At 32.5% G+C, this 67,966-nt stretch overlaps 6 protein-coding genes and 2 non-coding genes across 10 annotated transcripts; 6 read left to right on the top strand and 2 right to left on the bottom strand.

Annotated features, from left to right (window-relative positions):
- Nucleotides 1-3,730: 3,730 nt before the first annotated feature.
- Nucleotides 3,731-13,024, top strand: LOC129898693 (membrane-associated protein VIPP1, chloroplastic). Its single transcript, XM_055973327.1, has 11 exons — nt 3,731-4,032; nt 7,113-7,237; nt 7,344-7,454; nt 7,541-7,605; nt 7,674-7,755; nt 9,862-9,936; nt 10,447-10,517; nt 10,715-10,797; nt 11,693-11,757; nt 11,894-11,968; nt 12,636-13,024. The coding sequence occupies exons 1-11, from the start codon at nt 3,912-3,914 to the stop codon at nt 12,750-12,752; spliced, it is 990 nt and encodes a 329-aa protein (XP_055829302.1). The 5' UTR covers nt 3,731-3,911; the 3' UTR covers nt 12,753-13,024.
- A 737-nt stretch (nt 13,025-13,761) lies between these two features.
- On the top strand, nt 13,762-13,834 carry TRNAE-CUC (transfer RNA glutamic acid (anticodon CUC)). Its single transcript has one exon. It is a non-coding gene; the product is annotated as a tRNA-Glu (tRNA).
- Nucleotides 13,835-13,932: 98 nt separating this feature from the next.
- On the top strand, nt 13,933-14,750 carry LOC129886148 (protein TIC 20-II, chloroplastic). Its single transcript, XM_055960705.1, has one exon. It carries the CDS (start codon nt 13,973-13,975, stop codon nt 14,573-14,575), a length of 603 nt encoding a protein of 200 aa, XP_055816680.1. The 5' UTR covers nt 13,933-13,972; the 3' UTR covers nt 14,576-14,750.
- A 723-nt stretch (nt 14,751-15,473) lies between these two features.
- On the bottom strand, nt 15,474-18,408 carry LOC129898699 (pentatricopeptide repeat-containing protein At4g39952, mitochondrial). The gene has a single exon (XM_055973341.1). The coding sequence runs from the start codon at nt 18,333-18,335 to the stop codon at nt 16,047-16,049; it is 2,289 nt and encodes a 762-aa protein (XP_055829316.1). The 5' UTR covers nt 18,336-18,408; the 3' UTR covers nt 15,474-16,046.
- A 4,571-nt stretch (nt 18,409-22,979) lies between these two features.
- TRNAE-CUC (transfer RNA glutamic acid (anticodon CUC)) lies at nt 22,980-23,052 on the top strand. The gene has a single exon. It is a non-coding gene; the product is annotated as a tRNA-Glu (tRNA).
- A 9,215-nt stretch (nt 23,053-32,267) lies between these two features.
- LOC129898705 (probable LRR receptor-like serine/threonine-protein kinase At5g10290) lies at nt 32,268-40,234 on the top strand. The gene is made up of 12 exons (XM_055973353.1): nt 32,268-32,704; nt 34,093-34,258; nt 34,526-34,658; nt 34,795-34,866; nt 35,682-35,825; nt 35,923-35,994; nt 36,082-36,147; nt 36,580-36,644; nt 36,765-36,908; nt 37,407-37,748; nt 38,419-38,813; nt 39,680-40,234. Exons 2-12 carry the CDS (start codon nt 34,192-34,194, stop codon nt 39,992-39,994), a joined length of 1,815 nt encoding a protein of 604 aa, XP_055829328.1. The 5' UTR covers nt 32,268-32,704; nt 34,093-34,191; the 3' UTR covers nt 39,995-40,234.
- Nucleotides 40,235-53,019: 12,785 nt separating this feature from the next.
- On the top strand, nt 53,020-60,254 carry LOC129886157 (uncharacterized). Of its 3 annotated transcripts, none has more exons than XM_055960736.1 (16): nt 53,020-53,275; nt 54,457-54,576; nt 55,023-55,052; nt 55,171-55,266; nt 55,975-56,055; nt 56,168-56,286; nt 56,754-56,855; nt 57,640-57,756; nt 57,893-57,961; nt 58,111-58,177; nt 58,511-58,564; nt 58,673-58,759; nt 59,060-59,107; nt 59,246-59,284; nt 59,646-59,798; nt 59,872-60,254. In XM_055960736.1, exons 1-15 carry the CDS (start codon nt 53,264-53,266, stop codon nt 59,751-59,753), a joined length of 1,149 nt encoding a protein of 382 aa, XP_055816711.1. In that variant the 5' UTR covers nt 53,020-53,263; the 3' UTR covers nt 59,754-59,798; nt 59,872-60,254. The 3 variants fall into 3 exon arrangements, with proteins under 3 accessions (XP_055816711.1, XP_055816701.1, XP_055816691.1); XM_055960726.1 differs by having other exon boundaries at nt 59,646-59,786; XM_055960716.1 differs by lacking the exon at nt 59,872-60,254 and having other exon boundaries at nt 59,646-59,846.
- A 4,150-nt stretch (nt 60,255-64,404) lies between these two features.
- On the bottom strand, nt 64,405-65,860 carry LOC129898730 (uncharacterized). The gene is made up of 2 exons (XM_055973382.1): nt 65,424-65,860; nt 64,405-65,015 (listed from the first exon to the last, which is right to left on the bottom strand). The coding sequence occupies exons 1-2, from the start codon at nt 65,505-65,507 to the stop codon at nt 64,764-64,766; spliced, it is 336 nt and encodes a 111-aa protein (XP_055829357.1). The 5' UTR covers nt 65,508-65,860; the 3' UTR covers nt 64,405-64,763.
- Nucleotides 65,861-67,966: the final 2,106 nt, after the last annotated feature.

Raw genomic sequence — 67,966 nt, forward strand, 5'->3', positions numbered from 1 at the left:
ATTAATTCAAATAATAAGATTTTTTAAAAATTATGTTATCTTAAGTCATATAATTACGTAATTTTCCCTTACTATTAATATCATATATCTTGTGATTTATATATGTAATTGTCACTATTTGAATAGATAAAATCTCGAGTAAGTGATAATTATATTACACAAAATATCATAAAATTACATTAATGGTGTTATAATATAAGCAGTAGAGTTGTAGAGTACAAACTAGTCCAATAGATTTTTCTTAATTCTTTTCCCAATTGAATTAATCAAAATTAATCTTGGTACGGATTGCTTCCTCCTTTGAAGTTGAGGTGTTATGAGTGAAAATTATTATTTCACCTGAAATACGAAGTTAGCACTATAGCCCAATTTTGTGCATTTCTTAATTACTATGATTGAGAAATTTTCAGATGGCTAAATCTCAATTTTTCTCCCCTCTTCCTCCTCCTTGCATCAAAGGGTGAGTAAAAAAAATCATAATTTTCACTACTAAAAAAATTAAAATTACTATTTTCCCACTAGAAAATGTTCGGTGGCTATTCCCACAGATATTTTGATTGAATCAGTAAGAAAAAAAACTGTAATGTTTGAAGTTTCCCTCTATTTCAGTGAGGACCGCTTTCCCACTATTTCTTTTCCAAGTGAGTTGGTTCGGAGAAAAATAAGTGGAAAAATCATATTCTATAACACAATTTTTTCACTAATTCATGGTGGGAAAACCTTATTTTTAGTAGTGTTTACTTTCATTATTCTTAATATTGTTGGGATAGTTGTGATCTTCTTGAAGTATTTGATTATCAAGAAGAGTGATTTATTTTGATATCTTTATGAATATCCCAAGAGTTGACGGGAAATTCGAGATTTTGATCTTTATGTATCCAAGAGATTATGGAATATTCAAGATCACTTTTTTGAGAATTCTCAAGACAATATTTGATGTTTTCATGATCTCTTTGTGAATATCCAAGAATTTTTGGAATATTCGAGATGCCTCTTGAAGGGAATATATTACCCTTTATATATGCATGAGCTAAGGATTAGGTAGAATAACCTTCAAGAACCCTAACTGAAATAAAATTCGTGTTGTAGATAGGGATGGGCATAAAATACCGAAAACCGAATTATCTAACCGAAACGGGTGCTAGCTTGAAAACTGGCGCAGAACAAAGCAAGGCCTGAGCGAAGCTCTTTTTTTTTTGGTCGTGCCGTGAAGTGAAATTGTATCGTATGTTGGTTAGAGAGAGAAGATTAAGAACCCAATTTGATATGAAAGATTTAGGAGACTCAAATTCTCTTTTGGAGACTAAAATGATAAGGTCGCAAAGAATTTTGAAACCCAATGCAAGTATTCATTGGATTTATTATCAAAAGTTGATCTTTCTACATGCAAATTGGAATAAGATCTAAAATTAACCTCGAATGCAGGCCTTTACTCATTAAATTTCCAAAAAGATTTTCTTGTAACAAAGTGTTATTTGAAATTCAACTCCCAATTCCAATTCAACATGCAAATGTGATCTTCATTTATGCTTTCAAAGAGTCTATTTGACGTGACGTCATCTTCAAATCTCTCTCGATATATTATCTATGATAGTAACAAATTATTGCTAAACATAAAGCTTATTGACACATAAACTTTGATTTTGAGCCATTAAATTCTCTATTTCCCATATAAAACTTAAATATATCATATCAAACTTAAACAAATAAATTTAGCTAACATTTCATATTAAAAAATAAGATATGTAAGAATACAAGAAATAAATTCTAGAAATGAGCTTATCAAAACCATCAAGAAATACTTAATGAAGGTATATATACAATTGTTTTAAGAGAATCAAATATCAAATCATACAGCAGTTCAAGATATCAAATATTCAAAATCTCAAGTATCAAACAATCCACCAATTAGTTAATTGTGTCCAACACATACGTCATACAATTTCATCAAACATAATTGAAAAATCAAAAGGATCAAAATCTTAAATCGAGTAGGGATCATCACCCAATAATTTAGAGAATCAAAAATTATATTGAAAGTGTTTTTCCCATTCATACTTAAAAGAAAAAATTATCAAAGAGAACACTTTTTAATAAATAATTATAGATATTAGTGATACTTTTTATTTATTACCATCTATAGCAATTCATAGCAATATTATGATTTATATGTCATGTATTAAAAGTGAATTATGCATGCAATATAAATGCATTATAAGTGTTTTTAAAATATATTATACTTGTTTGGTAAGAAATTGACACAATGAATTATAAGTGTATTAAAGTGTGTGATAAATATACTATCCATGAATAAAACTTGTAATATATGAGTTTTATAAATTATTCTCGCTAATATGTATTAAAATTGTATTAAAACTATATTATAAGCGTCAAGTGAAAAAAAATTAATACTATAATTGATAAATATTTTTTCTTAATATAGTATATTTACGTAAGTTTCCCTACTTAAAATGAATAAAGATCTTTAATTTGGATGTTTTTGAAGGACAATTTTTCACAGGAAAAACTAATTAATTCCAAAGAGGATATTGTAATTATAAAGTATAAACAAGCTAAAACGAAGAAAAATACCAATGTTTTTGGCTTTTAATAAACCTGACTAACAAGCCAAGTATTGAATACCATGGTAAAGGTGTTTGGAAGGTTTTTAATTTTCCAATTGAAATCATGATTTGAAATTAGTGATTTGATTAGGTTGATTTGAAGTTAAAATTTTGATTTGAATGTTTTAAAATTTTATTATTTCTCGAGGATTCAAAATTTGTGAAATTAAATTATGTATCAAAAATTCCTCAACTCTCATACAATCTTATGATCAAATGAGTAAATCATAATTCACAAATAAGGTATCGATTATATATTCCTAAGGTCATTATTAATTAATAAATCACACATCTCCATATTGCTTTTATAAATAAATATGTGTGATAACATATTATTATAAACTTTCAAATACACATAATTCTATAAATATTCAATTGATCAAAAAATCAACAATAATAATAACTAGCAATTCTTTGATATAATTATCCTTCCATATAATAGCTACATACAATACCTTTACGTCGAACTTGGATTTTTTTTTTGTTGCAAAATTTTAGAGTGATGGATTTTATTTTTTAATTATAAATTTAATATAGGTCAAGTTTTACAATTGAAAGAACTTGAAATTCAGTTGTTTTTTCTAAAAAAAAGAATTTGAGATTTAACATTCAATTAAAAAGTTTTTGCAAATTTTATAAATAAACATTGCTTTTAAATAAAAACTTGAAATTAAAATTAAATTCTAAATTCACCAAACACCTACTTAATATTATGTCTTTAATATATACCACTGACCACTCAGAGGAAAAGGTAATTTCATTTTGGTACTAATATTAAAGAAAAAACATTTAAATGTGTGTGAAAAAAATTATTCAGATTATTTTTACTTTTAATTATAATTTAAAATTGTTGTCAGTATTAAAACTCAATTAGAAATCAACCATACTAACAAAACCTCTTTTTAATAATACCTTTTGCAAAAATGTAAAGTAGATTGCATACAATAAAACTTTATGTCTAACGGAAGTTTAATGCATCGACTTTCATAAATTTCGACATAGTTAAGAAACAAATTTAATCATTTTTTTTAGATTAAATTAAATAAATAAACCTAAAAACAAAAAACAAAAAATGTATGAAAGAAAAAAAAAAGGAAAAGGGGGAAATATCCAAACGCTGAAGAGAAGTGTTTGGGCTTTTTGCGAACTTTCACCTGGAACCACAAACAAGAAGAGGGAAAACTGAGAGAAACCCAAATCAAGAAAAAGAAAACTTAGCAAAATAATTGATTTTCTTGGTTTTGTATATACAAAAAGTTGCAATTTTTGGGCACCCATTTGGCTGAAATGGCAGTAAGAACACCAATAACAGGGATAAGTATGGCTTCAGCACCTTCAATTTCATCTTGTAATAGAGTTGTTGTTGTAAAGGTGATGCCTTTTAGAGCTTCTTTCTTTGGTCAAGGAGGTAATGTTTCAGTTTATTTTGAAATTACTGAAATTGGGTTTTCTTGAATTGCTTTGTATTGGATTTATTCTTTGAAAATTTCTGAGCTTTCTGTTAAATTCTTTAATGGGGTTTTCTAAATCTTTTGTGTTTATTGTTTCCGTGAGGCCCTTTTAAGTTTTTAAGCTTTTGGTTACTGTGGCTTTTTCCAATTTTTAGTTTCTGACCTCAAACTGTGGGATTTATCAATTCAGTTGATGTAAAGATGCAGCCTTTTTGTTTGTTTTGTATCTCTACTTTGTTTTTAATGTTTGGTTTCATTAGTATTTGTGAACCAGTTCCCTTAGAAGATGTAGATTGGTAGAAGCTGGTTGAAGCACTTCAATTGTGTTCTGTTTTACAATGCCTTACAATAACATACTCATTGTAATTCCATAAGTGAGTTGTGGGGAAGGTAGATGTATGCGTATCTTACCCATGTCTTTGTGGGTATAGAGACGGTTTCTAATAGATTTTCAGATCAAAAGAAAAGTTTGCGAAGCAAGTTTGCAAGAAAAAATATTGTAGCAAAAGAGCAAGAGACAAAGCAAGGAAGCAACAATAGTAATATACATTAAAGAACAAGAGAATACACGACTACTATGTAATGCTACTATTACTGAGAAGCAGAGAGGAGTAGGCTAGTCCTCTCCCTCTCCCACATAAACACATAAGGTGCAACAATACTCCAATACCTACTGCTATTCTATCATAATCCTCGATCTCCATACTTCCTATCCAGTATCTAGGGTCATGTTCTTAGTAAGCTAAAGTTGTGTCATATTTTGTCTAATCACCTCCTACAATTTTTTTGGGCCTACCTCTACTTCTCCTGCCTCAACCAACCTCTCACACCTCCTTACTAGTGCATCCGCACACCTCCTCTCATATGCCCGAACCATCTAAGCATCACGTTCCTCATCTTATCCTCCACATTGGTTACGCCCACCTTGCCCATATAACTTTGTTCCTAATCATATTTCTCCTAGTATGCTCACACATCCACTCGAGCATCCTCATCCTTCATCTTCTGAACGTGGGTGTTCTTGATTGCTAACAATCTGCCCCATGTTACAAAGTTGGTCCAACCACCACTCTGTAAAATATACCTTTAAGCCTTGGCAACACATTTTTTTGGCACAATACACCGGAGGCGAGCCTCCATTTCACCCACCGATTTTCAGTCTATTTTCACTATGTCCAATAGATTGAAAACTTATTTTTTGCTAAATCAATTACGACGCTCCAATATGATGTGGGACATCATCGTTACTCTCCTTGTATTATGGACCTAAAATACTTGAAACTTCTTTTCTTGGTTAAGACTTGTGCATTGATTTTCACTTGCGGTTGGTTATTCATACTTCAGCAAAATGGATAGTGTAGTGGAATTTATCAATGTTAAAGTTTGTGTTTGAATGTATTTTTCATCATTCAGTAGGATGGTGTAGATATAGATATAGGTCCTTTAGGTGTTATGACGTTATAGGACCATGGTAATAGCAAGTTTAGGCATCGATAAATTTGAGACTTGAAAGGAAGTCTCTCAACTACTCAGTGTTTGGGGTGTTTTACACTAGGTGATTTCTCTCCATATGCCCCCATGGACAAAGTTACCCGATATCTATGTTGGTGGAAGGCAACAAGTACCTTGTGGAATTAATCCAAGTGCCCATGAGTTGATCCCAACACACGGTTATAAAAAAATAAAATCTCAGGATGAATCATCCTGGGTACAATGTTTTCATTAAAAGACAGTAATACGGTATGAGCTATCTCAATGGCAACTCATCCTACTGACCAACCCTCCCCTCCCTATCTTAACCTTTAGATTAGATTAAGCTAGCTTAACTTATAAAGCGTGATCCACTCATTACAACAATGAATATTATATAGTCAAATATCATGTAGTTTCATCTTTGTTTTTATTCTTGTTAGTTGTATCCTTGCATCTATATCAAAAATTTTACTCATAACCCTTATCTTAAATATAGATGTTATGGCCAACTCAATGCCTCAGCATGCATTACTGTTCAACAATTGTGCTCTAGGCAAGTAAGGTGGGATAGCGCCAAATTTTTTACAATTATTTTAAATTCTGTTTTAACTCAACCCACATATATCATTGATGATGTATCATTGTCATGCATTCTCATCAAGACCTATGGAAGGCTTGCACTTTTGTCACTCTTTGTGGATGTTGACGCTCTTAGTTCTTAACTTCTTGTTATGCTTGGCCAGTCTAATAAGTTGGTTTAGAAAGTTTTGTGCTTTTGGAATTCTTTGAGGGTGCCGTAATGGCTAGTGGTATAGTCTCTTCTTTGTCATGTTTTTGCTTATGCTATTAAATTGCTAAGGTTAAGCTTCTGTACAAGAAACTTTGGCTTTTATTTGTATGTAGATATAGCTCCATTTATTTTGGGTACATAGAAGCAAATTAGTTAACATGTACTCATGATTTCATCAGTTAAGACGAATAACTAATGTGTTGGTCAATTGCTTCCTTCATATTTGGTGTTACCTTTGAGAAGTACTTGGTGTTTTTATTCATCTTTTTACTGTTTGATGAAAGACATCCAATTTATTTTTATGTAACGTTAACTTGATTGAAACCATATGAGAGCTCTATGTGTAGTTGTATACAATGGGTGGACATCTATGTTGCTCGGACTCTTCAAAAATGTCATTTGGTGTGTCTCGGATACTTCAAAAGTAGTGCATTTTTGGAGGATCCGACACGGGTGCGGCAACATTTGTGGAGAGTCCGAGCAACTTAGGTGGACATTCATACTTACATATTTGACCAATATACTTAAATTGGTAGGACTAGATATTTAAGTTTTCATTGTATTCTGTTTTCGTGTATAAGACCTAGTTTTTGTTTACATAGTGTTCAGGGTCGTAAGTCAAGGTTTGCTAGTAAACTAGCAGGTTCCTCCTTAGTTAATCTTCTTTCATTGCTCTGCTGGAAAACGCTCCCCTCCCATCTTTCTCTCGGTCTTCCCACGCTCGTCCACCCCTTCCCAAGCATTAATTTGCTGACGAATTCTATTTACTTGCAGTGGGAGCTGTAAAACTTGCTGGGCTACAGCTTACTCGTTCTAATAGATCCAGGTGTAACAGTCATGGTGGGGGTGCCCTTGGAGCTCGTATGAATCTATTTGATCGGTTTGCTAGAGTTGTCAAGGTAATCTAGTCTTTGTTGTTTGTCATTCAATCATGTATAACTACATTCAGTCTCCTATCTCTCGCTCTAAACTCAGATGTTATTTTCTCTTTTATGTGTTATGTAGTCATATGCAAATGCACTTATAAGCACCTTCGAAGACCCAGAGAAGATCTTGGAACAGACTGTGCTGGAAATGAATAATGATTTGATTAAGCTGCGACAAGCTACAGCACAAGTATGCCCTTAGCAAGTTGCGTTTTATGGTGATTGAGATATCATAGTTAAGGAAGTGAAAAAAAAGTTTGATGTTTTCCTTTGAAGGTCTTGGCTTCACAAAAGCAATTGGAAAATAAGTATAAAGCTGCGCAACAAGCTTCTGAAGATTGGTAAGTGCTAAGGAAGCTTAATTGGTTTTGTTTGTATTAGTTTTGGTTTAATTTTGGTTCAATCCTAGGTATCGTAGAGCCCAGCTTGCTCTTGGAAAGGGGGAAGAAGACCTTGCTCGTGAAGCTCTCAAAAGAAGAAAATCTTATGCTGTAAGGCAATTTTCTATTGGCAAATTTGCAAGAGTTCATTTATTTCTGTATAGTGTTTAAAATGGAGTTCTCGTGGAATAGGAAGTTATCTTATCATTCAGGTTGGTGGAATTCTGTATTGCGCTCTTTCTTTTGATATTTCATTATAATAGTTAGATCTCCTTGATCTCTTATAAGAATAGACCAGATAAGACCAAGGAGTTAGATTCAGTTTGATGAGTTACATTCTTGAGTGACACGACTTATGCATTTGCTGGTAATGAAGGACTTGAATTACTTTTCAAACTTTATTATTATCCCTTAAATCTAGTCTAAGAACCTATCACCTGACCTTCTCCCAATCAATCAGAGAGAAAGTTAATACCACATGGATGAAACTCTCAGAAGATAAATCTTATGAAGCTGATTGGATTGGAAAATAGTAAAGTGCATCAAGAAATTGGAAATTCTTCAACAACAAGAATTAAGATAGACAACTCAATCTGACTAACCTCTGGTGGAATTACATTAGCTTTTCTGTGATGTAATAGCACATCTATGTGCTGGATTTGGTGGAATAGTCGAGGGGCAGTAACATCCTCAACAATCCTTTATTTAAAATTTCACATATAATAGAAAGTCCGTCAACACCTAAGGGTGTGGCCTAGTGGTCAATGAAGTGGGTGCAAAACCTTAGAATCCAAGGTTCAAGCCCCAGTAAAGACAACACACTAGGTATTTGTTCTCGTTTGCTTAAGCCTTAGTGGATAAAGTTAACCGGTAATTGTGTTCGTGGGAGATAACAAATGCCTGCTAGAATGGTCGAGGTGTATGCGAGCTGGCTCAAACAATGGTCGAGGAGTGTGCGAGCTGGCTCAAACACCACTATAAATAACAAAAAGAAGTCCAATTTTTCATAAAAGAGAAGAAGAGCAACAGTGACGTTGTATTTGTACAGTAACCTCCAAACTATATGCCACATTTGTATGTCTAGTTTTTTGTGTTATTATTTCTTAAATTTATTATTTTCACCCAGTGTTATATGTTATACACAAAATTTCATGTCTTAATAGAAATAAGGATTATTGATTGATATTTTTTGGTCCATTACATTGTTTTCAAGTGTATAATTGCAATACCAATAACATACATAAAATATCTTAAGGAGTCGTTTGGTAGAGTGTACAAGAATAATGCAAAATATAGTGTATTAACAATGCTTGTATTAGTTATGTTGAGATTTTTCTTATGCAGTGTTTGGTTTGGTGTATTAAAAATAACATACAACAACAACAACAACCCAGTGAAATCCCACAACATGCATTACATAATTTTTTTAAAAAAATATTTTACTTACAAAAATACCCTCCACAAATATGGTGGAAAGGATGTGGAATAAGTTTTGAGGGACAATTGTGTCTTTAACCATGTTAGTGCATGCATTAAAACCCATTGCATTACTAATGCATAGAAATCCATGGTATTAGTAATACATACCTCAATACACAATAAAATGTATTGTAATGCAAGCATTAGTTATACATAGGTTGAATAATTGTAGCAAAGAAGGTACTGGTAATACACATAGCTAATGCATGCATTATTTTCTCTAATGCACTCTCAAATGACCCCTAAGAGTGTTGTGTCTAATGTATTATTGCAATATGAACACAACCACAAAACTAGGTATTGGCCGACTTCAGGTGGAATTTGAGTAGTGATACAATTTAGTTACAATTGGGTTCCACGACTTCGTAACACGGAAGATGGGCTAACTTCACATATTGAAGAGTCTCATGGTGTCCTCATCTCCTTCAAATCTCAGTAGATTGCTTCTCTGAGCTTGATATGCCAAAGTGGATGTCTTAGTAAAAGACTAGTAAGTTTTAACATCAGGTTTCATATTTCCCAAGTAAAGAAAGAGATATTTGAATAAGGGTAAAAGGGTGGGGTGGGTTGAAAAAGCTCGTTCAGATTTTAAACTTGAGGATCTTTATACCAAGAATGCCACACACTATCATTTTCTTGATTGTTTGCAGAGTGTCTGCTTAAGAGGATAATGAAGTGACATGAACATCATGACTATTATGTCTCGAGTTTGCATCCACTCAAGTTTGAATTGTGCAGGATAATGCAAATGCCTTGAAGACTCAACTTGATCAGCAGAAGACTGTGGTTGATAATCTGGTCAGCAATACACGGGTGTGTTTCAAACCTTTTCTTTTTATCAGGGATGCTTATTATTCTGGAGCATAGCTTCTTTACCAAAAAGCTAAGGAAGATACAATGCTTTGATTGCTCATTTTATGATTTGCGAGTACATATACATGTTTTTTCACTCGATGAAAAAAAGTTTGTTCTTTAAGTCCCAAGGCTTAGTTCAAGTGGCAAAGGTTGGGAGATTTGTGACTTAGGTCACAGGTTTGAGACTTGGGCCATGCGAACTAAATCTAGTATCTATGTGATAAGGGAAAGGGGTGAGCCCATTATCCCCAAGATTTGAGGGCTATGATTGGTTATAAGGGTTGGGCCCAGGTGGATTTCTCGGTCAAACAAAAATTGAGAAGTTTGGTCTTTAATCTGCGTAATTTTTGGGGATATTTATTGAAAGTTTCATCTAGGAACAAATTTTACCAAAATATGGGTGTTGCACTTTATGTTAAAATGAACTGGAACCTTTATCTTTGACTGTTGTCATCTCTCATCTGGCAGCTTTTGGAGAGCAAGATACAGGAAGCAAAATCGAAGAAGGATACTCTGAAAGCACGTGCTCAGTCAGCAAAGTCAGTTACATGCCTTCTCATTATTTCATGTTTATCCTGAATAACAAATATCCAGGGTCACACTTTTGATTATACCTCTTGTAAGGGGCATTTTCCCCAACTTAATCATAAAATTATCGCATCAATAAAAAATATATGTGGCATTGTCACACAATTTGTTTTGTTTCAAGAAAATGACTATGAGGTTTATCATTTAGGACGGCAACCAAAGTAAGCGAGATGTTGGGAAATGTAAATACAAGCAGCGCTCTCTCAGCCTTTGAAAGAATGGAAGAAAAAGGTAACACACATTCCAGCCTCTCTTTCCCTGTTTTCTTCTTTTGCTTCCGATTTCAGATGCTTACTTTGCTTCTACTTAAAATTTTCTTGTCTTGTAGTAATAGCTGTAGAGGTTGATTTTTTGGCCGCGTCTATAAACAATAAGACTGAGTGCTGATCCTGTTACAGCATTTTCCTTCTATCAACTACAAAAATGTAACCTTCAGAATACTGTGATGTTACTGATTCAAATGATTTATTTCTTTAACGTCTTCACCTTGGTGTCTAATGTTTGACACCCTAGATGTATCTTATATGAAATGATGTCTTTTGAGAAAAAAAATCTCACAATGTTGGCTAGAATCCAGGAGGAGCTCAGCCATGGGCGTGGACTCTTGCTATTTATTACAATTTGTTGAGTCCAGCTGTCATTGCTTATAAAAGAAAGACAAACACTAGAAGGATAAGTGATAAGTCTTATAAAAAGAGAAAATATGATAAGGTACTCATGTCAGAGATCATTTTGCAAATTTGGGGATAAAAGACATGCTATAAACAAGATGTTGACACCTTTTTTTAAATGGATAAAATGACCCCGCTAGAAGGCTGAGCTGAGCGAGATGTTTAATGGCTGCACCTTTTTTTGGAAACACTTAATCGAAGTGTGCCAAAGTATGCTCGTATGAGTAGTGCTTTTGTTGTAAAGACAACATATTGTTGCGCAGCTATTTAGACACATGTTCTTGTCACAGAATAATTCTCCTCCCACCCTTGAACGCACCCTGAGTGTTGATAATAAGAATTGGTTATACTGGATACAGTTCTGATGAAACTATGGAATCACCTACCCTAGTCACGCGCTAAAGTAGTTGTGGTTGATTAAAATGATTGTCTTACTTTTTCTCGATTTTCCATAGTTTTGACGATGGAGTCTCAAGCTGATGCTCTTAACCAGTTAACCAGTGATGAGCTTGAAGGAAAGGTAATTAGTGTTACTCAATTGCATTACCTTTTTCTTTAGGTCATGTGCTTTTGGTAATTCTCTCTTTGTACTAGTCCAAGAGTTGCTTCTAGGGGATTGTAATTTTTATCCTAAATGATCATTCTGCTTTTGACAGTTTGCGTTACTGGAGACCTCTTCTGTTGATGATGATCTTGCTAGCTTAAAAAAGGAATTGACTGGAAGCTCAAAGGTATTTTCTACTCGATCTATCCATATATGGATATGAATGTTTCGGATGTGTCTTTATTGTTAAAAGCACAAATTAATGGAAGTATGGGCACCTAGAGGACAGACTAATCTTTCCTTCTAGATTGAGCTATTCTTGACAGTATGCTAACCATACCAAGCAGCAGGATTTCTAGAATATAAGAAAATAATCATTAATGATGGCCAGCTATTTTCCTTTTTCTCCCTGACATTTTTATCCGGTGATGTCAAATTTAAAATAAATCAAACTGCATATAGTAAATAGATGAGACAAAGTATGAGTTGTTTCTCTCCATTATACACACTTCTGGCTAAGTTAATTTGTCTAGCCATGAAATTGTATTATCCGTAAAAGCAGAACTAGTGTGCATATGTGGGCGACATGGGAGGGTGGGGGAATTATTTGAGGACACATAATTTGCTCTATTGTGCCCCGAGACTTTGGTCTAGTGGTAAGAGCGTAGCATGTGTGGGTTACGGGCATGTCATGAGTTTTGAACCGTGCCCCAATTTGCCCTTGGAGATTTTTTCAACTATCAGGAGAAAAAACATTATCTGCTTCATTGTTGATGTAGCATTTCCTTATAAACCTCCAGACTAGTAGAGCTGATGTATTTTGGTTTAATGTTTTCCTTTTATTGACTAAGCAGAAAGGGGATCTTCCCCCAGGGAGAACACCAGTTGCCAGTTCAAGCTCGTTGCAATTTCAAGACTCAGAGATTGAGAAAGAATTGAACGAATTAAGGAGGCGGGCAAATGACTTCTAGAGATCATAATCGATCTTTCACACTACTAATCGTCTTCCTTTAGTCATTTGTTACTCAAAGAATGTGGCTTTTGGCTTTTCCGAAAAGTTGCCTCATCGATAATGGCCATCGAATATAGGAAGTGAAACTGAGGAAAGTATATTGAGATATGTTGATATATCTTCTTTCAAATTATTGACCTACATTATGGTAATATAGTGTAAGCTAGTCTTGACTTCAGTTTTGTATGTTGCCACTCAAATGTTTCATGTGAGAAAAGTCACTTCAAGTTACATTGTAGATTTGCCATAAATACAGGTTTGGCTCTTATCTTGTGAAAAAACTCCAGGAGTCTCTTTGTCCCATTCTCCTCATGTTAAAGATTATTAACTTACACAATATCAAATATTAGAAATTCCACATATTACTTTAAAGACTTTCAAGAGAAATTCTACCCTTTTTTTTCTTCCTTAAAATAAAAGAAGTTTGCTACTCCTAGTTGTGTCTTTTGTTAGACAACAAAAACTCACTCTTGGTCATATTTCCCTATTAGGTGTTTGGATGTGAACTATATACTTTGCGAGGAGCTTAATGGTCATACGACCTTGCCTTTGATTAACTTAGTGAGGCAATAACTTACCTAGGTGATGAATAGTAACTAGCAACCACACTATTGAGGCACAGGCTAACGAGCGAAAGCTTGAGAGAGCAATGTCGCTTGGAGGTAGCAAGCCCACGTGTCGTGAACTTTTCTTCCTGGAGAATAAGCATCGAACAACTCTATGTTGTAATTCTATACAAGTGAAAATGACACCTTCTTAGTAGGCCGAAAGTACCAAGTGTTATAAGCTTTGCATAGAAACCTCCCTAAACAACAACAATAACTATAATTATCCTAAAGTAACAACACTCCTTGTCCCTGTTGTCTCCGACATGGACACAAACAAATAAATTCTCCAGATAGATACAGTGTATACGATAAGTTCTTAATTAAATTTGATAAGTAAATTAGTATCAAATTAAATAACAATCCGTTGTAGTCTAGTTGGTTAGGATACTCGGCTCTCACCCGAGAGACCCGGGTTCAAGTCCCGGCAACGGAATGTTTTTATTTTTTATTATTTTCAAAATATACAGCATTATACGAACGTACCTTGCCCATTACAACTTGTACCTCAAACAAAAAAAATCCATATAAATAAACACCAACACCTCCCAAAAACCTTACATTTCTCCCCAAAATGGCTTCCATTCCTCTTCTTCGTTTCACTCCCAGTACCCCTCGCCTTCTACCCCACCCCCTCAAACCCAATTTCCTCCAAAGCCGAACCCGAATTCAGACCCGACCCAAACCCGCTTCCATCTCCGCCGCTTATAACCCAATCCCGGCCACCGACCGCCTTATCTCCGCCGTCGCTTACTTCCTTCCCTTCTTCAACGGCCTTCAATACGGCCGTTTCCTTTTCACTCAATACCCAACCCTTGCACTTCCATTTCAACCCATTCTTCCTCTTCTCTCACTCTACCGTTCTCTCCCTTACGCTAGCTTCGTCACTTTCTTTGCTCTCTACTTAGGTATTGTAAGGAATGAGAATCTGAACCGGTACCCCCGGTTCAACGCCCTGCAGGCGGTGGTGCTCGACGTTCTACTGGTGCTTCCGATGTTGATTCAGAGGATTTTCTCACCGGGTCAATCGGGTATTGGGCTGATATTTACGGTTTGGATGCATAATGGGCTTTTTGTGTTTGTTGTGGGCTGTTTTGTTTATGGGCTTGTTTCTTCTATACTTGGAAAAACTCCTTACTTGCCTTTTGTTACTGAAGCTGCAAATAGGCAAATGTAGTTTTGAATGTTTTTTGAAATGTTGTTGTTTTCTAATTTCTTTTTGGTAATCAAAGGAAGGAATTTTGGTCATGTGTTTGTATTTTTTGGGCATGTAATTCTTATTTTGTGTGTAATATTTTAAATCAAATCATCGATGAGATATTTATCGGATATAATTGACGGGCTTGCAAGAAGTAAGGGAGTTTCGTAGCTGGTTAGGATTATGCAGGTATTAGTTATGCGAGTTTATAAATTGTAAATCAATTGTCGTATTAATTTTAATTTTATGCAGGAATGACTTATTATCTCATTAGATATCAAATATTGTAGAACTTGTATATAAATTAATACACGCATAAGTTGCTTCTTTATTAGCTACCAGACGATCCCTAATGGAATATCGATGGTTTTTGTTGAATAGAGAATGTTTGGTTACTTTTCAGCATCCGCTTTTTATTTAGATGTTGAGGGTAAGGCAAGTCCAAGGAAAGTGTAGGTTTGGTTGACCGGTACAAAAATGAAATTCCTTGCTAACGCTCTCTTTTTACTAGTTGGCTTATCCTATCCTGTATTTCAAGAGTAAATACAGTAGTGAGAAATATCGGTTGTCAAAGTGCTCTATGTTTAAAAGATTTCATGAGACTCTACTTGACAAACGAGTTGATTATTCAGGATGTTCTTGTTGTTGTCCAAGTTATACAATTTTCATTTGGTTTCATTAAATTTTGAAGATGTTAAGCGTCCCATGAGATGTTACATTTTTTAGGATTCACCATTTGCGGGCTTAAGACTGTAGTTTGAACTTTGAAGACTTCTATAAATTGACTTGCCTATGAAAAAGTAAAAAAAAAAAGCTTCTAAACTCAAAAGAAGTGTGGTAATTTTAAAAGATTGGAAGTCTTAAACATATATGCCAGCATCATTGATCCATCAAGGAAAAAACCCATAGGAAGTAACTACACAATTTTCATAACTGCTGTCCTTGGACTGGTGCAATAATATTTACATTTGCTGATGTCCAATGTATCTAGTGAAGTAAAGAGAACATAAAGTTTCTCCTTTCTCGTATACAAGATACATTGTTGAAGGTTTATCGGAAACAATCTTTCTACCTCCCAAGATAGGAGGATAAAGTTTGTGAACACTCTGTCCTCTCTAGATCTCACTTCTGGAATTACACTAGCTATGTTGTTTTTGTTATTGTAAGATACATTGTTGAAGGGTTGAACTTCAAAGGATGAGAAAACTAAAATTTGTTCATCATGAAGGGCCAAAACCAGATTACTATCATCAGCTAGAAAAACGATAGGCTCGTAACCTGGAAATCACCTGAAAACCATCTCAATGCAACAATAGATTTGCCATTGTTTCTCAGCAGGTGAAGCAAATTATGGAGCAGAAAATGTGGCACTAATTGAACTACTCTTGCAAGTGTTAAACCTTTAGTAGCGCCAAATCTTCATCACATTGATACTACCATGACTTATTATTTATACTGTACTCCAGCCAACTTCTTTCCTCACTTTCCTGTTCTTCATTATTTTCCTTACAATTTCTACCTCTTCCCACATTCCTACAGAACTATATAGGTCTGAGATTGCTATATAGTACCCATCATTTTCCGGGTCAGATTCAATAGCATGTTTTGCAATTCTTATACCCTTCTCAACCTGGCTGTGAAGTTTACAAGAACTTAGTAAAGAACCCCAGATAGCTGCATCGGGAGCAATTGGCATGGACAAAACCAAAGTTTCCGCATCATCCAGATTACCAGAACGACCTAGAAGATCAACCATACAAGAATAATGCTTCAGTGTGGGCATCAAGGAATAATCTTTCATTCTGCTAAATATGAACTTTCCTTCTTCAACCAACCCTGCATGAGTACACGCCGAGAGCACAGCAAGAAAAGTCAGTTCATTTGGCTTAATTTCCGTCTGTTCCATTTTTTTGAACATTTCTATAGCATAATTTGCTTCTCCATACATAGCATAGCCTGAGATCAGTACGTTCCAAGAAACAATATCTTTCTTTTCCATTGAATCAAATATTTCTCTGGACTTTGTTAGCTGTCCACATTTTGCGTACATATCAGTCAATGCAGTATCAAGCAAAGTATTCTTTCCGAACCCAACTTCCTTGATGTATTGATGAACTTTCTCTCCTTTCTCCAGGGAAGATACTTGAGAAGAAGCAGAGAGCAAAATCACCAGTGTTGCAATATTAGGCTTGTAGCTTTCTGCTCTCATTTCATCAAAAAGACCAAAGGCCTCCACGATTTTTCCACAACTACTATAGGAAGTCATCATCGTGTTCCACGTAACAACATCCTTATCAGTCATCATACAAAAGACTCTCCATGATAAAGTTAGATTCATGCTTCTTCCATACATATCAATTAGAGAATTGGCAACAGAAACATTTCCAATCATCAGATTTTTTATAATATGACAATGCAGAGATTTACCTAAATGGAATTTTTCCAACCAGGAGCAAGAAGAAATTACAGATATCAAGCTGTTGATATCATATTCGATTCCCAAGTATTGCATCTCTCTGAATAAATTGATGCACTTGGCTTCTAATCCTGCCTTCCAATAGCCAATCGCCATCACGTTCCAAGCCTCTGTGTTTTGTCCATTCACTCCATTAAATATCTTTTCTGCCAAACTCAAGAGTTTAAGCTTACAATACATGGCCAGTAATGCATTACCAACCATGTGATCCTCATTATAGTTTCTTCTCAAGATGAATCCATGGAAAGTCTTAGCTTCAGAAATCATCATGGCATTACCTAGACCAGAAAGCACACAACTTATTACCATCCCATCTAGGGATATCCCACTAGCCTGCATTTTCAAGAACATATCAACACATTCACCTATACACTCATATTTTGCATAAACGGCAATTATTCGCGTCCAGGAAAACAAATCCTTCTCATCAACCTCACAAAATGAACGACATGTTTCTTCAACCGAACCACATTTTGAGTACATTGACAAAACAGAAGACTGAACAACTTGATAACAACCAAAACCAGATTTCATTGCCAACCCATGAAAACACTTACCTTCTACCAATGCACCCAAGTTCCCACAAGCTTGAAATCCACCCTCCAACGTCCGAAAATTCGGCCTCACCTCACCTTCTCCATTCTTACACATCAAACAAAAATACTCCAACCCTTTACTACTCTCCCCATTCTCTACATACCCTTTAATAATTGCAGTCCAAGAAACTACATCTCTAACAGGAATTTCATCAAACACATCAGACGCATACTCCATAACCCCACATTTCGAGTACATATATACCAACGAAGCTCCAGCAGCACAATTATTATCAAAAAGATTCAATTTTAACACCAACCCATGAATCTCCCTCCCAATTTCAACCAACACAAGTTCCGCACAAGCAGAAACAACCATCGGTATCGTAAACTGGTTAGGCAGAGCGTTAAAACCCCGCATACTGGAGTAAAACTCAAGCGATTCTGTGTATTTCCCATTAGAGAAATAAGCTTTGATAATCGAATTCCAAAGAAAAGGGTCTTTAAAAGTGATGAAATCAAACACTTTTCTTGAAGAAATGAGGTTTTTGTTCGAAGCGTAAAGAGAGATTAGCTTTGCTGCTATGTAAACGTTGTGGGTATGGCCAGTTGTGATTACGAAGGCGTGGGATTGAAGAAGGGATTTGAGGTCTGAAGAAGAAGAGCCATTAATGGAGAGGAATGTGTTGATTTTATGGTGAAGATTTTGTAGTTTATTTCTGAACATGGAGAGTGTGTACAGTCAGACAATTGAAGCAAAAATAGGAACTCTTTTGTAATCGTAGAGTGGGGGTGGGGCTAATGCATCTTGATTCGAGTTCGAGTTCGAGTTTGAGTGATGACGAATATATTCTAAAAAGGATAAATAGATTTTATAATAAATTAAATTTTTAATTTTTATTTTAGAATTATATAATTAAGTGACTTTGCGATTTTTTTTTTTTTTATGGAACAGACCATACACGAGGCTCCCACCTCTCATGCGCGGCCAGGGGGTGAGCGGTATTATACATAAAAATAGAAAAATACACGGAGGGGGCATAAACCTAACCTCCAATCCTATGGTGGTTCATAAGCCGATATTCCTAATAAGGTCAATCAGCTCATCCCCGATACAAGCACACAAAAAAAAGGATCCTAGAAACTATGCACCTAAAAGAGAGGATACAAAGAAACTAGAAAAACATAAATAAGGGAGACTCTCCCTTTACATAGTAAAGGAAAAATCTAAAGAAAAAAGGAGATGAATCCTCAAAAAAGCTATATATACAACAAAATTTTAGCGTAAACGAGGATCATCAAAGAACATGACTAAAATTATAACATGGGGAATCACAAACACTGCAATTGGGTGATCAATCCAAGGATGCAAAACAAAGTAGTAGATCATGGAGGCTTCTTAATCCGTTTGGTCTTCCTCCGCCTGAAGCTAGGTAGGCCGATTCTATCTAGCATGTAGTATCCTCGAATACCACGAGGTAGCTGCTGGAGGGTAGTGTAGTGGCCTGGATTGGTAAGAGTGTGACTGTGCTTGGAGAGAGCATCCGCAGTGAAGTTTGCCTCCCTGTATACATGTCTGCAAGAAAAGAAGGCAAATAGTTTGATAATATCAACAAGGTCATGAGTTACCTGGTGAAGGCTCCACGGAGGTTTCATCTGGTGATTGATCCATTTAGTGAGCAACTCCGAGTCAACTTCTAGGATAACATGCTGGAAGCCCTGTTGAATGCACCATCTAAGCCCATAAGTAGCCGCCTCTAGTTCAGCTTGATTGTTGGTTCCCTCCCCTATTGGTATGGCGTAAGCGAAGAGGAAATTACCCATGTGATCTCTTACAATGCCACCCCCCCAATAACCCCCGGATTACCCAACGCGCTACCGTCAGTATTTAGCTTAACGAAATCGAGTTGTGGCTTAATCCATGAGACTTGGGTAATCTTCATCTCATGACTACACTAATCTATGTAGGAGATAGTGTGGATCCAGTTCGAAGGCCAATGAATATAGGGGTATGCGACTCTAAGAAGATTAGAGATGTCCTTGAAAACTACAAATTTCACTCTCGCCAAGCTAGAACTCTTCCCCCCGTATTTGACTTTGCGAATAAGGCTATCAACTGGGCCACTCAATAAAAATTATTGCAGTCGATTTTGTTACCGAGTCGGTTTGGGTAGAGCCAAATAGGGTCGGTCTTAGGTCGGGTTCTATAGTGGGGGTCGAAGTACGGCTTAGTTGTTGTTTGCGAGAAGTGTCTGTTCCGCTTTATCCTTTCAATAATTATATTGAGGGGCCGGCGGGCACGCCCCCAGCTTCTTAAGACTTGTATCCAAAGGTCAGCCCACGACCTATCAACCATTTGCCTCTGAGTTTATTGGACCAGATTTGTGGACCGAATCGATTTATTTAATTTTAAAAAAATATTTTAACTAATATCTTGGATGTTATTATAAAAATTCTTTTTATTAATATGAAGATTTTAGTTGTTTAATTCAAGATTTTAAATATTTATTAAAAAAATAGATAGTTTTTCTTTCTTTTATATAAATATTGTGGTAAAAAGTAGTTAGAATTTTCTTCTCGTAATGCATTAAAATGAAAATACTATTGATTCTCTTATGACAGAATTCCATAGCAATAATATTGAAGGATGCTCCCTCTCAACATCGCAACAACAAAAAACAGCTACTTCTTGATCAACCTGCGAATAATGAATGACATGAAAAAAATGTCTCTATCTCAATTTTACATAGTTATATACATTCGAACATATATCATGCATTATTGATTTAATATAAACATTTCATATAAAGAAATAAAAATTGTATATATTTTGAGTGAGAATTAATCTAAAATTGAGTATCTTCTGTAATTTAGTAATTATTCAACTGCACTAATTATTATTAAAGTTGACAAAAAAGTTTCGAAACTAAGAAAGAGTGATACAAGTCTTAATATTAAGTAGAGGTGACAATTTTAAGATTAATGTTAATGACTCTAATTTTAAAACCCTTAAGTTTTATTATTTACACAAAAACTCTCCCACCCCACCCCACCCCTCCTCCTCCTCTGCCGCCAAAATTATTTCTATCCCTCCTATCTCCGCCACCGCCGCCGTCGCTCTCACCACCATCAACTCCTCTATAACTACCACCAACTCCTCCTCCTCCATCAACACCATCACCACGTTATTCTCTCTCCTCCTCCATTACCATCACCATCACCATCACCTCCTCCTCTTTCTCCTCCTCTTTCACCATCGCCACAACAACCATTACCTCTTCTTCCACCGTTACCATCAACACCATCAACCTTCTCCTCTGCCACAACCACTATCGTATTCACTAGCTCTTCTTATGTACATTTTATTTTCTATAAAAAAAAAAATTAAATAATTATCAAAGTTGCTACAATAATTCAACAATTGCTGCAACAATTCAAACAATTGTTAAAGTTGCTGCAGAAAATTAAGAAATTGTTGTAGTTAATGTAGCAACTGTGACAGTTGTTGTAACAACTATTTGTGGCAACTACAGTAAGTGTTGCAGCAATTATGGTAAGTGCTACAACAACTATCGCAATTATTACAACAACTATTATAATTGTTTGATGTTCTACAAAAAAAATTTCAATGACTAAATTTTTTTTTTGAAATTTTTAAAATCAAAACAAAACAGTCCGTAAAACTAAAAAAAAAAGATAAATAAAAAACTGTGATAACAAGAATGAACAGCAGTAGCAGCGACGGTGGTGACTACAATGGACACGACAAAAAAGAAGAAGAAGAAGGAGGAGAAAAGGAGAAAGAAGGAAAGAAAGAAAAAGATTTGATGGAGAGAGAGAGAAAATCTGAAAAGAAGGGGAGAAAGAAACAAAAAGGGAGTAAGATTGGTAGATAATAAAAAAGAGGGAAATTTTAAAATTTGAAAATGAAATAAGAGGAAAAACATTTTAAATTTTTTAAATTCTAATATGCACCCCTAAAGTCATTAATTACTCTAATCAGGTATATATTCTATTTAATGACATTTGACTAAGTCAATGTCACCTTTTTTTAATTCAAGACTTTTTTGTCATCCACTACTAAATTTTTTCGTGTAACATTTTCTTAAGAAAGGGATGAGTTCATATGTTAGATTTTAAAGGGACATTCATGAAAAAGAAAAAATGACGGATGTTTGCGTGCTTTTTTAAATGTCGAAAATATAGTTCAATACTGCAAAAGAGGTGAGCAGAAATAGGACAGAAAACGTCTGCAAAAGATGAAAAATATACATGTTCCCGAATGCACAAGATATCAAGAAATCGACTACTTTTCTACTCTTTTACATGAAAAAAGGAAGTCACTCTCTAAGCTTCTTTAATGAGCAATAACGTACTCTCTAAGTCTAAGTATTTCTCAATAATCGAAAGTGACGTAAATACGAGAGAGAAACAACCCATATCCAGGGGCGGACCCAAGGCATGTTTAGGGGGTTCATCCGAACCCCCTTCGTTAAAAAATTACACTATATATATAAGATAAAATTTTTGATTTATGTGTATATATTTAATACTGAACCCCTTGAGCATAAGTCAAAGGACTAGCTCAGTGGCAAGTGGGGTTCAATATTTCGCTTTAGCTTGTCTCAGCTCGCGAGTTTGAATCCGAATAAGCACATTTTTTTTAATTAGTGTGTTTAAATTTTTTTGAACCCCCTTCATAAAATTCCTGGATCCGCCACTGCCCATATCGTACGCTAAGGAAGTAAAGTTATCTAGTATAAAAATCAATAAAGAGGTGACGCGAAAAGTTAATAATGAAATCAAGTTAATAAGGATTCGTTTGCACATAAAAATCATATACTTTTTAGAATAATTTTTCACTTTATTTGAAAATCAGTGAGGAAGTGTTGCGAAAAGTTGACAATGACAGATCTAAGAAAGAGGTAAAGGTAGGTAGAACCAATAAGAAGAATTTGAAATAAATGATTAGACAAGATATGACACATCTTCAATACACCAAAGACATAACCCTAAATAAGAGATAGAGATAGAAGATTAAGGTAGAAGTTTAGTCGGTAGCCAATCGATTTTTTTCTTTTCAATGTGAGGTATGGTTCTAGTGGAACATTTTTTCTGCTCCCTCTTCTCCTTATCAGTCCTATATATTAATATTCATTATTCTAGTATTATCTTTGGTAATCATACTTTATTTTTTTGAAAATGTTTTTTATTTATTACTATGAGAGATTATCTACTTGATAAAAATTAAATACTGATGAATTACTATACTTGAAAAAAATAATTTGACTCTCATTCTTTTTTCTTTTTCTCTTTTCAATGAGGACAATAATTTTATTATTATATTTATTTACCGCATAAAGCACAACAATCCGTTGTAGTCTAGTTGGTCAGGATACTCGGCTCTCACCCGAGAGACCCGGGTTCAAGTCCCGGCAACGGAATTTCTTTTTTTGTTAAATTAGTTTTTTTTTACGACCCTAAACGTTGATTCATAGAGCTAATTAAATCCTCGATCTGCCATATGTGTACAACCACATGAAATGTATTTAATTTAATGCAAACATTCTATACAGATAACCAAATCTTACGTGAAACATATAAACAAGTCATCTAAATGATTATTTTTTTGACTTTTCATTCTGTTCGATATCCATATTGGATTTCAATTAATCCGTATTCGTATCGTGGTAGGGCTCATTTGGAGAAACCACTCATATCAAGGATTAACTATACTCATGACTTAAAATCGAAAGCTCTGGTTAAGAAAGAAACAACACCATCCGTAAATTCACTACAATTTTATATGATTCTTTCGAACGTTTCATCATGTCTTATAATTATATATAATATGAAAGTGTAATTAAGTCATTGAGGGTCGTTTGGTGTGATGGATAAGATGAATTAATCTCGAGATAATTTTTAAGTGGTCTTTAATCCTTTGTTTATTTGCAAAGGTTGAGATAACTTATCCCAAAATTAACAATTAGTACTGAGATAAGTTATCATTCCCTGGAGGTGGAATACTAATCCCAGGATAACTTATTCTGGGTAAAGATATTAAATAACAAAAATAGTCCTGTAAACTCTCTTTTATACATCAATTTTACATTCATGTATATTTATATAATTTTTAAATACATTTATAATAACATTGATAACTTTAATTAATTGTTGTTTTTATAATAATATATTTTTCTATTAAAAAATTATATTTTATAAATATAATTTCTATTTATGAATATATTATAAGTTGAATTTATTTGTTTAATTCTTATGTTTATTTATATTTTGATTTCTCTTAAACCGTTCATTTCACTACTAAATTACATATTTTTAATTAAATAGTTATTACTAACTTAAAAATTATATTTTATATATCAATTAAAATGTAGATAACTTTAAAATGTAGATAATTTTAATAACAAAATTTCTTTTACTTTAATAAACTTAAAATAAAAGTTTTATTTTTAAGCTAAACAAGATGGAAGTTTTATTTTTATAAGCTGAATAAGAGAAAAGTTTTATTTTTAAGTTAAATAAGATAAAAACTTTATTTAAAGCTAAATAAGATGAAAGTTTTATTTTTAAGTCAAATAAGATGAAAGTTTAATTTTAAAAACACGTGGCACAATCATGGAAATGCATAAATAAAAATAATTAAGTTAAATAAGATGAAATTTTTATTTTTAGGAATGAATAACCAGAGCTTGCAAAGAAAATGTAAAAAAAATATAATAAGATGAAGGGTATTTTCGTAAACAAATAACTTATTCTTAAAAATTATGCAATGAATATAACTTTGAATATGATCAATCAAACAAGCAAAAAAAACTACTTTCAACCATATATAATCTCATCATAACTTATTCCAACATAATTTGTATCCAAACCAAACTACCCGATAGATGATTATAACATATAGACAACTAATGTTATTAGAGCATCCAGGCTGTAACCATGTGATTAAAGATTCTAAAGTGATAGTTGTTAAGGATGTTCTTACAAGGTTTGATTCATTGCTAATAACTACTGTTTTGTTCATTTTTACTGGACTATTTTTAACTTTCTACATAAGAAGTAATAATTAATATGAGTTTTTTCATAATAACACGCATATTAATTATTGAATCGTTTTAGGTTTTAAAAAAATGAATTGGAATAAGTAATTGATATTAAGAATAATTAAAAAAAAAATTATTTTTTCTTGATATTTTAAAAGTGACAATTTTTTTAAAAAAATAATAATCAAATAGTGGATAAATAAAAATAAACGAAGAGAATAACAAAGCATGGGTAAACTACCTAATTTGCACTAACATTTTGTACCATATTCACTAATTCTTCTTATAATTTGAAATAGTTATATTTTATGTTATTAAGACATCTAGATATTACTTCCAGATATACTGAAATAGGGAGAGAGGCAAGCGAAAATAGGAGGAAGATGAGTGAGATTTGTATATGTATCACATATACATGTGAATCACACTAGATACATACTGATACATGTATTTGGATGTACTGATGTTATTCGCACATATATGAGATACATGATATGCGAATGAGATGAGAGGGAGGCGAGCGAAATTTCTCTATGTGTATCCCAAATACATGTGAATCTATTTGAATACAATTGACACCATATATTTTGAAATACATGTATCTGAACATATGTGAACACATCAAAATATGGTAAGATTCATAATACTCACGACCATTTTATTAGTCCAACTGAAATAAGTAGACTTTTTTTTTGGTTTCTAGTTCAGTGTCCGATATTTAGACTCTAGTTTAAGGGTCGACTTGTTCGAATTCGCCCTTAGGAATCCCACTTTGAAAAATTAAAGTACTTTTTATCAAAGATGATTTCATACCCAAAGTATCAAACTCAAAACATATAATTAAGGCCATTTTCAACCCATGCCAAATTTTACACCAAATGCTATATTTGGTGTAAAGTTGCTCCAATCCATGCCAAATTTTGCATCAAATTTGGTGTGTGAATAGTGTACCACCAAATTTGGTGCTACACTACTTATCACACCAATTATCCCTTTTTATTATTTTATTATACAATACTTTTAATTAAACATTATATAAATTATATGTTTTAATTAAAAAAATTATTAGTTTTACGTAATATTTTTATAATTTTAATTTTACATTAATTTTTTTTTTTATAAATTATTTTCCTTTACTTGAATTTTTTTGAAATTAATTTTATGTTAATTCTACAATAAATTTGAATTGGATATAAGTGCAATTAACCTTGGCAAAAATTAAATATGCAAAAATATAAATTGATGGATAAAAAATACAACATACTTTAGAATTATCGAAAATAATAAACATTCAACAAACTAGCAATTGACATACATCAAAATTGAAATATAAAATACATAATAATTTTAAAGAGTACAACAAAACATAATAATCTACAAAAATTACAGCAACAACTTAATAATTTTAAAGAGTACAACAAAACATAATATAACTCATTTTGAACTCTGTAATACATTAATAGAGCATTTATGGAAGCACTGTAGTGATCTTGAAAGTTGAATATTCATGTATTACTTAAAATAAAATTTTTAATTGTGTAATGTTTATTTTATTATATTTCGTTAATGATTTCACATTTATTTGTGTTATCCATTATTATGTATAATATGTAATATTTGCTAGCAATTTATATTATTTAAAAAATTATGATATAAAATAATTTTATATTAAATGACTATAATCTGAAACAATATGAAAATTATATATAGTCAATGTTTTTAGAAAAAAATTTATTTTATGAAATAAGAAAATATAAATAAAATAAGAAATAATAATATAATAATGAAGAGAGCAAATTTTTTTTTAAATATAAAATTTGATGCAGTGGATTGAAATTATTTTACACCAAATTTAATATAAAATTTAATATTAGAATTAAAAATGCCCTAAAGATAGTTAAATATTTATTACTCTACCATAATGATAATCGATATTATATTATCCTACATCATAGAACATAAAAAAGGACAAATGGACCACAGAAAATTAATCTAACTACTGAACTAGAATTATTGGTCGGTCTGCATGACTGCATGCCCTGTCCCTAATTATATAAAGAATTTTATAGAGTAAATATTTTCTATCATGTTGTAGTAAAGGTAATTTATGATTTTATTCATTTCACTTTTTTCTAGACGATTTTCTTTAGCTGTATTTTACTTTACTTGATATATATATAAATAAAGAAGAAGAGATTATTAGTGTACATATAATAGGGACAGAGTTAGAGAGAAAATTATGAATATGACATTACCTAATATAAGTTTGGTCAAAATATGATATTTGTATTAAGAAATTCACTTTGAGATCAAGTTAAAAATTCATACAAAAACGCCTCAATTTTATGACTCGAATTAAATTCTAAATTAAAATGAAAAAATTAAAATGAGGTTTGCACAATTAGTGGACGAATTAATAATACAAGGAAATAGAAAAAAGAGAAGATAAAATTGATTTAGAAAAAGTTCAAGAATATAATTTTTCTTTATCGTATATTTACTTTATAATTATAGTTTTGAAGAATAATTACTAGTTGCTACTACGAGTAAAATGAGAAAATTAGAATTATAAAAATAATTTGAGACTTGGGGGAATAATTTTAATTTGCCTAGTTGCTGTATTTATTGCTTTTTTTAATTCTAGAAAATAGCAGAAAGACGTCCAATTGCAATTTATTTTTTGCAATAGAGAAATCTAACTATTGTGCACGTGTTGAGAACTGTTTTTTCTGACTTTTAAATAATTAATTGTTCTGAATATTGTCAGCGGGAAAAAAAGATAAAATAAGTGGATAAGAAAACTTTGACTATTATAAGCTGAAGTGCATTAACTCCAGATCTAGTATGAAGGAAAATGTTTTTTACAAAAAAAATTCTTGTGAAAAATGATTATTTTTTTTAAAAAATAAGTTATTTTTTTTAAAAAATAAGTTATTTTAAATTTATTTATGATGTTTGATAAATATGTATCAATATTATTTCAAGAGCAAGATGCCGCTTTTTATGTTGAAATTTTGTCTTTGTTTTTTCGATCCATCTTTTGCGTGCTATTTATTAAGCCCTAACATTATGTTTGAATGATTGTCACGTATTGTTTCATAATGTATCCTATTGTATTGTATTGTTTTAACAACAAAATTTAGATAGATTGTATCGTTTCTCCGTCGTTACATAATGTAACACATTAACAATTTAAATAGTAAATCTACAAACAAAAGAGTAGGGTACTGGATAGAAATTCTATGAAAATGTAGAATAAATGATAAAATAAGATTAGTAAATATTAAGTAAAGACAAAATGAGAAGAAAATATTAACATAAGACGCGATCACACCAAATCGATCGTTACATAAACGTTAAGTAATAATCAATAAAATTATATTTAAACTAACAATACAATACAATACAACGCGTAACAACCATCAAACAAGGTGTGAGATAGAACCTCTATTTGAATTCAATTTAATTCTCGAGTTCTTGTTCAAATATTTCGTATATGAAGTTCGAACGAGAGATTGACAAACAATAATGATATATAACATAAAATAACTTTCCGAAGGATAGAATAAAATCTTTAATTTCCGGATAACAACAAAAAAATTGAAATGAAGGTTCAATTCAAGAAAGCTATAAAACTTCCCATTCTTTGAAAATGACATAATACCAAATTTATTCAAAAGAAAAGAAGATAATATATAGCCATAAATATCCAACCATAAATTTTCTTCCAATTTTTTTTTTTGTGTGTTTTTATATGAATTTATAAAAACCTAATCATTCTGTCACTCACTTCTTTTAATTTTTATGGTTTCCCAAACGATAATCATATGCAACCCGATTTAATTCGAACTCGCATCGTTTTCAATAAACTATTTTCTATTTCTAATAAGATATTTTCTATTGCACACAGGAGCGGAGCCACATGGTGGCTAAAGTGTTCATCCGAATCTTTTTCAACAAAAAATTATAATATTTATACATGATTAAAATAATTTTTATGTATAAATAATAGATGTCGAACCTCTTTCGGCTAATTCGTATGTCTACTTTTTCAAATTTTAAACTCTTTTATTGTCAATCCTGACTCCGTCACTGATTACACAAAAATAAAGTACGATTTGCATAAATAGTATCCTCTTAGGATTTAATTTATAAAATTAAATCAGATATATTATTATTAATAATGTTAAACACATCATTATCATATTTGGCAAGAAAACAATATCACTATTAAAATAAAATAACAAACTGACAATGTTGACTGGGACATTATGGCTTGTTCTTTGACAATTTGATTGGTTAGAAAATTGTTGGAGAATTTTCTGTCATAATTATATTGATTGCTTCAGTGTATATGAAGAAACTAGTGGATACTTATTTATTATGTAAAAATATTATAGTGATCCATTCTTTTGTTAGGCAGCATTTAAAAAGAAGGTAGCATTTAAAAAGAACACATTTTTATAATCAAGTTTTCTTTATATTTGTTGGCATGTTGGACCCACTTGCCCACACTAATCTTTTATGGGATTTTATTTTGATCTTAATTAGCAATATTAATAGGGTATATAAAATATTTATTCTCATTAAATGTTTATAATAAATCAATGTAAGATACATGTCTTAATGTAAATTTATCATTATTACTTTAGCTTATGGCTCTTATAGCATGTTTGATCAAGCACATTAGCTCATAGATAATTTTTTAAAATTTAAAAAGCACGTTTAGCTTTTCTGGGTAAAATTTCTATTAATTATTAATTTATTAAAAATATCGAATGCAGATAAATATTTTCTCGATTCCTCTCCCATCCGCTCCTCCTCCACCCACCCACCAAAAAAAAAAGAGAGAGAGGAAGATTTACTTAAGTGATTTCTAAGTTATCTTGTGAAAGTTAATGAGATCATTATATAATGTCAGATGAAGAATCAATAAACTATGATATGGTCCAAGTGGTCAAAAATTTAATTTATAGTTAATATTTTGTGAATTCTTCAATTATATCCTAGTCAAACTCACTCTTTGTTAGGTAAAATTGAAGTGCCAAACTATATTACTCCCCTCGCCTTAAATTATCTGTCTTAATTCTAAAAATAATTATTTCAAATTTTTTAATATTTTAAAATTTTAAGATAAAATTAATTATTTATTTTATCTGTTATTGTTCTTGAATACTGAAGTACAAATACTTCACTTATAGCGTAATATTATGACTATTCAAACAACGATAAATAGTAAATAGTTAAAAATTCTTCATAATTAATGCTTTTTGAGAGATGTGTAAAAAGGAATCACAATAAATAATTTGAGACAGGAGAAAGTAGTTCGTAATATTCTCAATAATGAGTTTAGTTAATGTAGATTTTCTTATATGTAATTTTATTTTCTTGAAAAAAGAAGAAGTACTATTACCATCTAAATCAACACAAGTCTCTTGACCCAAAAGTGTTAAAAATGCAAAAGGATTGTGTAATTGACGTTTTTCACCTAAAAGGGTCAAATTCCAAAATGTCTTGAAAAGGACATATCCAAATTTTTAGTTTATTTACAATTTTGGAATTTGTAGTTTTTTTTTTTTGATTTTTCACGTGATATTTGATATTCATATTAAACCTCAATTATATTCGAATTCACACCGCATAAAATTTTATTAAGGAAAAGCGCTTTCTACCGACGCATTTGCACTTCTAATAGTGAAGGTCCTTGCCACTTTACAACAAGTTTGGTATACTCCTTTTGCTTTAATGCAATTTGAAATTCTATTATTGACTAAAATTTTATTTTCATGTTATCAGAGTAGAATTATATTCTTCATTTTTTTTTGGTACAAAGAGTTTTATTCTTCATTCCATAAGACATGGATGCTCCTTTATAAAAAATCATATAACTTTTTCCCTTTTTTGAAGTGGAGATTTTTTAATAAAATAAAACAACTTAAAATTAGGGACCCTCCATTAAGAAAGATCTTTTTTGTTTTCAGTATACCATATTTTTTTTTTAACGATTTGATATCCGAGTTACACATGAAAAATTAATGATAGTGTAGAATCTTCACCAAAGAAATTCATAAAATAAAGATGTCATCGGGCTTGTTGTATTTAGCATACAATGTAAAGTAGTTTTGCGTTTTTCTATCGATGTCGTTTCGAAAATTACATTATTGGAATTGGATTGAAACTTAAGACCATAATCGCTATAGCAGAATATATGGAAAATATCATTTTTTTAACGGAAAAAAATCATTCAGGTAATGGATACACTATAAGCATTCATTTGATCTTGTTATAAATATGATGTCATTTTTTTGCGAAAGACAAATTCTCTTCCACCTGTAGCCAGGGGCGGAGCCACCTAATGGTCAGGGGGGTTCGAATCACATTCGGTGAAAAATTATAATATTTATACATGATTAAGATAATTTTTTATGTATATATAGTAGATGTCGAACTTCTTTCGACAAGTTCATGTATCTACTTCTTTAAATGTTGAACCCCTTAGTTAAAATTCTGGATTTATAAATGCCTGTAGCATTATTGAGTTTGACTAATCCAAATTCAAATAGAATAAGTTCACTAAGGGCCTGTTTGGAAAACTATCATGTAATTGAGATTTTGTGTAATTACATTCTTTGGCATTTCTGGTAGACCAAGTAATTACACTCTTTAATTTTCAAGGGAGAGTAAAGAATTGGTGTAATTACATGAAATTTTTTAAAATTCTTCTTTTTTTTATATATATATATATATATATATATATATATATATATATATATATATTTTAATTTATTTTTTATTTCTATTATTTATAAAATATTTTTATTATTCTAATATTTTCTAAAAATGTATTTTTAATTTTAGTAGAATTCATTATTAAATAAGGTTATAGACTTACGTTTTCCTTTTCTTTATAATCATATTTATGTACGCTGTGTTGAAATTTGATATAAGTGTATTATGTTAAATTTTTTGTTTTGAATTTAGAATTTATGTCATATTTTCAATTTCATTTATTTTAGTAGTATTGACTTGATATTTCACATTGCAAACCATTTATTTTTTTAGTCAAACTTGATAGATTATTTTTTTGTCAAATGTTTTAATAATTTTATGACATTATTTTTATAATATTAACATTTTGTCAAACATACATTTCAATGATGTTCATAAAATATATTATACTTTTAGTTTTTATGATTAAATTAATGAAAATATACTAATTTAAAAAATATGAATAAATTTATTTTTATAATATTAGTTAAGAAAGTATGTTTATTAATTAATATATATCATAAATATTTAATTTAATATCATTTGTAAAGGTTTGTATTTGTCTAATATAATTTTTAAATTTTAAATGATTAACTTTTATTTTTAAAATTTAATATAACCTTATGATTGTACAACCAAACAGTACACTTATAATTACATTCTGACAAACAAATATGTCATTGTAATTACTAAGCTGTGTTGTTTCCAAACAGACCTTAACTGTGAAGTAAAGGGCTCCCTGCTAAGAAATTGTAAGTTTCATAGCTTAAACTCAAATTTGATTAAAATGGATAATATCCTAACCATTCCAGCACGCCCTGATACCCCGAAGTGAACCCCATTATGTTTCACTAGGAAACACCAAAGATCTTTCCATTTACTAATATCCCTTCCTCACATTTTTACCAGCAAAAGTGAATGGAAAAATAAGTGGGGCCCACTTCCAGTTAGCCACCATGGAATTGTATTGGGGTGTGGGGGGTGACTAAGAAATACTGTTGGGAGTGACAAGAAGAGAAGACTAAAACGTAGTAATAATTGCAGAAAGCATATGCAAAAGATAGAAGCTTTCTTGAAGTTCTTCTCCATTGACAACTTTTTTTATTTTTTTACAGCACAACAAAGAACAGCTTTTTTTGTGTTTTTTTTTCCAAGATTTGCTTTGTAAAGCTTATTGTTTGTTTAATCCAAAGTAAAGTTTCAATCTTTGGTTCAAACTCTGCTCTTTCTTTGACATCCTAAAAAGTTTGGTGCTTGCTTAAAGGTACTTAAACTTACTCAGCTCTTGTTCTTGTTTCTTGTTCTGTTCATTTTTTCAGATTCTGTCATTTACTGTTATTTGTTTGGTGTATTGAGAATGGTGTTTTGTTTTTTTGATATAGTGGGTTTGTCTTTTCTGATTTGACTTGACTTATGGAAGAAAAAAATTGAACTTTTGCTTGGAAAAAATTGTTCTTGATGGATTTTGTTGAATTGTGGATGTGGGGTTCTTTTCTTTTTGGGTGGAGAGGGGAGTTGCTAATTGTTTGTTTTTTCTGATACATGTGGTGAAATAGAAGAAGGTCAAATTTAAATTGTTAACCATGGGTAAGGGGCATAGTTGATTTCACAAATGATTTCTCAACTAATAGTTATTATGTCAGAAAATTACTTTCTTTGTTGAAGAAATTTGGAATCGAGAAGAAAGGCGACATTATGAGATAATAGCTATTAGTTGAGCGACCAAATTAATCCACAAGGAACAGTGAAAAAAAACAAAGAAGTTGAGAAGTTGGATTTTTGTGAGTTTACCCTTACCAAGTTACTGAAAGCTTTTGTTATAGTTCATTACTCACTTGATGTATTTTGAGAAAATGGGGGAATTATCTAGCAGGTTTTGTTGTAGCTTCATATCATGAATTTCCTGTAGTTATCTGATAGATATAACCAATAGACATTCAAAGAATTGCTGGTGAAAATATCTGGTCTTTGTTCAGGAAAGAAAAGGGTAGACTTGTCGATTGTTTGAAATTTGTGAATCAATTCTTCCTTGGGATGGTTGAAATTATTGGTAGTAGCTGAAATATTGTTTGGATGGAGAACATGAGTGTTTAGTTGTTCTTTCAACTCCTAATAACTTTTTCAATTCTGCAATACTACTACAGTTTGCTTATATGAGGTTTGCAGTTCGAAGTATGTGGTTACATGCTTTACATTATTGATAGAGGGCATTATGCAATGCCGTATTATTCTTCTCATGTGATTGATTTATATCATCGACCACTACCTTTTTCTTCTTGTTCTCTTGTACTTCAATTATCACACTTTTTTGGTGTAGTTATTGGTCCATGGAGGAGACGAGTGTTTAAAATGCTTTGTAATGGTTTCTATAGTATTTTGCTATGATCCCTTCACTTCAGTTATTTCTTTTTCGATCTGCTTTGATATGTTTTTCCTTGAGCCGAGGGTCTTTCGGAATCAATCTCTCTACCTCTATGATGTAGGGCTAAAGTCTGCGTACACTCTACCCTCTCCCCATTTATGGGATTACATTGGATATGTTGTTGTTGTTCTTGCATCAAATATCTCTTTTCCATATTTAATTAGGCTTAGCTGTTGCCCTTGAGGTTATACTAATTTTGCTTGTAGTAATCTTTCTAATATATTTTGCAGAACTGCCATCTGTCATTACCAAGGAAGATAGTGCTTTATGTTACAGTGATGAAGGGGAACAAGTTTACTTGATCTATAGAATTGAATAGCAACTGCAATATGGAACTGTTCCTCGCAATTCTGATATTAGCATGTTTCTACTCAATCGTCTCACCTGATCAGCAGGGTACACACTTCTCCCATTTTCTACTTTAGCAAACTAACAAAGTGATATCCTTTCCTGTGATTACTCTTTTATCTATTCAAAGGTATAAAGAAAAATTTAGAGGGGTTGGATTGTTTTATCCTTTCCGTATTTTTTTTTTGATAGTTGGGTTGTATTTTCATTCATTCATTTTGTCCACATTTTGCTGGTGCTGACTTAATGTCGTCTCTATTCTGCTCGTAAAGTAGTGTGACATTTGTTATTTTGTAATCTCTGACCTTTGATTAGGAGATGCACTGTTTGCATTGAAGAGTTCACTAAATGCTTCAAATGATCAACTTTCTGATTGGAATCAGAATCAAGTTAATCCATGCACTTGGTCAAAAATCACTTGTGACGATAGCAGCAATGTCTCGATGGTGTAAGTTAAAGTTAATTTGCGAGCCATATTGATCACCACGTACATGATACAATTATGGTCAAAAACACTTGAGTTTTAGTTGGTCAACTACCATTCTGAAATGCTATATTTAATGTTGCCTGGGCTTTATTTGCAGGTCATTGTCAAATATGGGCTTCACTGGCACTTTAACTTCAAGATTAGGTGTTCTAAAGCATCTTAATACTCTGTACGTATAGAGAATTTGTTGAATTATTTTCGATTGAATGCTAATTTTATCTATGATGTATTTACGTAGGTATAATGGAATTTCATAACTCCATACTCCATTTAGTTTTTGGACTTGAGTTGAAGTGTGCACTTTAATCATAACGTCAGAGATAAATCACTCCACTTAGGAACTCTCAATTTTAAATAACATCGAACTCTCAATTTGAAACCATTGTGGAAAATGTGATGGTGAAATAAAAATATTGTCTGTTAGGTTATGTGCTACTCTAGAAGTCTGTATTTATCTATTTCTTTCATCAATCTGATATTAATCTACCCATGATATTGGAACATTACTAACTACTCTTGTTTGGGGACCGGTGATTGCTTGTATCTTTGCTCGTGAATGGTTTGGGATCTTAGCTTTTTTTCATTGTATTACTTTCCTACCCACACAAGCATGTGTAGAAATCTAATTGCAATTTTTGTGGTAATGCGTTGAAAACCCTTTAATTCTCAATTTTCCAACTAAAGATTAGTATTATTTTAAGTTAATAATTAGGAAACGACATTCTTGAGTCTTTGGTCATGCTTTTGATAGAGTGTTGGATATTTCATCTTCCTTTCTTGTCCGTTATCACATTATTCCCGTAGTGCCTCTGATGAGATTTCTTAGGTCATAACTGGTAACATTTGCTAAGAAGATCTCTTAAAAATAAACTTTTCGCTCTTTTCAATAGGAAGTTCTACTTTAGTGAGATTTGTGAAATATCAATTTTCACGTCCTTAGTTGTGTTATGTATTGAACTGACTCGGCGGCCAACATCCTGGTAGTTCTTTGCAAGGAAATGGAATAACTGGTAAAATTCCTGAAGCACTAGGAAACTTGACCAGCTTGACCATGTTGGATCTGGAAAAAAACCGTTTGTCTGGAGAAATACCAGCTTCCCTAGGCAATCTAAAAAAGCTTCAATTTCTGTAAGTAATATTATTTCATTGATTATTGTTTTTTCTAGAACTGAGTTTTACGTTTAGTGTTTGACTTAGGAGTCTATTTTAATGTTTCTTTGAACAGGTTTTTGAGTCAAAACAATCTGTCTGGGACTATCCCTGAGTCACTTTCTGGCCTTCCCAACTTGATTAACCTGTAAGTGATTAATTTAGTCTGATCTTTGATGTGCTTGTAATGTGTGCCAAGTGATATTGACCTAACTCGGTGATATCTCTTTGCTAGTCAGCTTGCTTTAAATGATCTTACTGGAAAAGTTCCTGACAGCTTGTTCCAAGTCCCGAAATACAAGTATGCAGATCTCGATTCTTGCATTGTTTAGTTTAGATGATCGATTGAAGCTGTTTAATGCATTAGTAGACACTCAAACTTGGCCTCAGCTGGCAAGTAAGCACTCCAACTTTGAGAGTACACATCTAGACACCTCAACTTGGTCTCAAGTGACACCTAAACAGTCCAATGTCTCGTGGACACCTGACGCTGACGTGACACATAAATTTTGGAGTTGTCTAGATGATCTTTTTGTAAGTTGGAGTGTTCAACTGACACAATGAAGACGAGTTGAGGTGTCTAGATGTGCATACTCAAAGTTGGAGTGTTTACTTACCAGCTAAAGCCAAGTTTGAGTGTCTGTTTGTGTATTATGCCCTTTTCACAATAGCCCCTGCCTCTTTTGTGTGAGTCAGAACTGTTGATATTAGTTTAACTCAGTTTGCCTATTAGTTTTTCAGAGAACCATTTGAATTGTGGCTTAAACTTCAGTCATCGTTGTGTATCTGATAGTGAAGGTAATTGATGAAAGAGCAAATACCACATTTTTGAAGTTAGATGTTGCCGGAGATGTTTGGCAGTTAGATAATTTATGCACCCTGGTACAATTCTAAATTCTGAAGTTGAAATCCTGGCAGGTTCTCCCAGTAAATCAAAGACAGGTCTTGTAATTGGTATTGTTGGTGGATTTCTTGGAATTATCCTTCTTGGGGGACTAATGCTATTTTTCTGGCGGGGGAGGCACAAAGGCTACGAACGTGAAATCTTTGTTGATGTTGCAGGTCCTTATCACCTGTTTTATACAATATTAACTTCAATGTGTTGTTAGCTCATCAAAAAAATACTCCTTCCGTTTCAATTTGTTCGTCTTACTTTCTGTTTTAGTCTGTGTAATTAAGAATGACCCTTTCCCTGTTTGGCAACTCTTTAAATTCAATTTTTCGTGTGTCATGTTTAGGACCACAAGATTAAATGACATTTTGGTACATTACACATATCTTTAGGTTAAGACCACAAGATTCAAAAGTTCTCTATATTTTCTTAAACTCCATGCCAAGTCAAAACCAACTAAACAAATTGAAATGGATGGAGTATGTGTTAGCTCTCCAGAAAAAAAAGAGAGGCTAAAGTAGTTACCTGTTGCTACATTTCTTAGTTCCATCTTAAATTTGAAACTAATTCTTTAAACAGCATTACTTTAGTTCACTTGCACTATAAGATGGTATAGGTCCATTGAGTATGTTGTGATGTTTTTTCTTGTGTCTGTTTGGTGTGCCCAGGTGAGGTTGACAGACGAATTCCATTTGGTCAATTGAGGAGATTCGCATGGAGGGAATTGCAACTCGCTACTGAGAACTTTAGTGAAAAGAATGTTCTTGGACAGGGAGGTTTTGGCAAGGTTTATAAAGGAGTGCTCAATGACAGCACTAAAGTTGCTGTAAAACGGTTAACTGACTATGAGAGTCCTGGGGGAGATGCTGCATTTCAGCGTGAAGTTGAGATGATTAGTGTTGCTGTTCATAGAAATCTTTTGCGGCTTATAGGATTTTGCACCACACCGACTGAACGCTTGCTTGTATACCCGTATATGCAGAACCTAAGTGTTGCCTATCGTCTACGAGGTACTTATTTTTCCACAATAGTACTTACATCTTGGTTTGCAGTTTTCCCTAGGCCTTCCCTGTTTATCTCAATATCACATTGTCCTGGGATCTCCTTTTTCTTTTGTTACCATTGCTCCAAACTCAGCTAAAATTCTATAGAAGTCTGGAATTTTGTTGTCAAATGCTTATGTCAAGAGTCTATCTGTCTAATAGCCTATTTGGCCAAGCTTCTAAAATCAGTTCATTTTGATTTTAGGCTATTAGACTCCTATCAAGGGTCTAATACTACTTTTTCCCAGTGATCAAAAGTAGAGTTAGACAAGTTGAACAGATAATAAAGGAGGGTATTTGGATAGGTACTCGTATTCCTAATATTCGTAGAAGTGTGTGAGTTCTTGAACATTTAGTTCTCTTCAGTCTTCAAGAGCCATAGTTGGATTGTACCTCATCACGAGGAAACTTACTTCGAGTATAAATTGACCGATATCCATAATGAGAGCTTAAATGAGTTCATGAATCCATTCTTGCACATCCCTCATTTTCCCCGAGAAGGTGATTTTTTTGAAAAACTTGCATGAATTGAAGATGACACATGCAGTAGTCAGTCAAACTTTAAAATTCAGCATTATTCTCCCAGAGGTGATGAGATTTTGGTGGCTTCTTATTTGTAGTATTTTGTCAAATGCAGAACTTAAACCTGGGGAGTCTGTTTTAGCTTGGCCAACCAGAAAGCGTGTGGCACTGGGCACTGCACGTGGACTTGAATACCTGCATGAACATTGTAATCCAAAAATTATTCATCGTGATGTTAAAGCAGCTAATGTTTTACTGGATGAAGATTTCGAGGCTGTAGTTGGTGATTTTGGCTTGGCAAAGTTAGTTGATGTTAGGAAAACCAACGTGACAACTCAAGTTCGGGGTACTATGGGCCATATAGCTCCTGAGTACTTGTCCACTGGGAAATCATCAGAAAAAACTGATGTTTTTGGATATGGAATCATGCTTTTGGAGATTGTAACTGGTCAACGCGCAATAGACTTCTCACGCCTAGAAGAAGAAGATGATGTCTTGTTACTTGACCATGTGAGTGTACATAACTCAATGACTGATATTAACTTGAGATTCTATTGATCTGCATATTAGTTATTACTTTTACCGTGGCCTTTAAAATTATTCAGTTTCTTCTAAGTTTATTTTATTATCTTACCTTTGCTGATTATACTCTCACTCTTCTCTAAGCTGCATACTGGTGGGTGGCTCATTGTCCATTACGAGACATTCCCATGAATTATATACGTAGTTTTTTTCTTTTTTTACTGTCTTGGTATATGTTGTAATTTTATATTCTGCAGGTCGGAAGGACAAAAAAAGAAGTCTCATTTTCCTTACAGAACTCTTACGCAAATCCTTTGCATGTCGAACATAGGTCTTAATACTCGAGCCTCTTTTGTCGGATACCCATTTAAGAATAAAGTAAATTAGTGAAAAAAAGTGAAATAACAATGAGAAGACGCATAATTTCTTAATCTGCTTCCTATAGGCATGACCTTAGATATGAGGTTGTAGAGGACACATATTAAGGTAGACGGTTAGTAGGTGGTAGTGTGTTGTTGTGCTATCCGTCCATACTACTAGTAGTCGTAGCATTGCTCCTATAGTTTCTTGTCCTCCATTTATTGTTACTATATGTTGTTTCTTGTATTTCGATTGTCGTGTATGTTGATGTAGTTATTGTTCACCATGCTTTGTTATGCTTTCACATCCATTACTTCTTCTAGACTGCTTTTGTTTGTTTTTCCTTGAGCCGAGTTTCTATTAGAAACAACCTCTCTACTCTGAGGTAGGGGTAGGGTCTGCGTACGCTCTATCCTTCTCAGACCCCACTTTGTGGGACTAAAATGGGCATATTGTTGTTGGTTATTGAAATGGCTGCATGTGCCGTCTTGAAGGTCAAAAAACTGCAAAGGGAGAAAAGGCTGGATGCTATTGTTGACCGCAACCTACATAGGAACTATAACATGGATGAAGTAGAGATGATGATTCAAGTTGCATTGCTGTGCACTCAAGGATCACCAGAGGACCGTCCAGCAATGTCAGAGGTAGTACGAATGTTGGAAGGAGAAGGGCTTGCTGAGCGGTGGGAAGAGTGGCAGCATGTCGAAGTTACGCGTAGGCAAGAATACGAGAGACTACAACGACGATTTGATTGGGGCGAAGATTCAATCTATAATCAAGACGCAGTTGAATTGTCTGGTGGAAGATAACAAATTCTGTTAACTCCAAACAAGTACATAATTTCCTGTAATAGTCTCTCCTCGATGCATAGAACTGGTCACTAAGTGGCAAGCAATCCATGTTTTAATATTGCTTGTGTCATATCTTGATTGTATCGTTTTTCGTTTGCTTCTCATATTTAATCAATTTTTTTCCTGTATGGTTGGCCTGTGCAGCGACATAATATATCGACTTTCTTTTTATTTCATATGATTTCATTTTTTCCCTTTTGTCATAATGTGCAAATTGTACCATCGATCTTTGTTATAGTGATTTGAGCTATCTGGATTGAGGAGGTCTTTAGTATTCTTCGTGTTGTACGACACACTGACTGCATCATACACACAGAATTGACCAGTAAATTATTTGTTTTTCCGTTTTTGTTGATATCTGCAGGGAAAAGGCTACATTTTTGCTATGGTAAGTGACGATTTATATATCATGCAGTATATATGTTTTGCTTCACATATTCATTGTTAAAAGACTAAGCTTTCCTGGAACAATTCACATCCTTTGGTAGTGTGATCACATCACAAGGAAATCTAATCCTCATGTGAAGGCTATGTTACTCAAGACTTTTCAAAAATGCTAGCAGGTGTGCGTCCGATCCTCCAAAGTTGGTGCATTTTTGGAGGATCCGACACAGGTGTGACAACATTTTTGGAGAGTCTGAGCAACATAGCGTGTGAAGGTACTATATACTTTTAATGACATGTACAACTTTCTTGTACAAGACTAGAAACTGGCTTCACATTTGCAGATGCTGTGGCCTCAGCTTCAACGTTGATATTTTCCCATCTCCTTGCTTTTCCTCCTAACCATTGCCCATGATCATGATTCCCTCCCTCACTTTCATCTGCAAGAAGGTACTGTGGTGTCCTTTCCGAGCTCCTCTGTTCCGTAGTATCTTCAAAGTGAATGGTGCACTTCATGTAATCTGCACCCGACATTGCAAGAGCATCAACTGACATGGCTCCCAACTCTCTTTTCTCTCTTGTCAAGTTGCAAAAGGCTTCAAAATGAGGTAATTATATGACAATGGTGAAGCATATTTATACTTGTTCCGCCCTTACATCCCGTCCATTGTGCTTCTTTCCATTTTCGATATAAAATTCTTACATGTGAAAAAAGTTATAGCAGTCTATACACTTTATACATATAGAACATATGAGTTCGTTGATATATCCGTGACTCGAGTTGCTCTTTTTCACTTTTTCCACTGGGAATTAAATGGTTTTGTGAACACTTTCTGTATGTTTTTGGAAGATATTTGCTCTCATGATACAGTTATGACCATTGAATGTATTGAAGAGTTTATATTACCAGTTGCTATAGGGAACTGGGAAATTTTGAACACTTGGTGAGAAATTTACATTGATGATTCATAGAATATATATGTGGTGATGAAGAGATTTAGTAAAAGGGAGATGAACAATATACTTGTCATTTTTGGATTGTGATTTGGTTTGGATAAGTACCAAAAAGTGGAAAAGTGCTTCCCTTAGTTGTTGTTGTATGTGGCAGTGTTCATTAAGTTTATAAAAGAAAGAAATATTTTTTAAATTTGTAGTTTTAAATATGTGGTCATAAAATCACGCCATCAAGAGTAAAATAAAGAATTTATATTTAAATTATTTTTAAATATAAAAATGTATTAATTGAAACGGACTAATAAGGAAATAATGCTAGCAAGCAACCTTCAAAACCCCTTTGAGCCGTGACAAGGAGTGGCGAAACACACTCAATAGCTGCACTCGCTTTGGCCGATAAAAAGAACCCCTTCACCATCCCATCCTCCAGCTTAAACTTCTATGTCTTCAAAATTGTCTGCTCATAGCACAATGGAATGGAAGAGAGATATTCAGAAAATCTGATTTTCTGTCTTAAGAACCTGACTCAAAAGAGAAAAGGACGATGAAACTTGATCAAATACAAATAGGGGAATCAATGCCACATCTGTGATCTACTAAGTGAAACATAGGGGGTTATCTCTTTATGAAAGTGAATTTAAAATTTCTTTTTTCAAAGAAGAAATTCACTAAAATTAAAGCAAAAGTTTTTCTAGTACTCATTCTTGCCCTATTTTGGGGGTGATGTTTAATTTTTTTCATTTAAATTTGTGGTCTTTAATTTATCTTTCAGTATTTTAAGTAACAAATAAGTGTTAAAAAGTATCCTTGGCGTCGGAGTAACAAACAATTTTTCGTGGGGCATAAATTTATATTTCCATGGCATAATATTTCACAAGTTATGTTCGTATTGCACAACTTTATCCCTACAAAACTTATGCTGAGTAAGACAAAAGTTCAATTTCAGAATTCACAAGTTACACCTAAAAGACGAATACTGCATAACTTTATTCCTACATATTTCAATTTCAAAATCTAGAAGTTATGTCGCAAAAGAGAACTTTATTCCTACAAAACTTATGCCAAAACGAAGCAAAAGTTCTCTAAACTTATATAGAGTGAACTAGGTCATAGAAAGATTACCCAACTCATGTTGTATAGCTAAATTTCTATGTAACTTATGTTGCGTGAGTTAAAAGTTCTCTCAACTTATGCTGAGCAAATTAGGTCATGGATAATGGTACTTTGGTCCACAATTTTTTATCAAATGAGCAGCAGAGACAAAAATTAAAAGTCATTATATTTTGGGACAAAAATTAAGACCACCCCTCATTGAGGGATTCTTGGCTAGAAAAAGGTTCTGTGACATGGACGTCCTGTCCAACTCGATCGATCAATTGATCCACCTAACAGATGATGATATTCTTGATTGAAACAATCATGCAAAAACTTGTTTGCAGTTTGATTAAACACATCAATTCAAATGGGCCTTTTTATGAATATGTTTAGTCAAATGGGCCTTGTAGACAAATAAGGGAAGGGAAATTTACATAAATATACTACATTAAGAAAATATTTATCATTTATAGCAATATTTTTTTTTCCCACTAAACATTTATAATAAAATTATAATACAATTTTAATACATATTAGCGAGAATAATTTATAAAACTCATATAATACAAGTTTTATTCATGAATAATATATTTATCACATACTTTAATACACTTATAATACATTGTGTCAATTTCTTACTAAACAAGTATAATATATTTTAAAACACTTATAATACATTTATATTGCATGCATAATTCACTTTTAATACATGACAGATATATCATAATATTGCTATATATTGTTATAAATGATAATAAATAAAAAATATCGCTAACATCAGTAATTATTTATTAAAAAATATTTTTCCTAATAATTTTTCCATAAGGGAATGGACAATAGAAAGTAGAGGGAAGGAGTGAAATTTAGAATTGGGCCTTTCCACAAATGTATAATAATTTTGATTTTTGAGAAGAGTGCATGTAATTTGGTCCAAGCTTTTTGTCAATCTTCTAATTGGTTTATGTCAAGATTTTCAACTTTTATACTCTAATAACGTAAAAGAATTTTCATACTATCAGTTCACTCCCGCTAAGTGTTATAGTTGACAGTGTGATAGCGTCGTTTGTCATAAAAAAATCCATGATGCATATGTGGGTGGTATGTATTTTGTTGAATATCATCGTCAATAATCGATTCTAATATGATGAATTAAAGATGTTACTCAAGATGATGGAAACTAATAGAACAGAGATTTTTTAATGTACATGGAAAATATAAATATATTTTACGTATATGAAGTTATAAGGTAACATATATTATATAACATGGCTTTTAAGACATTATATTATATATAATAAGTTTAAACTTCACTTATGGTGTAACATACTTTGAACGTAACATAATTTGTGTTTCATTTGCCTTTCCTTACGACGTTGTGCCAATTGGTTAGATATATATAAACGGAATTAGAATTTTCACTAAGAAGATTCAAATATAAAAAAGTAAGTACATGTAATATATATTATATATATATACACACACATTAAAAAAATGAATATATATACAATAGTACTATATATTTTTGACTAAGATTTGGAGATGAACCCCTTGTGCCCTCTAGCTTTGACCTTACCTTTTTCACTAGTTGTGAATAGGAGATTGAGCTTGAATACAACGGGTTCAAGTTCGGGATCTAGAACTACAACAACCACAATTATGCTTCAGTCCCAAACAGACTGAACATTTATGACGACATTATACAATGACTATATTTCTACTAGTCTCAAGCAAACTTGATATATTCTTCTTTTTCAAGAATTCACATAAATTAATCTGACTTTTAATTAAAGGCTTCTTTTGCTTCCTTTCGTCGAGCCCCTTTTCTCCTCGGTCCACAGAGACAAAATGTAGGACTGGTGCCAATCGTTCATCATCATGATTTTTACAACTATGAAGAAATTCTTGAGAATATTCATATGATTTTTTTGTGGGAAGATTTTCTTGATAAATATTTTTCTTCCTTGAGAAGATTTTTTCTTCATTTTCATCTTCTTGATCATCAACTAACAAATAAGGTGGCACTTGTTCTTCATAATCTTCAAATTCTTCCATGCTTATTCCATCTTTAACATAATCACCTCCCATCATAGCCAATGCTTCAAGCGAAATCGACATTCCTTTTTTTTTTTTGGTTATATTTGCAATAAATCAATTGAATACGAGAATCGAGGACTTTGTAAACACAATTAACTGAGTTCTAAACGAATTGACTCTTTCGTGTATATATATATATATGATGGAAAACTGACACGTTAAGTTTGGAGAGAGATATAAAACTTTGTAGAGTTGTTTATGTAAGAACTTAATATTAGATTGGACATATATATAGGTGATGGAATTAAAAGGTTAAATATAAGTTGGAATAGTATTATGTTGAATTTTTGACTCTTGAAAAATTAACCTTTTCGTGAAAGTTTCAAACCAAAAAAGATAGTAATTCATGTGTGATGAGAAGAAAAACGTTTGAATTTTAATAAGAATAAGAAAACTTCTCGTGATGATGATAAATCTTATAACAAACCTATCCTTGTTGCAACGGCACTTACTTTTTTTTATTTTAATCTTTTTATTTAAGAATAAGGATAACATGTACAATGTACCTGAAATCAAATGAGTTGTCATTGAATCTCGAAAAAACTCATAAAATTCAAATCCTCAGATAGTCCTACCAAAAAAAGGAAGTATCTTAGAGTTGTCTTCGAGATTTTTCTTCTTTTTCTTCAAACCCTAAGAAAACTCACAATCCTATTTTTGGGTGCACATTGGATAACTTTGCTAATTGTATGTAATAGCTCGCAAATTATACAGAAAATATAAATCATATTAAACAAATTCGATGCATCAAACTCGAGTAATCGGACATTGTACTCGAGATTGTACGAAGTCAAGGAATCACGAGAATCATAGGTCATATTGTGGTCTAGTAAAACGTTGAATTAATAGGAATAGTATAAGTACAATGACCACATATATATAACACACGTGTTTTGCATTTATTTTGAATAATAATGGAAAGTCTTTGTGACTCTTAGGAAGCTTGTCAACATATTCAACTGCATATGTAATGATTATGTAAAAAGTAAAAAAATAAAAAAATAAATTGAAATTGTAGGTTCAATTTTTCGAGGACATAACCTTAAATAGAAATTTATGAATGTCAAGTCAACAAGAGCCATGTAAAATGAAATGCAAGGAGTAATTATTGAATTTCAAAGTATATTTTAAGTACAATAATAACAACACAACATATTCATTATGTGTAATCTTACAAGTAAAATATGAAAAAGATAACGTATCTTAGAGAGATTAAAAAGATATTTTCCGATATATTTCAAGTACAAGAGGTACTTTTATGTTGACTGAATTTGTTTTCCGTATTTTTTTTTCCTTCTATTGATATTCATGAGTTCAATGAATATTTTCTAGTAAAGTATTTTGAAACTCACGAGGCTTAAAATTAAATATGATTGTATTAATTCTAAAGAGCATTCACATTCTACTGCATACGCAATGGATTTCAATTCATTACATACTCAATGACTCCAAAATTGCAATATTAGTTCATTTTTATTTGTCTAATGTTTCAAAAATAATTTATTTTTACTTGACACTACAATGCCACATATGCCCTTCTTCAAGGCTTGGGTTGGGTGTCAAATCTCAGGTTAGGATTGGGCTGGGTTGAATCTCGAGTCGGGTCAGGTTCCAAGTCGATCAGTGGGTGGGTCGCGTTATAAGGTGGCGGGTTTAGGAGGTAGGGGTTGGGGTGTTTGGGTGGATAAGGCCGGGGATTGAGGTGGTGGAATTAAACGAGAATTTAGATACATGTTTTTCCTATTTCAAAATATTCCTCAATCACAAAAATAGCGCGTAGATCTTACTCTTTTTAAATCTCATTTGTAAAATTACATTAGATATATTATTATAGTTGTTGTAGTAATTTTGAATTCATTAAATCAAATGAATTGTAAAAAAATTTCAGGAGAACTCACAAAGTTTAAATTATGAATGGATGAACTCACGTCGGTTCGTACGTAACTTATAATAATATTTGAACAAGTCCTACCAAAAAGGGAAATATCTTAGCATTGTACTTGAGATTATACGACAAGGAATCACGAGAATCATAGGTTAATATATCTACGATATACATATACTTAAAATATTGAAGTTTTGGTAAATAATCCTAAGAAGCTTCTCAGCATATTCAACTGTGTAATATGACTATTGAAAGATAATAACTATGAATTTCTTTGTACAAGAAATAAATTATATGGCTCGATGCGGTTGGTTCAGCTTTAACCAACCATAGAATATTTACAACGATATTATACTATGTATAGTACGAATTAGCTCTAATCACTATGATGAGAAATTATCACGTTAGGTTTGAAGAGAGAGAATTTTATTGAGTTGTTTTATGTAAGAATCATTTAGACAAGACACACACATATAGCCATATTATAGGTTATGAAAAATTGGATGCGGAGTTTAAGAATGTCTCAAATAAGAATCAAGGCTTTAAGTCTAATTAATCCAAGCTGACATAAGGATTCTAGCTCGCGCCCATTAAGAGCAGATGAAGATTATCGGATGGAGAAAAGCGGTATGTACATGACATCTATTAAATAAGACTAAGAACAAAGTCATATCACGTCCTCAAAAGAAAGTAGGAATGATTGGCACGAATGCTGCCCTCGAGGACGCGTACAAGGTCTTTGCCGATTTCTATCAATATGGTGCATCTCTTAGTAGAGGGGCATGAAAAGTTGAGACTTTTGACCGTAAGGGTCAATTGATAGACATTTTTTCTTGGGGAAGAGAATCTAGGAAGAACGCTAGCTAACTGGATGCGTACAGTCATTTGGTCGGTGGAATGAGATAGATAAAGATATTTCATCCGATCAAGTTATTCTATCTTTATATATATAGTACAAATTATAACAATAACAACATTAGCAATAATAACATATTCAGTGTAATATCACAAGTTGATATAAATAATGAGATAAAATAATTTTAAAACTAGCTCATAATTAAATGCGGGGTAAAATAATTTTACTATATACATCAGCCTCAATTGAAAAAACATACAATTTATTGATGTTGATGGTAATATTTTAAGTGGTTATTTTATATGTATATAATAATTCTCTTCAAATTGAACTGAACTTAACCAGATGTACGAAGCTGATCTAACATTATTGAGTTTGAATGAACTCATCATATATTTATTAAGAGCATGAACTTAAAATTAAGAGTATTATTGAGCTGACATAACCCCAACAGTATGTATTATAACACACCTTAACATGACACGCGAGATTAAAATGATTTGGACATGTGAAGAGGAAGTGTATGTATGTGCTAGCAAGGAGGTGTGGAAGGTCCGCTGAAAGATGAGTTAGGAGAGGTAGAGGTAGAGGTAGCTAGGACCAAAAAGAACCGGCAGAAGGTGATTAGATAGGACATAACATAACTTTAGCTTATTGTGGACATGATCATAGATAGAAAGATTTGGAGATCGGACATTAGGGTTAAAGGTTAATATGTAGATTGTAGCCGAATGTTGTCGCACTTTACGTGGGAGCGATTGGAGATCACTAGTCTCTTGTCCTCCTTATTAGTAGTATTATTTAATTAGTTGTTGCGCACGTAGTCTCTTATTCTTCAATGTTTGCATCATTATTTGTTGCTTTATTTGTTTTCTTTTTTGCTATTTTGCTATCATATTTTTCTTGCAATCCTACTTCACAAATATTTTTTTTAAGTCGATGGTCTATCAGTAGCAACTAGCAACCTCTCAACTACCGACGAAGCTAAGATTTTCATGTAAAGGTAATATGAAAAGTAAACACACGAATAAGTCAAAAAGGATTTAACATCTGCTATATATAAATATAAAAAATTAATATGTATAAACAATGTAATTTTTTCCATCAGCCTACAACTTAATTGGCTCCGCCTCTGCTCCCTACCCCACAAAAATAAAAGTAAAATCAATGTACATCTTATACCATCCTCAGACTCCGAACCACTAATAGAATTACACTAAATTTATTGTCGTTGTTATCAATTCTTTTGTTGCAATTTTTGAGTCATTGAGTGTGTAATATAATGACGTTAAAATCCATTACGTATGCAGTATAACGTCAATGCTTTTTTTAAATTATTAATGCATTCATATTTAACTTTACCTCGTGAATTTCAAAAAATATAATCATGAATACTACCTTGACTAAATATTCATTGAACTAAGTATCTATTGAAAAAAAGAAAGGAGGAAAATAAATTCAGTCAACATAAAAGTACTACTTGTACAAAAAACTTCTAAGGTTTTTTGATAATCAATAAATTGAACTTTAACTAATACTTTAAAATATATATATTCTATAAGAATAATTTAGTCCTATTTAAAATTTGACGATTAGTGTAATTGATAATTGGTTAGTGAAATGTATGAAAAAATTAATTTTAAAATATATTGTGTATATGCCATGCACTTTGCCAACTAGGATATTTCTATGAAACTGATCATCATCATTTGAAACAACTAGGATATCTCTCATCACATGAATTACTACCTTTTTGGCTTTGAAACATTAAAAAAAACTTGTCAAAAGGATAATTTCAAAAGTCAATTCAACATTCTTAGTAAAGAATTTCTATCTCCATGTGTGGCGCAATTAGATAAGGACCACTAGAGTCAATTATTCTGATCTATCCCAATTTATGTGATACTCTTTTTTTTTAATTATTCTTGTAAAAAAATCTATTATTTCCTTAATGATATGAGAATCATACAACTATATATAATTTATTTCAGACACAAGTTTAATTTAAAAAAATCCTCTTCTTTTTTCATTTTAACTTCTGTATCCAGTTAAACAAATTTATGTAATTGAAACGTAGGAAGTAACCTTTTCTATCACCTATATGGCTATATATTACATGTTCTGTCTTAATAATTCTTATATAAAATAACTCAACAAAAGAGTCTCTCTCTCCAAACCTAACGTGTTAGTTTTCTATCACGCGTACGTAGTTTCCATGCACCTATAAATCAAGTTGTGTTATATCAAAGAGCTAATTTGTTCAGAACTCAGTTGATTGTAACATTCTACTATTTTTATTCTCAAATCTCGTGTTGACTTAATTAGTTGCATAAATAGCCAAAAAAGAATGTCAATTTCGTTTGAAGCATTGGCCATGAATGGAGGTGATTATATTAAAGATGGAATTAGCATGGAAGAATATGAAGAAGAAGTGCCTCCTTATTTGTTAGTTGATGAAGAAGATGAAGTTTTTTCCACAAGGAAAAAAAACATGCCCAAAAACTTTCTTATGAATATTTGTTTTGCTCTCAAGAGATTCATAGATGGGAGAATGATGAAGGGGAGCAAAAGAGACCTTTAATTAAAAAATCATTTTTTTTGGAACAGCTTGAAAAAAGAATTTAGGATAATGTCATTGTAAATATATTAATGGTTTGATTAGAAATTGAATGGATCGAATCGAGCCGTATCGTATAGTTAAACATTTTCCAGGGTTTGGTATACCTATGTCAATTTCTTGTAAATATATCAATGGTTGATTGGAAATTGAATCGATAGATTCCTGCTTCTAGCTGGCTCAATCAGTACGCTGGAGTTCTGTTCTTTCAATCTCTTCGCCAGCGTTAGGGAAGCGCTCTTCAGGCTGAGGTCCAATTCAAGTCGTATCATATCATTAAACATTGCCTAGGGTTTGGTAATACTTATGTCAATTTCTTTCTGTAAATAATAAACACGTTGACATTATACACTCTCTCTGTTTCTTCAAGTGCACAAATAAATAATCAAAATCTGTCTTATTTAAAATTTCAAAGGCTTAGGTTAAATTAACTTACCAAATATTTTAACTATGGTTAAGGTTTTAATTTGAGAAATTAATCTCCAGATAAATCTCAACTAGAGAAGGTGAGGGCGTCTTTCTTTCCAGCCGCCATATGTTTCGCCTTACAACCATAAGGATAAGGGGAGGAGCAGTTATCTACGTAATTATATTCTTTATTAGTCGTTGTTTTTGTCGAACACTCTCTTTTCTTTGTCCAATTCCATTTTACCAAACAAGACTGACTTCTTACCAACCCGTCAAGAGTTGTGGGGTTGGATCAAATACAAGGAATGAATCTATATTTGTGCACAAAAGTTGCTGGACAACTTCCACACAAATTTAGGAATCCATTAGTATCAAGTATAACCAGACAAATTTACTGTTTACTTTATCTAGCTGATATACATAGATTATACACTCATTATAACTAATTGTATATATACTATACATGAATTAATTATGCATATATTATATATACATCTAACGAATATATTTAATTTAATCAATTGATTATATTGAACGACTAATTACGTTAATTCTTCATTAAAAATAAAGATTCCAAAAAATAAATAAAGAATATAGATCTCTCTCTCTCTCACTATGGTACTATCTTCCAAGGAACACAAAGAGCAATGAAATAATAAATAAATAAATAATTCCAAAAAATTCCTCACGGTAACTAACTAAATTTTTGTGATTGTAATCTTTGATTATTATTTCCATGAAAAGTTAATATATTATATGATTATTCCTACTAGTCTCAGAAAACTTGCTATATCCTTTTTTTTCAAGAATTCCAAGAAAATTTGATTTCCACTTAAAGGCTTCTTCTTCTCTTCTTGAAAACAACAAGAATTTTCATATAAATTTTCATCTTCATCTTCTTCTTCATCAACTAACAAATGGGGAGGAATTTTTTCTTCATATTTTTCATTTTCTTCTAAGCTAATTCCATCTTTAACATAATCACCTCCCATCATAGCCAATGCTTCAAGCGAAATCGACATTCTTTTTTGTGTGTGTGGCTATTTTGTTAATTAATCAATCGATTAAACGGGACTTGAGAAAACAATCAATTGAGTTCTGAATAAATTAACTCGATTGAAATCTACAGATAGAAAGCCTTTTGATGACAAAAAAAATAATATGTTAGGTTTAATTTTGGAGGCAAAGAAAATTAGATTTTGTAGAGTTGCTTATGGAAATACTTCATTAAGACATGTTATATATATATATAGGTGATGAATGGAAATTGAGGATATAATCCAAGTTGGAATAGTATTAGGAATGTTAAAATTACCTTTTCTGAAATTTTGAAAAAGTTTAATAATGGCATCAAATTAAAGACAAAAGAAAAAAGTAAAACGTTTGAATTTGAATAAGAATTTGTAACTTAATTCTCGTGATCATCATCAATTTGAAAAATAAAAAGCTTATACAATTTCTTTTATTTGATTTTTTTGTTTTCCTCAAATATCCTTTAGATAGTACTTTAAATATTTATACGATTGTGTTTTACATTTTTTTTATTGTTATTGATAATTATTTCAGTGTTTTTTTTTGGTCAAATATTTATTAAGTTTACATGACAACATCCATGATGACATTGCAATAAAACTTATGCATATGCTGAAAATCACGTGGTAAAACTAATTAAATATGAATGCATTAATTAATTAATGCTAAAGAACATTCACGTTTTAATTCTACTGCATGGCAATGTGTGTATATATAGCATTAATTAATTAATGCATTCATATTCTTTAGCATTACACACACACATATATATATATAACATTATTGCATACACTTAAAAGTTTTTGAGATAAAATTTTAAATTTATGAGTTCTAAATTCTAAAAAAAAGTTATTGTTTTAGTGTTGGATGAACTGACGCGACATATCCAAAAGGGAGTGTCATAGTGTATGTTATTAACAGGTGACGTAGTATTAATTGATGACACATGTAGCAGAGTTAATAATAGACTAAAAGGTTTCGATACAAATCTCAAATCTAAAGGGTTCAGATTGAGTATGTCTAAATCAAAATACTTGAAGCGCAAAGTTCAGATACATGATAACTCACGAGGTAGATGTGGAAGTGATGAAAAGTAATACTCAAGTCATCTACAAAAGAGAAAGATTTCAAGTACCTTGAGTTTATAATTCAAGAAGAAAAAATAATGAGACTGATGATGACTTTACACATCGTAATAAAGCAAGATGGATGAAATGGAGGGTAAATTCTATAAAGTGATTATTAGACCAACTATGTTGTACGGGATGAAGTATGGTCAATCAAAAACTCACGAATGTAGCAAAAACGGTGATATTAAGATGAATGTTTCGGTAAACTAGGAGGGATAAAATTAGGAACTATGATATTTGGGATAAAGTGAGAGTGACCTCCTTGATAGACAAGATAAGAAAAGCGAGACATTATTATTTTATGTCTATTACCCTTATTATTAAGTGTGGATAACTTATAATTAATAGAAGCGATATAGTAAAATTATTTTTATCTTTTATCATGGTTAATTATAAATTGATGGTTGGAAACCGCGCAATATCTTCCACAAATCCCCCCCACTACTTAGCGTCATTGAAAAATTGACTCAGTTTCTTTTCCCTATTATTTCCCATCTTAATTGTTTTCTCTAACAAATTTACCCTTTTTTTCCTTCTACAATTTTTATACAAAAAAAGAAAGAAAGAAAAAACTGGGAAATCTTCGTTTTCTTCTCAAATATATAAAAAGTTTGAATCTTGAAAAATATCCTTTTTGATTTGTCTTCTAAAAATGCTTTCTTTATTATTAAAAAATGTTGAATCCATGAGAAAAAAAGTGATTTTTATCTAAGGGAGACAGAGCAGAGGGGCAGAGGCAGCAAGTTGATTATTCTTATTTATTTGAAAGAAAATGAAGCCATTTGTAAGTTTTATTTTTTTCCTTTTTATATTTTAATGTATTTGTACGAAAGGTATCGAAAACAGTTTGTCAAGGCGGGGTAAGACTGCAAACACATAATAAGGCTCCAATCGCGCGATAACACTGAATATGTTGCTGTTTATTGTAATTGCATGTGTTTAGCATTTATCAATAGTTAAGTTCATGCAATGTTATTTGTGTACTCAAGATTTAAATTTGATTGATTCATGTTCTTATGTTGAAATATTTGTAATTTTGAAATTCACGGTTCTGAATTTAATGTTTATATAATAATTTAGCACTTTTTCGCATATATTTGTATCTACATTTCTATGTCGGAATGCTAGATTCAATTGAACCTTGTTGGTAGAGGCGGAGCCAGCAATTTAACTAAAAGAGTTTAAAATTTGATGAAGTAATTCAATATCTACTATTCACACAAAAAAAATCTTAACCTTGTATGTACAGTGTAATTTCCCATCGAACCCCCTTGCTCTCACTTGGCTCAGCCCTTGCCCGTTGGTTATATACTTGATTCACCTCCATGTGTAGTTATAGTGTAAACCATTGATACAGGGAAGCGAGTTGTTGCATAAAATATTCTGATTTTCTTATCATATTTTATCGTATACAGGGATTACTTGGTTATCAGCGAAGAAAATCACTTTTCTTAATGTTTCATGTTATGTTTTTTTAGAGAGTTTTAGAGTAATGCAAAACAGATTTGATCTTATAGCCTGTATATGTTGCTCAGACTCTCCGAAAAATGATTCCACACCCGTTTTTGGAGGATCAGACATGCGCCCGACGACTTTTTTGAAGAGTCCAAGCAACATAACTTATTGCAATACATGACTTTTGTTATGGAGTTGTGGGGAGGCCAGTTCTTGTGTCTTTTTTTTTCTTTTCTTAAACTTCTAGACAAGAGGGAGTTGCTTAGGTGATAAGCACCCTCCACCCCCAACCTTAAAGTTGTAGGTTCAAGTAATCAAGGGAGAAGGTGGGTGCTCCTAGAGAGGGGTAAAAAAAAACGTCTTCTGAAGAAGGGAAGCCTTAGCACAACAATAATAGTGTCTTTTGAAGAAAGGGATCCTTTGTTCTGAGAATTTTAAGTAAAAAGTAGATTGTTGTATGCAATGTTCAATTCAATGTGCTAAATGAGACTCTTTCTTTGGTTTTTTTAGGTGTCACTACTCAAAGATCCAAAAATCAGGAGGTCATGTTTCTGTGTTATCTTTCCTACAGCGTCGTTTTTGTGTCTGATTCTCTTGTTGGGGACCGACTTTGCAGAAAATCATAAAGAGGTACATGTCGTATTCTCCTCTTGACCTCTCCCGTAGTTTATGGAATATGCACTGCTTGAGATTCCCCTTTTGGACATACATATTTTGGTTGAAGTTGAAAAAAAATGAGTTTTTGAAGTTGAAGTTGAAAAGGAGTATCCGTTTTGTTTGTGTTTGGACAGCTTGGAAGAAGGTTGAAGTTTTGCGAGTAAAATTTATGAGTTCACTTGAAATACTCCTTCAATAAGTTTCTCATCTTCAAATTCTCTGTTTCTAGTTGAAGTTGACACAATGGTAAAACAAACACTGATTATTTGCATATAATATGTATGTCCAAATGCTAGTAACCGATTACAATCTTTTCTATTTTCATAGTGTCTTGACTTATTTACAAATGAAACTTGGTATATTTTTGAGTTTTGGTATATTGTATGGGAATGGATAATCATAAGAATTCTATTGTGCAGAGAAGTTTGAGGTGGCGAAGCTCATGTCAGGTTTGTTCTTCTTAGCATGGAAATGTTATGATTTCCTAGCCATTTGGTATCAATAATTCATTGGTTTCGAGTACCTTGATATATTCTTCACATAAATAATTTGTGTCATCCGTTTTAGAATCAATGCAGGCCTAATGGAAGTGAGACATTACCTGAAGGTATTATCGTCAAGACTTCTAACTTAGAAAGACGGCCATTATGGGGCTATCCAGAGGTTAATTTCATATCCATCTTTGCCAAGTTCCTCATAAATTCTAAATCCAGAGTTGAATTTTTCTGTTGAAAGTGAATTTTTTATTTCTTTGACAAGTAAGATACTCAATCCCCTCCGATTTATATGATACTCTTTTCATCTTGGTATGTCCAACAATGTTTGATACCATTTTTTTTTTGTATATCTTAAATTCATATCTATTAACTATTCAAATTTAAGGTTTTACTTCTTCTGGTTTAGTTCATAGTAATTCAAGTCCAAGGAGCTTCCACAATATATAGTTCAAGAATATTGTACTCCCTCCGTTTCAATTGTTACTTCGGATCTTGTTGGATTAATACATGTTATTGTTAACTACTATCATTGTTAATTCTGATGATAAAGAAATTGACATTTATGTTGTGCAAGAATATAATACTCTCTCCGTTTCAATTTGTTTGTCTGGTTTTGACTTGGCGCGGAGTTGAAGAAAGTAATAACGACTTTTGAATCTTGTGATGTTGAGCTAAAGAAATGTAGACTTTAATCTGGTGGTCTTAAGCATGTCATGTGGAAATTTATACGTAAAGAGTTGCCAGAAAAGGAAAGAGGCTTTCTTTTTGAAACGACCTAAACAGAAAAGTAAGACAAACAAATTGAAATAGAGGACGTATGACATTTTCCTAGACAGTCACTAACATGTTTTAGTTTTTAATTGTGGTTTAACAGAAAAAAGAGCCTTCAAAGTACTTGTTTGCTGCAGCTGTTGGGATAAAGCAAAAAGAAACAGTAAACAAGATGGTACAAAAGGTACGTATTCAATTTTTGTCGGAAAATAGAAAAAGAAAGATGAGTGTTCAATTGTCTTGCATATTTTATGACATACAGTTACCATAAGTTCGCTTATTGAATTGGTTCGTAGTTTCTATCAAGTGATTTTGTGGTGATGCTTTTTCACTACGATGGCATTGTCGATGGATGGAGGACTTTTGAATGGAGTAACAGTGTAATACACATCTCAGCTTTGAACCAAACAAAATGGTACAGTTTTCTGACCCTTACCTTCTGCATTATTTTGTGTCTAAAATCCTTTCTATCTGTAATTCTCAATTACATTCCCTTCGTTTTAATTTGTTTTTTGTTTGTTAGAATTTGACTTGGCACGGAGTTTAAGAAAGTAAAGAAGACTTTTGAATCTTACGGTCTTAAACTAAAGATATGGAGAATGCACCAAAATGTACTTTAATCTTGTGGTCTTAAACATGTCATGTGTAAAGTCGAAACTGAATAGTTGCCTAAAAAGGAAAGAGGCATTATTTTCGAAACAGACTTAAAAGGAAAGTAAGACAAGGAAATTGAAACGGTTAATAATTTGATATTCGTATTTGCATCTCAAATGGGAAGGAACAAGGACGCAGGCGTATTTTTGTAGGCAGTTGCTTTAGTATAGAACATCTTATGCTTACACCAAACTCTCTTGACATTTTCGGCTCTTATGAAAATAATAGGTGGTTTGCAAAAAGATTTTTACATCCAGATATAGTTGCTGAGTACAGATATATATTCCTCTGGGATGAAGACCTCGGAGTAGAAAATTTCAACCCAAAAAGGTATGTGAAAGTTGGTATATACTCAAGAATACAGAAGATAGAGTACCATTCGAACTATTTTGCTGGAGCGATTTCATTGTTTTCACTTGCATTTGTAAAAATAATCATTTTATGATCCAATCTTAAGTTCTGGTGAAGATTTCTTCATTGTAAACCTTGATACAACGTTGCTGATTGTCTTTTTCTTTTTTGGCTTTGTCTTTGTTGAATCTTCATAAACTTCTTGGAGGGGTAGATACGCTACTATGAATTACCTCAACAAAGTGTTGCAGCCTAAGAAAGCTGCTTGTGTGAGTAATCCATATATAATGAAATAGTATTCTAGATAGGAAGGAGAGCCTTGACATAGTTGGTAAAGCTGTTGTCATGTGACCAGGAGGTCACATGTTCGAGCTGTGGAACCAGCCTCTTCTAGAAATGTAGGGTAAGGTTGCATATAATTGATCCTTGTGATCCGTCCATTCACCGGACACGGTCGTAGCAGGAGCTTAGTGCACCAGACTGACCGTTAGTCTTCTATTTGACATATTGTGCTAGGAAAGAATCAAAATAAAAGTTTTGGCTTACAATAAGTCCAATTTCCGCATTAGAAAAACAATATAGTTTGTGGACACGATGCTTTTTTTCTTGATCTTTAATACATGTTTCATTTGATTGAAGGATTGTATTGTTTAGGTTGCATATTTGCATTTAGTTTTATGTATCTCTCGGAGACCACTAAAGACGATACAAAACGTTCCAAAAATACGGTATTTACTAAACCTGACTTGCATTATCCTTGTAGATACATATCTATTGTGAGAGATGAAGGTCTTGAGATTTCACAACCAGCTCTGGATATGGGAAAATCAGAGGTGCATCATCAGATTACTGCTCGTGGGAGGAGATCAAGAGTGCACAGGTTCTTATTAACATATTTCAGTCTTAAGCTACCGTTTGACCATAGATTTTGAAGTCGAAACTTGAAAGTTTGAGTTTTTGAATTTGTGTTTTGGACATGCACTTGGAAAAAATTTGATTAGCACATTACATTGCAGAAGGACTTATAAGGCTGGCGATACTGGCACTCGGTGTGACTATACCAGTATGGCTCCTCCTTGTACAGGGTAACTTAATTTTTCTTTATGACACTCGCGGATGATCTCTTCATGGGAAATAATTAAGAACTGTTACAGCAGTAACCTCCTTTTCTGAATGGGAAAGATAGAAAACTCAATTATTTTTCGGAACTCATAAGGAGTCTCTGATATTGCAGGTGGATAGAAGTAATGGCTCCTGTGTTTTCTCACGCTGCCTGGCGCTGCGTCTGGTATATGATCCAGGTTTTTCCTTTTTAGAAACACTGTATTGTCAGTAACAATTATATAGGTCATGCTATATCTGCATCATCCTATATTTTACTGTTAAAATTTGGTCGTTGAAGTAAAGTTATTCCATCTGTTTCAATTTGTTCATCTTACTATCCGTTTAAAAAGGAATGTATTTTTCCTCTATTGACAAGATTAAAGGGCATTTTGGTACACTCTACGTGTCTTTAGTTTAAGACCACAAAATTCAAAAATCTTTTTTATTTTTTTAAACTCCGTGCACCAGACAAACTAATTGAAACAGAATAATCAATATTTACTTCGTATTCCTTCTATGTTGTTTCACAGAATGACTTGATCCATGCTTGGGGTTTGGACATTCAGCTCGGTTACTGCGCACAGGTAGTTCTAGATCTGGGACAGGGCATTTATTTTTCTTTTGTTAAATCGATAGCTCGTTTGAGTTACAGTCATGAGTTGTTGATGCTCCTTGGTTCATTTTTGTGATAGGGAGACAGAACTCAAAATATTGGAGTTGTCGATGCTGAATACATTGTTCATTATGGCCTTCCGACACTAGGAGAGCCCGAAAAGAAGGTAACTACGACACGAAGAAAACAAGCACATATAAATGCTTTAAATGAACTTTCAAATCTGCAGCAGACACACTAAAAATGTATACACAATTAAATAATGAACCAGTCGCGTTGGTTGATGTTCACACCTGATCGACAGTCTGTACTTACACATTCGCTCCATTAAGTTGACTTTTCTGAGTTCATTTCACCCATAGAGAGACATGTAACATAATGCTTGTTTCCTCTACATCATATTTACAAAGTTCTAATTCTGCCTGAGATTTATGTGAACTTATTCATGCTAATGTCAATCGTGCAGAAGAATTTGACAGTGGGCGGAGAAAACATCACAAGCCTTGGAAAACAAGTATGTTTACGATAACTTTATCCAGTAATGATATTTATATTAGAAAGAGTCTATAGCTTACCTACCGCGCCCACCATATTAGACGTGTTTACTTATGAGTTTTGACATCAGAGCTAAATATTATTTTCATGAATGTAGGCACCGTCTCAACCCAACGCTCTCAATTTCAGAGTGGAGGTAAACTTCTGGTGCACTTTTATTATGAACATTACAATCATTGCAAACTGTAGTGTCATTATGATCAGAACAAGGAAACCTCTATTATTTCTTTTGTTCCATTTTCCTCCGGAATGTCTCATGTCCTCCTTTCAATACGCGTGGAAGGAAAGATTGTGCGTTGACAATAGGGATTGCATAATCATTTCGTATCTTGTGAAACTAAGTAAAGAGTATCAAGATTGAGAGGAAGTATGGAACACACCTACGCCTCAATCTAAAGCCAGTTGGGATAAGCTATACAGAATCTGAAATGAAATGACACTCACTCAGAAACGCGATGCCATTTTTTGACTCCAGCTATGTATGTTTGTTTCTTCAGGTGAGAAGACAATCGTACAACGAGTATAAGATATTCAAAAGACGATGGAAACAGGCTGTCAATGAGGACACATGTTGGACGGATCCCTATCCAGAGTCAGAGAAGTAAAGCATTGCTCTACATGGACTTTCAGTGCATCAGGTTCTCGTAGAGGTGGCAAAATCAACTCATTTGTCGATTAATATCAACCCTGCTTTGACCCAACCGACTCATTTTCCATGTGTAGGTTCTTGAAAAGAATGACATGAGATGAGATGAGCGTGAAATCCTGCAAATTCACGAAATGGAGATAGGCAAATTTGCATATTAGCTGCCTAAATTGAGCATGATCAATGCTGAAATTTTCGCCTTAACGGAAGGAAGGACCTCAAATTTGTGAGTTTCACAGTTTAAAGTGATATATATATATATATCATATCATCATCAAAAATGTAAAGTGGAAGAATTTTAATTTTAGAACACCAGAAATGTACAGTTCATATAAAGTTGCAAATTTTGATAGATAAATATGCTACTCAAAAACTTGGAAGTTATAAAAAATTGTGTAACATGTATATATATAGGTAAGTTATGTGAGTTAACACATTATGTGAGCAATATATGTAATATTTTTGGTAAGCTTTTACCTTTTGAACAATATGTAGCAAGTTTTTTTTATTTTTAAAATTAACCTGTTTCTAACAAAAAATATTATACGGTGAAAAGGGACAAAAGTATCTCTGTTATACGAAATATCTTAATTAGAACAAATTTGAGATGATTTGCAAACGACAAGGATATGAATAATTGATATTATTTGCACAATTTTCCTAATAGGACAATGTTTTTATATACATTCATACTCCTTTAATGCCTTTTTTCTAAAAAAAGAAAGATAACATTTTCTTTAATTTGGACACACCTATATATATTCAATATTTTAGAAGTTCACATCATTGAAAACTTATAAAGGAATAATAGCACTTTTAGTCCTTTAACTAATGGTAAATTCTAATTTTGCTCCTCATACTTTTTTTTTGGTTTCCCACCCGGTGTGCGGAGCCTGTGGAACTCCGACTAAATTCGAATCGCGCACAGAAAGATCCTTTCGGGGGTGGCGCTCTCAATAAGATTTTCTCTATACTCAGGGATCGAACCCAAGACTTCTGATTAAGGGTGAAGTAGTTCCTCAACATTTAAATCTAAAAAAATAATTAAGATGTGTGCTTTTGATTCTTTTATGAACAAAATATGTAATATTGGATGTTTTCAAAATTATATTGCCGTCAAATATGGAATAATAGAACAAACCTGATATAAAACGTAAAAATTAAGTGGTAAGATAATTTATAATTATGGTAAATTTATAATATTCACTAGAAAAGTAATCAAAGGTGAACGTTTAAATAATTAAAGTTAAATGTGCTAAAATTAAAATTTATCAATAAGTTGTTAACAGAGAAGTACATCCTTCTTTGACTTCATTTCTATTTAATCCAATACACACATATGGTCCTACTTTTTTTTTTATCCTTTTGCCACTTGTTTTCTCTAATTTGAAAACATTTTTTCTTTTTAACCCTAGAATCATAGAGTACTATTTTAACAATGTACATTTTTGTCCCACCTATTAAGCTTTTTGGAAATATTCGATTAGTGTAACTTAGTGTCTTATCTTCCAAAGTAATGATCTTTAAAAAAATCTCTTTAAATTCTTATGCCCTAACAACAACAATAATAATAATAATAATAACTTCTAAGTTGCTTTTAGGGTCTAAGGTTAGGGTCAGATCTCGAGTCAGGGTGACAGTTGAATCTTAGGTCAGGGTTAAGGTTAGGGTCGAGTTTTGAGCTCCGAGTCAAGTTTGAGTCGGGTCCTAAGTTGGATTGGTGTCGAACCTCGAGTGCAGGTCAAAAATTGGTCTCAAGTCAGGACGGGTCTTTAGTAGATGTTGGAGGTCAAGTTCCGAGTTAAGAAAGTTGGGGTCGAGTCTAGGGTTTAGGTCGAGTGGGGCTCGAGGTTGAGATCTTGATAACGAGTAAAGAGGGGTGGTCCTGAGCAGAGGATGAGGGTGGGCGGGTGGAAGAATGGGGGAGGCCGAGGTGGTAAAGGGGAGGGGCGAGTCAGGGGCCAGGGGAGAGGGTGTGGGCCTAAGCGAAAGGTGGGGGTGTGTTGGGGGTTTGTGGTGTCAGGATGGATTAGGTGGTGTTGATGAGGTTCAAAAAGAATTTTAGAAAATATTTATGTATTTTTTTTAGAAAAGTCATTTTTTAAAAATTAAAAAAAATAATAGTACATTTAAATATATTTTTCAAAATATTTAAGCCAATTAAAAATGAAAAAATTGAATAGTATTTTATGAAAGAATTATATGGATACAAGTCCATTACTTTCTCTTTTGACAGCAATAGTACTAGTAATGTAGTGTTTTGCCTAAACAATGAAAGAGTTTAACTTATATATAAAAAAGTTTGGCACTGTCAAATAATCTCTAACCATCATAACATAATTTTTTTTCCTCAATATTATAAATTTCATATTTTAAACAACCATTTCAAAACAATTCTTCTCTTTTTCGTCTTTGTTTTATGCCTTTAGTACCTGAACTCATAAGATAGACTAATTTGAATTCGTGACTTCATTTGAACTCATAAGATAGACTAATTCTATTAAAAATTTCTCCATTCTCAAAAATCGAATTCTGTACTTTTAAAAATATAAAAATTACATTCATCCCACCGTACTTTTCGATGATTAAAAGAAAAAAATATATAAATCAATTATGCAAAGGGAAGGATGCAAATCTTCTTACTTTGTCCCAAGGAAGGACATGTCACATGGGTTGCTAAAAATAATTGTTCTAAACTCAAGGTCAATTAGATTCCCTACACACTCATCTATAGAGTCAAAGAGTTTTAAAACAGTAGATTCAGAATTAGTTGGTCAGCACCAATCCCCCACCCATGCACATTCTCATTTTTTTTCAATCAGGTGTTCGGTGCCTATATTAGGTTCATATTAATCCAAATTCAACCCACGTAAGGCTTATTTAAGGAGAAAACACTCCAAACAAAAAAAAAAATCATATACAAAACTCAAACTCGAAACCTCTATTCAAGGATGGAGGGATCTTGTCAATTCCATTACAACTCTGGTTGGTTATCAAGATTCAAAGTTAACCAAAACACTAGAAGACATATGAGACCAAGGTTCAATTCTTAGCTGAGACGAAAAATAATAATTGCAAGATGACTTCTTGGCATTTGTCTAAATCTCGGTGAGTAGAGTTTTTCAACAACGTTGCTCGAACTCTTTAATGTTGATGGGTGCGTGTCGATAGCATTTTTGAAGAGTCCGAGCAACATAACTGATAAGAGGAAGCAGATATCCTAAAAAACAATCAAAATGCACACAAACTAACTACACCACACCATGATTATTTTATTTTTTTATTTTTTATTTTAAAAAAAGGACTGTTACATGTGCCCACCACATGCTTATCTACCATCCATTACTGTTAGTTCTATAATATATCTACTACATCCTTTTCTTGAGGAAAGGTGAACTTGACACACAAGTTCAAAACAGCTGTGCATCTGTGAACACATATAACAACTACTATACACCTCAATCCAAAGCAAGTTAATATCTGAATTCTAACTGATCATGTCTCTCAATAAACTCGTCTTAATCTAATAGTATACAAAATAAAAAAACAATTACTAGAAGTTCTCTGTATTTTCTACCGGCCTATAATCTACAATAGGACTAAAAGACTCCTAGAAAAAGTAGGGACCTAAAGTAAATGTACTAACATGACTAGAACTTATAAATGCAATGGATATAGAATCTACTACTCTACAATTGAACAACAGTGCATTATTATGGTAGCTGAGTTTAACTACCCTACCCAACTTCCACCCACCATAATTTTTAAGTTTGTTTACATTGACAACAACCCCATTCATTCCCTTCTCCACAAGCAATAAAAGCCCATCTAATTTCTTTATTGCTTAGGGTAAGTGAAAGCTCTCTCCCAAAATTTCCCCTTCTTTATCTTATACATAATAGGGACTTGTGGGGGTGCATCATTTGTCAAAGGGTGCACCAATATCACATGAAGACACTTTCAACATCAACAATAAACAAAAATTGTCCTACTCTCTAATAAATTCAGCACAACATTTTCTCGATTGACTAGCTGTTATGACAAGAAGAAGAAATTCAACCTTAGGTTAAGTGTTTACACTATCACTTTCCCAATATAATAAAGGTGTAATACATAAACAGACACTTAAACTTGACATCGGCTGACAAATAAACACTCTAATTTTGAGTATACATCTAGATAGCTCAACTCATCTCCAATGTGGTAGTTTAACACTCAAACTTACAAAATGATCATCTAGACACCTCCAAAACTTATGTGTCACGAGACACAATGAGGACGAGTTGTAGTGTTTAGTTATCAGTTGATACCAAGTTGATATGTCTAGATGTATACTCTCAAAATTGGAGTGCTTACGCTAAGGCCAAATTTGAATGTTTATTTATGTATTATAATAAATTATCCATATATTGAAATTCTATTGCTTAATAACCCCAATGGAACAACAGTAAGCAATTAATTAATGACTACATTCAGACAATAAACATAACTATAGTGACAATAATGAATACCTCAGTAGACATACTCACTAAGCAAACAATATTTTTTAATGATAGAAACTATCAACATCAATAAAATATACTAACAATGTTACTCAATAAACAACTTCATTAAGAGAGAGAAACACAATGGATATATGTATTATACTTCAATCTGAAACTAGTACTTCATCCAAGTTTTTTGCTACTTAGAAAAAGAATCACATTTTCTTCATTACTGAAAGAGTAAAAACTTAACACTACTGCTAGGGCACAAATCCCATCATGAAGTAGCAAAAGATTACCTGGAAATAGCTGTCCTTTCAAACAATTATAAACAAATCAAATCTAAGAACAGATATTCCTCTCCCCTTTCAGACTCGCAGAAACACAAATCAAAGACCAAAAAAGATCTAATTTGACTTTTCCTTCCCTTTCCTTCTTTTCTTTTATAGATAGAAAGAGAGATACTTTTTTGATTTCTTGTGGATTTAGTAATGGCATCCAAAGCAATTACAAGTTTTGGGAGTGAAAGAACAGTAACCAAAAGGCCTGTTTGGTATGTTGCAATTGATAGCATAGCAACAAGGAGTAGGCAAGCATACTGCTTTAGCTCCACCACAGCAAGTGCAAAGTGCACAAATCTGAAAACTCCCAAGCTTCCTCCTTGTGTTATTCAGCATAATCATCATTTTCTCTGCCTTCCCTGGCTCAATTAGAGGCACCATCTCAGACCCTTTTGCCTACAGAAGCAAAATATATCTCAATATTCCATAAAAATTCAATATTTACAGACACCATCTCAGACCCTTTTACCTACAGAAGCAAAATATATCTCAATATTCCATAAAAAATCAATCTTTATAGGCACAATCTCAGACCCCTTTGCCTACAGAAGCAAATATAGCTCAAACACTCCATAAAAATTCAATCTTTATAAGCACAATCTCATACCCTTTTGTCTACAGAAGCAAATATAGCTCAAACACTCCATAAAAATTCAATCCTTATAAGAACAATCTCATACCCTTTTGCCTACAGAAGCAAATATAGCTCAAACACTCCATAAAAATTCAATCTTTATATTAAGAACTCTGATGGGATCTATCAAGAAACAGTATTAAGCGACAAGAATAAAGAAAAAAACTTACTTGGGAAATTGGGGAAGCATGAGTACTCATAAATAACACAAAGAATAGAAAGGGGAAAAGAACCCCACTAACAGTAGCAGACATCCTTTTTTTCCTTTCTTTCTTACCAAACACAAGATAAGCTATATATTCTCACAAATTTTGAGGAAAGAAAAAGTGTACTCAAGAATGTAACTATGAGGTTGTTTTCTTGATCTTTCAGCAAAGAGGGGTTTCACATAAATAAAGTAGTTAGGAGGAACATAGATGGGGAAGAACAAGTGGGGTGAATGGGATTAATGGCAATGAACTGTCAAGAAAGAGTTAAAATTAGGAGAAGGGTGTTTGAAAATGGTAAAGAAAAAAGGCAAAAAGGAAAGGAAGGGAAATTGGAGATTTTGGGGGAAGGAAAGAAAGTGAAATAAGTGGTTTGGTTGGGTCACAGTTTAGTAAGTGGGAAGTCACAACTACGGCAGTGGTGCATTGATGAAATTATTTCATTTTTAATCAAAAATTTTGAATTTGAACTTTGAATAGGTAGAAAATTTTGTTAAGAACACGATCTCCTAATAAACTGTGTAATGTGCGATTTGAATTTAATAACGACTCTTCAAACTCTAAACACCAGGTGAAAAATCAAAAATAGAAAAAAGAAAGAAAAAGTGGGAAGTCACAGGCATATCAGTGACTAGGTGAGTATGTGAGTGTAATTATGTGAGTCATTATTGGCCTCTCAACCTATTTTTTACACAAGAAGTTTCTCATGACAGATAACTCATCTCTATAGGATAAATAGAAAACTTTTCCCAAACTAAATCAAGTAATTGATCTTGAAAGAATTTAACTTTACCAAAATAGAAAATTCAAAACAAATAACAACAATGCAATATGTGAAGCTTGGAGTCTGAAAAGAATAATGTGTATACAATATTTTTCCTATCTTGTAAAGATAAAGAGATTGTTCTCAATAAGCACTCGACTCGAATAAGAGTATCAGAAAATGATTAATCGACAATCATAGTTTATTTGACCTCAACTTACATATAATCCATCATATGATAAAAAATTATGACTTTGGCCTTTTAAAAAATGCCAATTAAATTATACTAACACCTTAAATATATAAAGTTATTCAAGAAAAAGTTTAAGTAATTCTCTTCGTGAATCAATTACACAATATTTCGCTCAAAATATAACAATCAAAGTTCTAACGTCTAAACAATTAGTTTTGTAGTAATACTAATTTATAAACTTATTGTAATTATAATAATATATATAAATAATATGTATAATTATATAATCCCAAACGATAATCGATCTTTTCATTTTTTTATATAAATATCAAATACCATAAATCACAAAAAAAAATATGATAACAAATAAAAAATTTAAAATACATATCAAATATCATAATATCAAAACTACAGTATCAAACAAAAATTATTTCATTTATTTTATTTTTTGAAATATTTCTGTTTATAATCATATCCCTTTTATGAATCTTCCACTGAATTGTTTCAGAATTTACTAGTACTATTAGTTATGAATATTGCTAGATTAGGTAGCAGGACGAAACCCTATGTTACACCATCAGCAATCTTGATATTTAATACCCACGTCAGCAATTTAATAAAAAAAAACTCAACAATAATATAATCAGTGTAATTCTACGTTATGATGTGTGTGCAACGTTACCTCTATATTGTGAAGGTAGAGAGGTTGTTTCCGATAGACCATAGTGAAAAAAATTACCGCATGATTTTGACCTAGTGTAAGAGTGCAACACATGATATATGAATTAGACACACATCACGAGGGCACCATAGTGAAGAAAATTACCACATGGTTTTGGCCTAGTGTAAGAGTGCAACACATGATATATGAATTAGACACGCATCACAAGTTCAACCCTTACTGCAGACAAAAGCCTGATATTAACACTTTATTTGGATGGTTGTTAAGTATTGTTTCATAATGTATCTATTATATTGTGTCATACTGCATTATTTTAATGAAATACAACGTTTGGACAGATTGTATCGTTCTTCATCGTTACATAATGCCACACATTCATAATTTGAATAATAAACCTACAAGAAATCTAGGGTACGAGGTAAAACTACTAATGAAAAGCCATGGTAAAAGATAAAATAGAATTATTAAATAATATGTAAAGACAAAATGAAAAGAAAATATTAAGATAACGATGCTATTACACCAAATTGGTCGTTACACAAAATGGTTCTTTTTGTCGCTACCTAACGATGAATTTAAACAATATGATACAATAAAATTTGTGTAACAATCAAAATAAATATTATATTTATACTAACAAAACAAAACAATATAATACAATACAACGGATCCAAACACTTGTAAGTCTTTATTTTTGCAATTCTTCTTGCTAACTATTGACTGTGTATGGAACATGTCATACACTTGTAACTTGTAAGTCTTACTGTTTTAAGGATTGGTTTTCATGTATCTTAATGCAATGAACATATTTTAGTCCTCCAGCTGCTGTTAGTTCAATCTATCAATGTTGGTTGTAGGGAAGCAATTGT

The sequence above is a fragment of the Solanum dulcamara genome, chromosome 1 (assembly GCF_947179165.1).
Source record: "Solanum dulcamara chromosome 1, daSolDulc1.2, whole genome shotgun sequence".
Classification (NCBI taxonomy): Eukaryota; Viridiplantae; Streptophyta; class Magnoliopsida; order Solanales; family Solanaceae; genus Solanum; species Solanum dulcamara.

Coding starts and splice junctions, on each gene's coding strand:
- LOC129898693 (XM_055973327.1), top strand. CDS start 3,912: ATGGCAGTAAGAACACCAATAACAGGGATAAGTATGGCTTCAGCACCT. Junction 7,756..9,861: donor AAAGAAGAAAATCTTATGCT/GTAAGGCAATTT, acceptor TGAATTGTGCAG/GATAATGCAAATGCCTTGAA. Junction 10,798..11,692: donor TGAAAGAATGGAAGAAAAAG/GTAACACACATT, acceptor GATTTTCCATAG/TTTTGACGATGGAGTCTCAA.
- LOC129886148 (XM_055960705.1), top strand. CDS start 13,973: ATGGCTTCCATTCCTCTTCTTCGTTTCACTCCCAGTACCCCTCGCCTT.
- LOC129898699 (XM_055973341.1), bottom strand. CDS start 18,335: ATGTTCAGAAATAAACTACAAAATCTTCACCATAAAATCAACACATTC.
- LOC129898705 (XM_055973353.1), top strand. CDS start 34,192: ATGGAACTGTTCCTCGCAATTCTGATATTAGCATGTTTCTACTCAATC. Junction 36,909..37,406: donor AATCTTTGTTGATGTTGCAG/GTCCTTATCACC, acceptor TGGTGTGCCCAG/GTGAGGTTGACAGACGAATT. Junction 38,814..39,679: donor ATGTCTTGTTACTTGACCAT/GTGAGTGTACAT, acceptor GCCGTCTTGAAG/GTCAAAAAACTGCAAAGGGA.
- LOC129886157 (XM_055960736.1), top strand. Junction 58,565..58,672: donor AGCTCGGTTACTGCGCACAG/GTAGTTCTAGAT, acceptor TTTTTGTGATAG/GGAGACAGAACTCAAAATAT. Junction 58,760..59,059: donor TAGGAGAGCCCGAAAAGAAG/GTAACTACGACA, acceptor TCAATCGTGCAG/AAGAATTTGACAGTGGGCGG.
- LOC129898730 (XM_055973382.1), bottom strand. CDS start 65,507: ATGTCTGCTACTGTTAGTGGGGTTCTTTTCCCCTTTCTATTCTTTGTG. Junction 65,016..65,423: donor ATGCTTCCCCAATTTCCCAA/GTAAGTTTTTTT, acceptor TTGCTTCTGTAG/GCAAAAGGGTCTGAGATGGT.